This window comes from Cupressus sempervirens, chromosome 1 (genome assembly GCF_028749045.1).
Source record: "Cupressus sempervirens isolate cs-2001-9-10 chromosome 1, ASM2874904v1, whole genome shotgun sequence".
NCBI lineage: Eukaryota > Viridiplantae > Streptophyta > Pinopsida > Cupressales > Cupressaceae > Cupressus > Cupressus sempervirens.
Genome location: NC_143118.1, coordinates 143,549,538 through 143,621,626, shown reverse-complemented (window position 1 = coordinate 143,621,626; position 72,089 = coordinate 143,549,538). Strand labels below are relative to the sequence as shown.

The 72,089-nt window shown below is 34.7% G+C and overlaps 1 protein-coding gene across 1 annotated transcript; it reads left to right on the top strand.

The window, feature by feature from the left end:
• Positions 1-51,190: 51,190 nt before the first annotated feature.
• On the top strand, positions 51,191-52,380 carry LOC149576592 (germin-like protein 1-1). Its single transcript, XM_089818097.1, has one exon. It carries the CDS (start codon positions 51,624-51,626, stop codon positions 52,272-52,274), a length of 651 nt encoding a protein of 216 aa, XP_089674223.1. The 5' UTR covers positions 51,191-51,623; the 3' UTR covers positions 52,275-52,380.
• The last annotated feature ends 19,709 nt before the right edge of the window (positions 52,381-72,089 follow it).

Sequence of the window (72,089 nt, the reverse complement as noted above, 5' to 3'; positions counted from 1 at the left end):
CTAAGTTACTAAGAGGGGAGGGGTGAATCAGTAATCAATAAAAATTAATCCTTAATTAGCAATTAATCCTTTATGAGTATTATGATCTAATTGCATGCATGAGAAACTAAAACATTAAAGAATTCATAACCCTTTGACACACAATTTGGTGACATAGAAACATTCCAAACAGAAAGTAAAATTGGGGTGGGGATGATACCCACAAGCTTTAATACTATAGTATAAAGTTGGTCTGTTAAGGCTTACAATGATCACTTTTGATGATTTGTCATGTTAGGAGCAATAAGGATTGCTAGGTCCACCTTGCAAAAGGATTTACAAACATACAATGATGTATGCACTCGGTAAAGAGATTTACATAAGACTGTTAAGTCTACCTTGTGAAATGATTTTACTGATCCACCTGTTAGGATGAAATAATAGCTAATCTTTGATCTGCAACTTGGTTTGCTAAATGAGGTTCCTTTGAGCATAGTAATCACCTTACTATGATAGATAAATCTTTGTTGCTCCTTATACTATTGTAGCCTTTGTAATTCATTCTTCTCCTCTTTTCTATGTATTACATTACTTCCATACCATACATTGGATGTGATACAATATGTTACATATATACCAATTCAATTTACAAAATACAATGTCGGCCACACTACAAGTTTACAGAAAAACTACACAAAGTTGGCCCAACTATAGGAACTCGGGTTCTAAAGCCTGGCTCGGTGAGGTTCTAATGCTCGGCATCCACTATCAATGCTTGGCATCATCAGGCACTTAGTAGATGTAGAAGCTCGGTCCATACTGATCACTTCCAAGTAGTCTTGAACTTAGTCTGCACTAGTAACTCAGTGAATACTATGAAACTTGGCATTTAAACTTAATCACTTGATTCACACTACATAGCTCTGTCAATGCTATCACTATGAGCTCAATATAAACTAATTCACTTGGTTAACACTAAGTGGCTCAGTTAACACTAGACTCACATCACATCAACTACAAACTCAATAAGCACTACACAACTCAGTTTTCACTGATAAACTACACTAAGATGCTTAGTTTATACTACTGATCAAAAACTTGGTAGTAACTGCTCAATGCAAACTAAATATTATCCCTTGGACTCAGTAGCAACTATAGAACTTGGTAGATACTAAAATACTTGGTTAACACTATTAACTATACAATGTGCTTGGTAGATACTTACAATTTGAATAATTGTATGTCACTAATAAAAAACATGATTTTAATGTCAAAATTAGTTTATAATTAGCATAAATCCAAAAAAAATGAGAAATAAGACAAACAACTACCATGAAATTGAATGTCACTTGAACATAATACAGAGAGAATTTGGCATCTAACTGAAGGAAGAACCAACTTTCTGATGAAAAAAGGCTCGTGAATCATTTATCAAAAGAACATTAATAGGTTACAAGAAAGTCTTCTCTTCATATTTGTCCAAACAATGTGGTCTCCATATTTTTGATCATAGAATAAAAAGTTATCCTATGTGTGTAAATTTCAGAAGGAAGAACACACTAGATATAATTGCAGGAGAAAAATGCTAGCTAGAGGTACATTCTTAGCAAGCAAAGCTTGGGTGTATTGTCAATGTGACCACTCAAGTCAACAAGAGAAACATCCCTCTCCATGTTTGAGCAAGCTACACTTGTGTCTTCGAACAGTGACTCAGACTGATCATGTGAACTACTAAATACATCTTCATAGTTTTCAAATGTAAGATCAACATCTCACATATTAAAACCATCACCATTTTCACCAGCATCATAGAGGCCAAGATCTTTCATGTGGGGATCCAACAGCTATAGACTCCAATAAAATAGAGCTTTTTTAGACAACACTAGAATATATAAGAGGCTAATCCAAGATAGAAAATGTTATATAGCCCTTTTCAAGTGCATATTTAGAAGCATATTATATGGATAATTGAAGACAAGGCAAAGTGAAAAGAGATGGAAATAAATAAAACTCCAATCTTATCACAATTTTAATTTGTACTTCTAGTTTATCAACAACATTAAGCTTTGTAACTCCAATGGATATCGAAATAATTTATGCTTTATCAAAAAATATTCAATTTAATTTATTTCTTTGAAGAGAACAAGCTAGAATAACATATATATACTATCACTTTAGGAATCATATTTCTTCTTAGTTTAAATCAGTTTCTCCAAGACTATCATTAATTTATCTACAGGATAATGGTTCTAAAAGTAATTTTCATCATTCTAAAATATCTCAAGAATTCATAATTGAATCAATAAGTTAAATCACCAAAAATATAAAATATCCACTATACTTGTAACACACCTAGTTAGTATCATTTGTAGGATTGTATCGCCAATATGTGTCTCCTTCCATGATATGTTCAATATTAGCATCAGGTTGCAGTTGTTACATTCCTGGAAGAAGTAGAGAAACTGATGGACTCTCCTTCCAAACTCTTGATAAGATCAATGTATGCATATTCTTCATCTCCTCAAAGAGTAATAGCCAAGTAGGTACCTACATCAATGTGAAAATGACTCTTAAAGTATTATAGATTGTTTGAAACTATTGTGAAAAAGAAGAATCATTAGTCCTAACATATGCCTTTACAATGATAGTTATTATTTTTTAGATGATAATTAGATAAGTGTGGGTTCAAACTCCAATTATATTGTAGACTATATAACAAATTTGGATGCATGAAACTTGAACTCTAATATTGTCAATCTAGAGAAAATAATTCATTTTGATGATCTTCTCTTTTTGATTAGTCAACTAATATAGAGGTATATCTCATATAGCTAGGCTCCCATAGGGGACAAGGTGGCATGAGGACATTCCTCTACAAGAGGTCATTTTGTGAAAGAGGAAGGAGAGATGGCTATAGGATACACTAACAGAAGCCATGGACCTAGAGGTGAGCCACAAAGGATGATTAGAGAGAGCTAGGCACCTGAGAGATTATGATTTAAAAGGTAAATACAAAACAAATACAGAAAGGTAGGACTCATTTATGTTTCAATTATATCATAGGCATCTATAAGATAAGGCTATAAATGCTCTAAATAGACCATTAATAAAAATGTAGCTCAATAGTAATGTGAATACTACAGTTGAAGAGAATACCTTATTTAATGGAGATTGTTTATTTTTCTATGCAGCTGACCTAACCAATCCTTGCAAATCCAATATGGTGTTGCATGAATTTCTTTTCCATGCTTCCAATCTTTGAAATAATCATAAAACACTTGTGCATAGATATGTAGATATCCCAAATGAAGAAAGATGACAACTGGACTTTTAAGAGGTCTGTAATAAATACACTTTCTGCAATATCATAATAGGTATATCAACTAGCCCAAAATGAAATTAACTTTCCCATGAAAAAAAATTTTGAGGCATCATATCTAGGGTTTCCAAGCCTCATACAAGTTGCACAAGTTGTCAATGCTTGTAGCTTGATGAAGAAGATGGTCCACTTGTTTTGAGATAGTAAATTGTCTACAAAACCAATGTAAAAAGGATCTTACTAAATATTGTTACAAACAAATAAGTGGACTTGACCATATTACCAAATAACCAATAATTCAATAATAATTAACATTTTCCCATCAGTGTCTTAGCCTTACCCAGTTGTTAACAAAAGATGTGACAAGGTGTACATCAATTTTGTGGGGTAGTTGTAACTATGCTAGGGATGTAGGAAGATTTAAATATGCTCATTTGGTCTAATCTTAGATAGGTTTCATAGTTGGAATCAAGTTGATAAGATTAGTCCTATTATTCCTTTGACTATCACCATGCTACTTGTAGGCTTGGTGAACAATCAAGAATTTACTCATCATTTTGAATATTCAAATGTTGTTCCCATGCATTATTTCATATCGTAATGGATTGTTTATAAATTAAAGATGATTTGGAAATTAAGAGGGATGAATAGAATTTGTTTCAAACTAAGTCCAAGAGTTTTTTATGAAAGATCGAAAAAGGTCCAACATGTGATTTATAAAAATTATCATAAAATCCTTGCTGACAGACCCATTCATGAGGGTTTGTGGTAACATTGTCTTTACCAAATGAAAAATTGGTATTCCTTGTTAAAATAAAAGTATATGCATAAGGATATGAAATGAACTTGATTTGGTGTTAAATGGTTTTGTATGATGGCATAAGTTTGGTGCCCTAGCAACATGAAACCATAGAAATATATGAATTAATTTATGATAGAAAAATGCTCATAGTATAGGATCCATAATTCCCAATTTAACTATTGGATCTTGCTGCATTTTTCATATGTTTGAAAAAACCTAGTTCTTTACACTTTGACCAAATCAGTACAAGCTTTGTGACACATGGCATTTGAATTATTTATCACTCTCGAATGCAAAGGGCTAGCAATACTTGAAGCACTCAAAAATTTAATATAACTATCAATGCAATTACAAATTAAATTATAGTCCTTTCCATTTACTTTCCTCCAATATAATGTCTTTCTTATATACCCCTCTTGACTTTTAAACTCCATTTGTAAAATGATCAAGATAGAGAGACATCAACACTATCAACAACTCACCATCAATGATGTCTATATTTGTAATATGACTGGAAAAACTATCATCTTTTAGAACTGGATTTTTTTGTGCATCATTTACTTCAAATTTTGTACTTGTTTTGATAGTCATAATATCAGTGTCTTCCCATGTTTACATTATAGTGCTCTCACAAGTTAACCTGCTATCTAAGAAATTAGATGAAGACTTATAAGAACTAACATGTTTCACCTCAAAAGTAGCATTTATGCCATCTTTTGGTCTATCTTCAATTTTAGGACCCATGTTGATGTTTTTCATTGACATTAGATGATATTTTTTGGTCCAAGTTTAGTAGACATTACATCCCAAGGATTTTTGCTAAGCCAATAGTTTGTTATTATTACCAAACCACTGGCCTAATACTAAATCTAAATTTAAGACCCCATTTGAAGAAGAAACATTCCAAGATGATGAAGCATTGGGAGATTTCTTAGTCCTCTATAAATCTCTTGTACACTCATGGTCTAGACCATAACTATTGTCTTCCACCACATATGCATTTGTAAAAAGTTATACAAATATGAATGATCTCTAATGCAAAAACTGTACAAGTCTCATGCATTTCAAAGCATGCAAAACATAATGCAGAATGAGGAAACTCAATAATATTAATCAAAAGGGAAAAACAAAAACTAAAGCATACTTTAGAGGCATCAAGGTTTCTTTGGAGCTCTAATATGATTCTACAATATTGTGCATGGTATTGGCTCATCAAAAGTAAATTCCATCATAATAAATAGTATCAACTTACACAAGTAAAGATGTAGACATAACTAGCTCAATTTTACCTTCTCTTGACCTAGAGACAAGACTAAATCTAGAAGGAAGATGGTGATAATGACTAAAAACACATTGACTAGAAATGACCAGCATGTGGTTCAGATATTTTATTCCTAAAATCTATCTTCTTTCTCACTAGTCATTTCAAAAATGTTTTCCACAGTATAGATACTAAGTTCTTTGATAATGATGAAGAGTCATAATATATTGATGCAAAAAAATACATGAAATGCATGCTAGAAGTTTGCAATCACATTAAAGGAAGAAGATAGGGATAAAGTGGTGGAGGTCATTGTTAGAAAAGTGTTGTGAGCCCATTCGACCCATGGGCCTTATCAGAAGAAAGTGAGAAAGAAACTATCTTCAATTCTACTAATTTGAAAGGGGTGAGCATAGAACTATTATTCTCAGGTGTAATCAGATTGGGGATTGCATCAAAAAGCTCATTAACTTGAAAATTTGAAGGTGCAGAAGAAGAGGGGGGACCCTATAAGTTTTTGAAGAAATCAACTCCTTCTTCTTGGATACCTTTAGCATCTATAGTTGTGTTTCCTAAATATGTTGCTTTAATGAAAAAAATAGAACCAATTGCCCTCTTTTTCTTAGCAGAGTCATGGAAAAATGTATTGTTTAGATCCCCTTCCCTAAGCCATAACTCCCTATATTTTTTTCTCCAGTATTATTCCTCCTAAATACAAAACTCCTCCCACTCATTTTGTAGATTCTTTTGCTTAAGATATGACTCATTTTCCATCCCTGCCCTAATTATCAGCTCATTAAGCTCAAAGAGATCTTTTTTTACTAAGTCCTTCTTTTGGAAGATATTTTTAAACACCAGTTTATTCCAAATCTTGATTTGCAATTTGACATGTTTGAGTTTTTTGAGAACTAGAACATTTTCGTACCTTTGATCTTGGGAACACTAACCTACCATTACTTCAAAAGAGGGGAAATATGAGGGTGACAAAACCACATACTCTAAAACTCAAAAGAAGGCTATGATTATGTCCATACAAAGAAGATGAATTTGAGAGTTCCAAGATAATTGGGAAATGATTAGAATCAGCAAAAGACAGCATTTGAGAGTTGAAGGAAATGTTCTAAATCCTCCATTCTTGAGAAATAAGAAACTTATCTAGCCTCTTTGCAATGCTAAGAAAACCAAACCTTTTATTTGTCCATGTGAAAGAGCCATTGGTTGGAACAACATCTAGAATACTATTATCTAAAACAAATGTAGAAAAATCATGCATGGTTCAGATTGGAGGACATATACCTCCACTTTTTTCTACAGGAGAGAAGATAGTGTTGAAGTCTCCACCCAGTATGAAATTCAACTCGTTTTGTCCCTAAATCAGATTTGTGAGTTTATCTAAAAGACATTTTTTACCAAAAGTAGTTGTTGGCCCATAAGCATTAATCACAAAAAAAGGTCAAAGAAAAATGGTTAACGTACACTACAATTTTAACAATTTATCATGCTGCTTGAATTTTAAACATAGGTTTCATTAAAAAAAGGTTGAACTCTGCTACCATATGAGTTCATTACACTTTACTTATTTAAGAATGTTTGATAATTCTATGTTTCGTCTGAAATTTCTTGTGGCAATTATTATTAGCCTATTATTTATGTAGATTTCTCATGTCTTTATTTTGCAAAACATAAGTTTCGGTCTTGATTTCAATTTTGAGATTTCATTTTGAAAACTAGTATAGTACTGCTAGGAAGATGTTAAAAACTATGTGGCTAATATTTTCCAATGGTGTTAATTTCAAATCTTCTTTCATATAGTGTCTCTAAAATTTGTCAGAGAAAAAATAGTGCTCTGTAGAAATGCAAGGAATTCTTATTGTTAAATGTTAAGATCAAATATGGCAAACATTTTTGGAAAATTTTAGCAAAAAGTAGTCGTTTTAGTTTTATAGATGTTGAATGGATATGAAGGGATTGTTGATGAAAGTTTTTTTCTCTTTCCCAAATTTTTAAAGGTTTTTCAGTTCTCCAATACCCTTTGACCTTAATATTTTTATTTTTTAATATGACAGAACTAGATGTTGTGATGTGGATCCTAATCAAACTCAAAGGTTTGTTCGATGTTATTTCCCTCCAAATTATTTCTACAAGGGTTTGGGGGCAGCACCCCCAAGATAGGGTCAAGGGGCAATGCCCCTATGGGGTCCTAGGGTAGCACCTCAAGTGTGCTCCCTAACATAGTATAGGGTGGGGTCAAGGGGCAACACCCCTGTGGGGGTTTTCGGGGGCCAAAAAAGTGACCTTATATTGTAAAAGGCATTGGCTACTATTTTTCTATTATTCTAGCCCTAATTTTGTAAGTGGAAAAAAGCTTGTATAAAAAGGCTTAGGGTTAGGTATTTTCATAATGTGTGATGTGAAAATTGGTTCTTGTGGCAGTATTGAGCTATAGGGGATTGTGGATTTAATCAAGTTGTAATCACTGGATCATAATAATATTGGACTTGTTGTAGGTGGATGTAGCCCAAGGATTGGGTGAACCACATTAAATCTTGGTGTCTTGCATTTTCTTATGTGTGATCTATTATTTTTTTTTATTAGTTATATTTGCATGTAACTGTCATTTCTGTCTAAGTTTAATCCTAACACTAGAGTACTTCTAAAATCATTGTTCATCCTAAATGTTCAGGCTAGGCTATGGAAGTCCTTGTCATGACGATTGATTCTATTTAATGTCTTTTGGCCAGTTTATTGCATCTTAGCATCCTTATGACCATCACTTGATATATTGAGTGCCAAGGTGATTGGGACCATTCACTCTCATGGCTGATTCCAAATTTTCCATGGTAGAACTAAATTACTCAGCCATTCAAATAATCTATATCAACATTAAATTTAGAAAAATTGATTGTTGATGTTAGGTCATTATAATGGTTTGTAAATTTTCTTGAGGACCGATCATTGCTAAACCCAAATGAAGTTTCAAATTATCCTTCTTGGCTTTGAATATTGCTTTATACCATTGTCTCAGGACTTGGATAAGTTTTGGTCAACCTGTTGATGTTAACAGATTGTCTATGATCTAATAAGCTTTTATATTTGGTTGTGCTACTTTGATTCATTTTATCTTCACAATATGTTTAGTTCACTCATTTATAACTTGTCATAAGCTTACATGCCATTGAAAATCATCAGGATATAAATTAACACCATTCTAATGCTAGTGCAAATACATTTGATCATGGTGTAGGTAGCTGTAATATTAAGTTCTATTAATGATTATAAATTATATCATTTAGGATGTTGTGATATTTTATTATGTTAAGTTTTTTATTTTAAAGTATAGAGGTGCTATAGGGCTCACTCCAGAAATTTTTTGCACAATCACTATTCTCACACTATTTATTCACAATTTGTATAATTGGGCAAAAATAATTCAATATGTAGAATACCAATTGTTTAATGTCAAAAGCTAATATATGAACAAGGGGATGATCTATGTATGAAGCCATGAGCAATAAAAATAAAATGCAAAAGTGCAATTAATTTAGAATGTTTAGTTGAGTGTGCCTTTTCAATGATCCAAACATCTTACTCTTTTTTTATGTCAAAGGTTTTGTCATCTTACTTCAATGGACTTAGGATTCCATAGGATTGCAAGACCACTAGATACTCCAATCCCAACACTCTAACCTGAATTCCAAAGTAACTTATTTCCAATTTTTTTCTCATAAGAATATTGAGATGGCTTTGTTTATTGAATGAGGATTAAATCTGTTCTAGAAGAATCAATGTGATGTTTAACTCTATGTCTTTGTCAAAGGCACATTCTAGGAAAGGATTCTCATTGCTAACAAGAAGAACATTTGGTCCTTCTTGTCAATCTTTTGAGGAGGACAAATTTTTCATCCAAGGTAGATTGAATTCCTACTTCAACTTACTCTTTGGCTTTTACCTTTTTTTGATTTATGACCTCTTATTTTAGGTATTTTTTTTAAGACCATATGTTGAGAGGGAGTCTACATAATGGATAGAATCTTAGACATCAAATGAATTCTTGGAAAAAGAGACATCTTTAGTAGGAATATTTTCAAGATCCTTGATTTCCTCCTCACCAAATTCCTTAGTATTCTCCCCATACTTATTGTGATCCAAAGTTACCAAATTTTGAATGGGATGAGAATGAAGTGTCATGATCTCCTCTAGAATTGAGCAATCTTCTAGTGGAAACTAATATGTACAAGAGTGAAGGAGCTAGTTATTATCTGGGACTATGTTATTCTTGTAACATTTGAAAATTCTTTCAAAGTCCATGTCATGGCTGCTTGGCCAAACAATGGTATCAAAAACCCAAAGCAATGGAATGCTTAGTTTAGGACTAGACACCCCAAATGATTCCTAATGCACTATGTAGTATCATTTAATTATCGACTAAGGACATAAATTTGGAATGGCATCTGCAAAGTATATGCTTCAAACTCCTCTTCTAAGCCTATTTAAGGAATTCAAATGCTTATGTTTTAGGAAAACTAAACTAAAATTGGTAAGCAAATGTATTCTAATCAAAGCAAGAAATTACAATTAGGAACTACTCCAACTGACTATTCTATAGGAACAGGCTACTAATTCTAGTATCAGTGACTACATGAACAGTAGAGTTCTAAAACATATAAGTGAATAGGAAATGAACTCTACATTAACAAAGCAATTCACTCATCAAGTGGGCCCCCTTGAAAAAGTGAATAGAAAGTACAATCAAGATGAAAGCTACAAACTTGAACTGAACATTCTATTCATCCATAAAAATTATTACAATTTTTTTTGAAATGGTATGGAAGAGTTCTATATTAAAATCTAGCTTGTTTGACTAACTCTCAAAAGAGTCAGAATAGTCAATTATTTAAAAGGAAACTAACACTAACTACTAAACCTACTATCACTTCATAATTAGGATTGGTTACAACTCATAAAGTTTCATAATACAAACATTATTGACCATGAACAATCCCAAAATATAGCACACACTAAATCTACAAATTGCATGCAATAGGAAGCATTAACTTGCTTTGCGAAGAATATACAATCAGATGACTCTCACACTAATATGTTGGTCCTTGAATATCCATGTTCAACTCCTACAAGATAATTAATACACACACATCCAACCATATACATATATAATCACATCATCAATATTAGGAAAAGGTGTTAGTCTTAACTATTGCTCTTGCAAACCTACAGGTACGGGAGGTAACTACCCATAACATAGCTTAGGAGAGAAAACATTTATTAATATGTATAACTATTGTATGCACCATTCTTGTCCATGAAATTAAGTAGATATTATGTCTTTAGAGGTATCCACATTCCATCTTATGTTCACACACATATATATAATCATATACATAGAAACCATAAGTTAATATGCTTAAAACCATAAATGTATGTCTATGTGCAATCAAATTTCTTAGAAAGAGGATAAAAAGTGGTGAGAAAGATGGCTAATTTAGGGGCCCATCATTTCCCCAACTAAAATATTATTGGCCCCCAACAATCATAAAGTTTTGAACCTTGGCATAGACCCTCAAATCACTAGTTGTTCTCTACCTTATCTCATCATGAATATGATCAAAGTATCCATGAATCTCTTTGAGTCTTTCCCAATGCTAGACTTTAGAGGCCATGTCATAATTAGTTGCACTGTCATTCATTTCCAGCAATGAAAAGGTATTTTACTTCTCCTCATTGGGGGAGTGGATGAGCTTGAAGGGCTCTTCCATTTCTTTTCCTTCTTAATGACCATGACTTCCTTTGCCACTACTTTAGGAGGTGTTTCAACATTCTCTTCCATAGGGTAATGCAAGCCTTCTTCCATATTATCAGAATTGTCACCAAGCTGAGGCTCTAATATTTCCTCTTACGGTTTTGTTATTTTACCCTTACCCCTCCTAGATGTAGACCTTGACCTTATGTATGGTGAAAATTCTAGAACATTAGGAGCTTCTGTAATTTTTTCTTTCTTTATTTGAGAAGTAAAGTCTCTAGAATTGAACATTATTTTTCTAGGTGACCTAGAAATAGAAGGAGAGGCTTTTCAATCATTCTCAACTCTTTGAACAATTTTACAAACCCTAGAAGATGTTTTCTCTCTCCTACCAACAACATGACCTCTAGGGCCGGCTATTCTAGGTTCAACCTCATTCATCTGCAAATATTATTCCCATGTCCCAACCTTTTATCTATTTAATTCCCTTTCCACCATTAATTTTATTAAGAAATGGTGTGAAATAGACTGGTTACTACAAAGACTGCTTTTTCACAATGTTAAATAAGAAGCTAGGAAGATTTACTAGTATGTTATCATGGTGGAGATGACTAAGAATTTTGAAGTGCAAAGCATGCAAGTATTTGAAGTGTCCCTCGCAGGTGAAGTACTACATAAAAAATGTGGCCAACTGAATGAACTCCAATGGCAAAGATAATTGCTAGGTTCCTTGCTTCTTGTTTATATCCAACTAAGGATCACCATGCAAAGTGAATTGTGCTCTTGCTAATCATAGGTCAAAATCTTTCACCCATTGTTCAACTTCCTGAGGCAGACATGTCACCTCAACAACTGCATCTTCTGTGAAATCAATTTTCAAACCTTTAACTTTTGAAACCCTATCTTTCAAGGTGGACATAAATTAAAGATAAACTTCCTTGTTAAACCCTTTAAGGCTTAAACAATAATCCAACTACCCTCTCCTTCTAAACATTTCATAGGTGGCCACATCATTTAACAAAATTGTGTGGTCCACTGGTTCATGCCTTTAGAGGTCACCTCCCATTGCTTCTCTCAAACAAATTTCCAACTTGCAAAACACAATTCTCGCAAAATTTAGTGATGGCATGTCATAGACCTCATTGCATCATGGAACAAAATGCTGCAGAAGAATGACGATGTACAAACTGCAACTTGATTCATAAAATTACATATTTGTTTGCACAAAATCAAGATCATCTTTTAATATCTTTAATTCATTTTGATTATGATGATGCAATCACAAAAGGACAGATCATCACGTCATGTCATAGACATATTTCAAGATATAACTTACTGTTTACGTGAAAAATTAAAATGACACAAAATCCTAAAAATTAATGAATAATAATAATATGTGTATGAGTATATGTGGCACTAACCTAGAGGTACTGCAGGAAGATTTGTCCAAAAAAATGCACCTGCATATGTGAAGCAATGGAATGGGGTGGATGGGTGGAAAAGAGAGAAGGTGAGATGAAAAATTATTACAGAGAAAGTATTCCATGAAATGTGAAATATTTATTATGGTGGTCTTGAATGGAATCAAGAAACAACAGAATCATGGGTGGAAGACCCACATTCTTTAGCTACAAGAACTATTGCTTCAACTATGCTTTGGAACTATTTGAGGAACTCATCATGGCTTATAAGTATGTGGTAAATTTTTAGGCAATTCCCATTGAGGAGGAACTTGAATTAAACAAGATCTATTGTTGAAATTTGTATAGCTCCATTATCAAATACCGATATAATCTCATAGGCTCAAGCCATCTGGTATGAAATTTCTCTGGTGTATGTTGGTATCGTGAATCATATAACAGTGCCCAATCTCCAACAAAAATTTTCTTATCATGGATGAACTTATCATGCCACTTTTTCCATTGCTATTATATCAACTTTGTATTGTGTAGAGAATATTTCTTGTATTCATCTAATCCATCTAATTGTAATAACCAATCTTTCTGTGCGTTGGTGATATCTATATCCAGATCTAAAGCAATGCAAAGTGTTTTATGTTGGAACTCAATTAGCATAGAGGCAGATTTTCCATATACCAACTCAAAAGGAGTAAACCCTGTGGTGGTTTTCCATGTGGTACGGTAAGCCCATATGGCTTCAGGAAGGTGAGTAGCCCAATCCTTTTTATGCACAACTATTGTTTTAATGAGAGTAGATTCTATCTTCTAGTTTGTGATTTTAGCCTGGCCATTGGCCTAAGGGTGATAGGGTGAAGACTTTTCATGATGCACCATGTACTCCTGCATCAACTCAATGATGAGCTTAGATGTGAATTATGCCCCTTGATCTATGACAATCTCCCTTGGTACTCCAAATTTGGTGAATATGCATTCATAAAGAAACTTGGCAACTTTGTAATCTCTGGCATGTCTCAAAGCTTTGGCTTCAACCCATTTGTTGCATAATCTATACATACTAAGATGTAAGACTTTCCATGAGAAGAGGGCTCAATGGTCAAATGAAGTCAATATCCCACTTGTTAAAGGGTGTGACTACTATTTGTGGCTATAGAGGTATTTCATCAGTCTTTGTTGGGCATCCCATACTTTGATACCTATCAAGTGCTGAGTATTATTTGTTGCATCCTTATGTAAACTGGGCTAGTAATACCCAGTTGTCAAGATTTTATTGGTTGTCCTTTTTGAGGCAATATGTCCTCCACATAGCTCATCATGGCATGCCCAAAGGATGTCATGAGTTTCATCATCTCAAGTACATCTCCTTATGACTTGGTCCGGTCCTATATAAAACATAAAGCCTAAGTTCAAAGAGAAGTTAAAACTCTTCTCAACTAAAAAATAACACTATTTAGGAGAAAAGTGAGGAGGTATTTTCCCTATAGCAAGATAGTTTTCCAAGTCTGCATATCATGGGTTAAAAGAATCAATAGAAAACAAGTTCTCATCAAGAAAACTATCATCATCTACTACAAGATCATTTGGCATGTGCAGTTGTGACAAGAAATTGGCCACTACATTAGCCTTGCCTAGTTTATCTATAATATTTACATCAAACTCTTGTATTAGGAGTAACCAGCATGCTAGTCTACCACTTATGGAAGGTTTAATCATTAAGTATTTGATAGTTGAATGATCAGTACAAAAAAATGCTTCATATCTTGTAATGTAGTGCCTAAATTTTTTTAGTGCATAAACAACTGCTAACAACTCTTTTTTAGTAATAGTATAATTCAATTATTCTCCTTGCAAATTTTTACTAATATAGTAAATTACATGTTCAATAATATCTTCCTTTTGTCCTAGAACTACTCCAATAGCATAATTAGATGCATTTGTGTGGATGTGGAATGGAAGCTTCCAATTAGGTCCTCTAAGAATAGGTATTGTTGTCAAGACATCCTTCAACTTATGGAAGGATGCTTCACATTCTTCTGTCCATGCAAATTCAGCTTCTTTCTTCAAGAAATTATACAATGGTGATGCAAGTTGGCTAAAATCTTTTACGAACCTTCTTTAGTAACTAGCATGGCCAAAAAAACTTTTGACATCCTTCTACTTAGCCAATGTGGGAAGTGTGTTTATAACTGCAAGTTTTGCAGGATCAACCTAAATTCCAAAAGATGAAAGATAATGTCCCAGGATTACTCCTTCCTCTATCATCATGTAGCACTTTTCACTATTGAGAGAGATATTATAATCTTGACATCTCTTAAGAACCCTTTCCAAGTTAGCTTGTGCTTCTTCAAATGTTGCTCCATGAGTTGTAAATTTGTCCATAGCTTGTGCTTCTTCAAATGTTGCTCCAAGAGTTGTAAAGTTGTCCATATAGATTTCAACACAATCAGTAGCAATGTCAGAGAAAATACCCAACACTTCTCTCTGGAAAGTAGTAGGGGCATTACATAATCCAAATGGCAAGACTGAATAAGAAAAAGTTCCCCAAGGACAAGTAAACATTATTTTTTCATGATCTTCTAGTGATATTTGTATCTGATTATACCCACTGAAGCCATCTAGAAATGAAAAGTACTTCTTAACCGCTAGATTATCAAGCACTTGGTCAATGAAAGGTAGTGAAAAGTGATCCTTCTTAGTGGCTTTGTTAAGTTCTCTATAGTCAACACAAAGTCTCCACTTTCCTCTTTTCTTTGGAACAATGACAAGAGGAGAAATCCATTGACTGTCAAAGATAGGATAACTAATACCTACACTAAGAAGCTTTTGTAACTTGGTCTTGATTATGTCTCTCAAAGTAGGGTTTATTCTTCTTTGAGCTTACTTTACTGGCTTGTATTCTAGGCTTATATATATTCTGTGAGTATAGAGTTTAGGATCTAGGCTTGTCATGCCAATGTAATCCTATGCAAAGGCTTGCTGGCTATCTTGTAAAAGCTTGAGAAGATTGGACATCTGAGACTCAGTGAGGTTTTTATTAATATTCAATGACTTTCCTAAAGTAATTTCAACTCTCTCAAATTTTTCTAACATTATCAATTATGCTATGGAAGGAGTTTTATCTCATGAGGTAGAAAAGTGTGAAGGTAATCAGGTGTTGCAAGAAATTGAGATGTGGTTTTCTTGGGTAGTATTGTTTGAAGGGAACAATTTGGATCATCACATGATGACTTCTCAAAACCATACTATTTGGTAAGGATTGCTTCAAGAATCTAGTCTTCTTCTTGGGATACCATGAAGGGATTTCTCTCAATGACCATGAGTTTTTGCATAGAGCTTACTTCAAGAGCAGTATCTCCTAAGGTGGGCTAGACAACTTCATCAAGTTCACTTTAGGGTTTTGTTGGAGAATACAAGGTTAACTTCTTGGTATTTATTCCATCTAATATGGTCATCTTTCTTGAATTGCATGCAATGCAAGCATCAGTCATGGCTAACCAAGGCCTTCCTAAGATTAATGGGTAGCCTCCAAGAGTGGCTTTCTGTGACAAGATTATAAAATCTAAAGGGTACTCTAAAGAATCTAGAGTAAAAACAACTTCCTCAACCATACCATCAAGCTTGAGTATGGAATTATTAGCTAACTGCAATATTTTCTGTGTGTCTCATAAACCAATGATACTAAGATTCAATAGAATTTCTCTAGTCATAACATTAATTGATGCTCCCAAGTCAATTAAAATATTCTAAATTTGGGTGCCATTAATGAAGATGGTTACAACTAGACTTTTTGGGTCTGAATACTTAGGCATGACAACTTTACTTAGCATGAGATCAAAGAGCTAGCCTAAAACATGGATAGTATTAGGGTCTTTCTTTTTTCTTCTAGGTTGTTTGATACAAGCTTCTTTAATTGCTTTGGTATAGACTGAAATTTCTTTAAGCACATCCAACAAGGGAATCTACATTGTCATTTGTTTGGGTTGATCAATCAAAGTAGTGGCTACAAAATTTTCTTTTGGTGGAACAACCTAAGACAATCCATATGGACAAGGAGGATTCTTACGCACTAGTGCAGTTTGAGCAATAGGTGGAACATTAATAGGCTAGCTCATGGGCATATCATCAATATCAACAACTTCAATTATTATTGGTTCTTCAGGTGTAGCCAGTGTAGTTCCTGATCAAAGATGGATGTCATTTATATGCAAGGAATATGCTTGTTTCTTATTATTAGGATTTAGAGTTGGCTGAGGTGGAAGTTGAGTTGGCTTTTGTGGATTACTATTTGCTACAGGAGGTGATGGCATAATAGCTTGCTCCTAAGGTAGAGGCATTAGTGGTGGTTGCTAATTGTATGCCTAAAATGTGAGCACACTTCTATAAGTCATTATATTCAAGATTACTCAAAAATGAGGTCTCAAATGGTGACTCATAGCTCTCATGGAGTGCAAGGTTTGTAATGGAGGCCCTTAGCTTGACCTAGTTTGTGCCCATGCAAGTACACCATGAAACAAGAGATTCAAGGATCCAAAAATATGCATGCAAATGAAAATTAAAACTAATCTAAATGATAACAATGTAAAACAAAGCAAGATCTAATCTATGAAAGAAAATATGACTCTAAACTAATATGCAAATGCAAGGATGAAACCTCATGATGGAAGCCATGGACGCATGAGAGAATAAGACAAGAAGATAGAAGTTCTCCACAAAAGCTTTGATGCTCAAACTCCTTCAAAAATTGCTCTCCAAACCTGTAGCATAACAATAGCGTAATTGTGGATGAATTTTGAATGAATTGCGGACGAATATTTTATTTATTTTCTCTACACTTAAATGCACATATCTCTAAGTGGGACTTATCTTTATCCTCTTTCCACTTTCTTCTCAACCACTCCTCTTTTCTCATTGGTGGAATTTTGTCTCACATGGATCAAACTCTATTATCCCATATTGGTTGTGAGAAGCCTCTCATCTCCATATTTTCTTTTATAAGGGAGAGCCCTCTCCTCATTTTAGACAACCACAATTCATCCATGATTCATTCGCAATTCATTCACAATTCATCTACAATTACGCTATTGTTATGCTATAGGTTTGGAGAGAAATTTTTGAAGAAGGATTTTGAGCATCAAAGCTTTTGTGGAGAACTTCTATCTTCTTGTCTTATTCTCTCATGCGTCCATGGCTTCCATCATGAGGTTTCATCCTTGCATTTGCATATTAGTTTAGAGTCATATTTTCTTTCATAGATTAGATCTTGCTTTGTTTTGCATTGTTATCATTTAGATTAGTTTTCATTTTCATTTGCATGCATATTTTTGGATCCCTGAATCTCTTGTTTCATGGTGTACTTGCATGGGCACAAACTAGGTCAAGATGAGGGCCTTCATTACAAACCCTTGCACTCCATGAATAGAGAGCTATGAGTCGCCATTTGAGACCTCATTTTTTAGTAATCTTGAATATAATGACTTATAGAAGTGTGCTCACATTTTAGGCATACATTTTTGGCACCCACCATGGGGCAACCCACCTTTGCTTGCTAGTTTTTGTATAGATCTGTTTGTAGACTCAAAGAAACCCTAGATTTGAAAGATTTGATAATATCTTTTAAACAGCTAGGTCTTTTGATCTGAATTTTTTTTTTCAGGGTGGCAATGTATCCGAAAAGCTGTGGTTAAATTTTCAAGTTTTTTTGAAACATTTTCGAATTTTTATGATTTTTCCTTGATTTTTAATAAAAAATCATTTTCGGGAGTAAATCAGCACATTTTTTGGAAAAATTTATAGTATCAAAAATCTCTTGGAATTTTAAATAGATTTGGTTCTTTGTGTTTCAATTTTAGAGGTCATATTATGGGTCAATAATTCGATTTGCAAAAACTGGTCTGTTTTGACAAAATGACTCCCTAAGGCACAAATTAAAAGATCTTTTCAAAAAATTTGTATTTTTGGAAATCTCTCTAATTTTTGATAGGGGTTACTTTTCTATATTTTGAGTTTTGGATCTGAATTCATATCATGTAGATCCAATCTTTATGACTAAGTAAAAAAATCAATTGAAAAAAAAAAGGCATTTAATGAATAGTTTTCATTTCAATTTTACAATGCATGATGTGGGATTTCATTTGGGTTACTTATTGATTATTATCAGTCTTAAAATTTAGATTTTTAGAGCTAACCCTAGTTTTGCATGAGTTGGACATATATTGCATATCTTGTGTTTGCTTGTGTTGTTTGTTGCTTTGTTCATTGCAAGCGAGCGATCAAGCGTAAATGAAAGGTACAACAAAGAAAAGACGTGTTGCAAGGATTATCAGGTTTTTTTTTTGAACTCTAAAATATTTAAATTTGGGATTAAAATTAAACCTATCATGTGTTTGGCTTGAGTGTTTTACATGTTTTCATAAAACACATTTCAATTGATGCTCTTAATGAGAAATGAATGAACATAGATTTGGTTTCATTCAAGTTTGTGTAAGTGAATACTTGTGTTTAAACCTTAAGTAATTCTTGGTTCCAATATCAAATATCTCATTAAGTGATTGAGGGCATGGATTCATTCCTTGTTTATATAGGGAGTTGAATGCATCACTTTGTGGACTCACTCTATGTTTACTTGGAAAGTTAAATATTCCATTGTTCAAACCCTTTTTCATTTGTGAGTAGTATTGATTAGTAGTCTTAGATTACTTGTGATTGATCTAGATTGCTATCTTGGGTTATTGGACTCGCTAATCCGTCGACCCTTCATTTCCGCCCCATGGTTGCAAGATCAGCGCAACATTAAAGGGGAGGGGTCTATAGGAAAGAAGCATTAATTGCTCCACTAGGAAACCCTTTTGTGCTTTTTGGAACTCAATTGTTTTCTAAGGTGTGGACTCACTTTGAGTTGGTGTGAAGAGTTAAATGTTCCACTTTTGGAGTCACTTTGAGTTTGTGTGAAGGGTTAAATGTTCCACTTTTGGACTCGCTTCACATTATCTTAAAGGGTTAAATTTTCCACTTTTGGACTCACTTCGCATTTACTTGAAGAGTTAAGTGTTCCACCTTTAGTTCTCTAAATACTTTTGATAGTGAATTACTTAGTTTTTATTTCTAGAAGGCCTGCTTGGGGACACACCACCTTAAGGGATGACCTTAACTCCTGTGTTCTGGCGGAGTATAAATATCAAGAGGTGAATCCAAAGACACCTCTCTTGGGAATTGAGTCTGATATCACTCTTGGCTAAGCCTCAAAGAACTTTATACCTTTGAGAAGTGAAGGAGGAGATTTGGGTTACCATCTCCCCCTGGCTATGTGATTTTAGATTCTTCTCATCTATGGATTTGGGCCTCACGTACCTTGCGTATATCGAGGACTCCTTTTAGAAAGCCACGTATATCCTTGTAGACAACTTGATAAGGTGTTGTTATGTTCTAAGTACCTGCTCAAACATTGTCAAGAACATACACAAGTAGAACCTTTAAGGAGTAGAAATACTAAGTCACTATACTTGTTCATGCGCAAGGTTGCTTTGCCCCTTGCTCATTGTTTGAAGACTGTTTGCTTCAAATCCTTAATTTCTATCTTTTGTGCTTGGTTCATGATAAAGAATCTATTGATACATCTAGTTGGATATTTAAAATGAACAAAATCTAAGTTTTTGAGCTGAGACTTTATGATTGAATAACTTTGTTATCCCATTATTTCTAGTCTCCCTAAGTTGATCCTATTTGGATTAGGCTACTTACCCCATTGTTAGAAGCCTTTTTGCACCTTAGGTTATTGTGATTTGACCTCTCGAATTAGTAGTCATTGATTTCATGAGAGACCTTGTTTGGGGTTGGTAAGTTAGAAATTGTCCTTGTTGAGAAAGATATACACTTGGATCCTTTGATATTACACTTGGAGAGTCTTAGTAATCTCTTGTCCATCCACTTTCATCAAAATTCAATTTTAATTATTTATAATTTTGGTAAATCATCCTCTTGGTCCATATGTGCTAGGGTATTCACCCAAAGTTGTGAGCACCTCTGTGATAGTGTTGGTTTATGCCTATTGCAATATTTTATCTTATCATTTCTCTTTTGGACAATTTAGTGCTTTTACTATCCTAGTTTGGTACCAATGTTTCTTAGGGTTATCCTATCAACTAGTACCTTTTCTTTCATATTGGTTACAAGTGCTATTACATGTTGCTCAACATTCAAATGATCTCAAATGGTATCAAATTTCTCAAAATGACTCTTGGTCTTCTTTCTTCTTCATCTTCCATGTCTTTCTAATCTCTCATTTCTATTCTTTCTCTTCTTCATGTCTTTTTGATTCTTTTCCTCCTATTATCATATAGTCTACCTTCTTCTATTCATCCTTTCTCTTCTTCTATGCTTGATTCTTCTTCTTCTAGAACCATGGATCTTGGATATCTTTTTAGGGATTCTCATTTGAGCTCAAATGAAATCCACCTCCTTCTTGAATTTGAAAATTGTTGTCGCTCCAATAGAGACATGGATGCTAACATTGTGACAATAATGTTAAAAAAATGGATAAATCAGACACCTTTGCTAGGATCATGTGCAAGATCAAATCACAATATCCTTCTTCCAAATATTTTCCATCTTCCAAGTCTTATCATGATTCTTCTAAATATCATACAGATTCTTCATCCTCCAAGTCTTATCATGATTCTTCTAAATATCATTCAAATTCCTTATCTTCCAAGTCTTATCATGATTATTCTAAATATCCTTCATATTCTTCATCTTCTAAGTCTGACGATAATTCTTCTAAATATCCTTCATATTCTTCATCTTCTAAGTCTTACGATAATTCTTCTAAATATCGTTCACATTCTTCATCTTCTAATTCTTATCATGATTCTTCTAAATATCATTCAAATTCTTCATCTTCTAAGTCTTATGATGATTCTTCTAACTATCATTCACATTCTTCATATTCTAAATCTTACCATGGTTCTTCTAAATATCATCCATCTAGGTCTTCACCTACTTCTTCTTCACACTATCATTCTTCTTCTACTTCTACCAAGAGTCTTATTCCTCTTATTGAGATAGATCATAATGAACAACATGAAAAGTCTTGTGATATGCTTATCCATAATTCCTCTAGTGATAATGATTATGATGACGATGACTATTATACTCCTACACATCCTAAAAGTCCTTCCAGTCCTATGTTTATGCTTAAAGGGGATGAGTGACAGAAAGATACTGATGGTAATCCACATGAATCAAATCTTGAAAACAACATTGATAAATTTTGCAAACAATATCTAAACGATAAATCTGCATTTTTTGAGGAAGAGAAAGAATTTTTTTGTGCTGAAATACAACATCAATTGGATAAGAGTTCCTCTTCTAAGAACCCTCATGTTGAAAATAAAGATTACACTCTTGAGCAAGATCATGTTAATGTTGAACCTTTGTCTTCTGATGCTCCCCTTCCATCTTCTACTTCCTCCACTATCCATAAATCCCCTAAAGATTCTGAGTCTCTCAAATCTTCTACAAATCCTTCATCCAACAAAGATCCTAATGATTTTCATGCAGTTCCTTATAGTTATCCTCAAGGGCTACCTCTTAAAGAAACTCAAGCTAACCTTCACTTGGCTGCAAATACCTTTGACAATGCTAAACCTAAAGAGCCTAAGCCTTCATGTGCTATAATGCCTACTTCAGCTAGTCCTTCATCATCTATTCCAAAGTCTTCCATACAATTCCAACATGCTTCCTTCTCCTTAGCAGTGGCTTCATGTCAAGAGGACTCTAAAAATGATAAAGAAAAGAATATAAAGAAATATCAAGATCAAGAACCCTCAATTTCATCCAATTATTTTCACGATGTCTCTAATATGTTTCATGGTTCTTTTGATCCCTTACGCCCTTTCTCATTCATTCCACCATGTCTTAAGTCTTCTCCTAAGCAAGATCAGGATATTGCTTTCACCACTGAGCTTATTGACAATAAAAATGACCTTAGTACACTTGCTCCTTCCAAAGATGATACTTCCATTAAGGTTATTAAAAATGATGTTGTTACTTCCAATGTTGAGCCTAATGAAAATCAAGAGAACAATTCTATGCTTATGTTATCTAAAGATCCTTGTCAAGATCAAAGTCTTCCATCTTCTTGTTCTACCACACCATGTTCCCTTCCACTTTCTACTCTTCCTAAGTCTTCTCAAGCTTTAAGTGCTCCTATCAAAGAAGTTGCTCTTATTCAAGATGTTCATGATCCTATTGAAAATTCTAATGATCACTCTAAAGATGTTGATATCCTTGATTGTCATATAGATGTTAATGAACTTAATGATTACCATTTTGCATCTTCCATGTCCATCCTTGGACCTCCCCCACCAATACTAAATTCTTCAATTATTCCTTCCATCTTGGGTCCTTACATCCCTCTCTCTCCTATCTTTCCTCAAGATCAACGTAGATGTATATCCTTAAATTCTTTTCATCCACCCACTCACCTAAACCAATCATATCATCCTTCTTCTTCCACAAGTCCCAAGTCTTTTAGAAGTAACCTGAATGTACAATACAATAAAAAGAAGCAATTCAAGAATCCATATAAAAAGGAAGACCACCATGTCTCCTCTAATCGACATGGGGGCATAAAGTCAAAAGAGATATCTAAGAAAAAAATTATAAGACAAGTATGGGTTCCAAAATCAATCATTAAAGATATTATCTCTAAATCATCAAAAAGAAATGAAAAGAGGCCTATGGCTATATGGATTCCAAAGTCTCTCTTGAGAGAGTCTAATGTTGAACAACAATTGAAGTTGACATTCAAGCTTCCAAAGACCTCCACTTCATCTTCTTCCAAAAGCATTCTTCCATTCCATGTGCCTAAACTAAAACCTCTTCTTTCTACTCATGTATTCTTTCATTCACATTTTCTACATCCTCTCACCACCCTTCAAGGTGTGTGTTGACGTTGATCTTGCCTTCATTTCCATTTTTCAATCTCACTCACTTTGCATAAAGTCATATCCTCCATTTTTGTCTCTCATCTTCCTTTCCCTATTAGTATCTTTGAGCATATCATTTGAATTCCTTTTTATATCATGGTTTAAACATTCAAAGAGAATTATCTCAAAAGCTTGACTTCTTCCAAAAAAAATTGAAAACAATTGAAAAAAATGAAAATTTTGAAAATGTGCCTTGGTGAAAACCTGGTAATCAGGCACCTTGGTAGCGAAAGTAAAGAGAAATAAATTCATCCTAGGTGAAAACCACTCCCTTGTGGTGCCTTGGATAAGTACCATGATGAAAACTTAACAAATAGGCATCATGCGTAGTTCTTCTACATCTTTCATTCATTTCGTCTTCTCTCTTTGATCTTGACAATGTTGACCTATAGACAAACATTTGGCTATCTTGTGAGATATCTTATGATGATCTTGTTTTCATTCCTTTCATGTTTAGCCTTCATATCTATTTTCCTCCATTCATTCTAGTCTTTTGCTACCCTTTTCCCATTTACCCCTTTGGTCTTGATCTAATAAAATAGAGTAAAATATGATGCTATAAAGTCCCTTGACATGTCTACTCCTTTGGATTGCATCTTTCTCACCTTTACATTATGCTGTCATGAATTATCATATGTTGGCCTTTCATTTCTTGTCCAAATGTGCTTTGCATGACAATTTTTCCTTAGCTTGGGTACTCTTGAGGAGTTGGTCCTTGAAGATCACTTTCACTTGCTTCATAGACTCCTTGCTTATCCATCATATCCATTAGCTTATTGCTCCATCATGTCCTCCACCTTGTTAGACATTGGGACTGCACAATGTGATCTTTCTTCAGAGTTTGATGCTCGTTCTATCTAGGGGCATCTTTGTACATATTTATTGATCCTGAAAAAAATCCAAAAACATGATATATTTTAAAAATTCAAAAAAAAAATGATATATTTCAAAAATCCAAAAAATGATATATTGCGAAAATTCTAAAAATTGAAAAATGTCCTGAAAAAATGATCATCTTAGTGGCAACCTAGCAATTAGTACTTTGATGTATCACCAAAAAAAATTATATATTCCAAAAATACAAAAAAAAAATTCAAAAATTCAAAAAGAAAAAAAAAGAATCCAAGTGGCGAAAACCTGGAAATAGGCGCTACTTGAGGCATTTGCACCCCTATTTCTTAGCGCATATCCTTGACACTTAGCTTTTCTCCATTATGCCTTGTCCTTGTTGCCTTGGTTTGGAATTGTTCTTTGTCTAGGGGGCATAACTATGTTAGCTTTGGTCTCGTGGATGTGTTAGTCTTTAGGACACCTCGCAAACGGTGTTTTTCAACACCACCTCAATTGTATTTTTCAATACAACCGTTGACATCGAGTGTTTTTCAACACTTATTAGACTGGTCTTACCCAGTATCATCATGTGATCTTCCCTTCCTGCAAGCATTTGATCCTTATCCTCGGAACTCAATATCAATTAACACACTTAAATTTTAAACGCAACACTTAATGCTTGACTTATGTCATGATTTTTTCTTTGTGTGCTTACTATTATTAATTTTTGTTGAGTGTCCTTGTTTGATAAGTCTCTCCATGATGCATCGCTAGAGGACTTGGGGCATGGGACATGTTTTTATTTATCTTTTTCTTTCAGGTGTGGTCTTGAAACTCTAGAGTGTCTATTGTTGTCCCCTTGAAATACTTAGGAGATTTGAGACATCATCCTTGATTATTTTTGCACAACCATTCTTGTGGTCATCTTGACATCTATGCCTTGATGCAAGCATGGTTTTGCTACATTAAATTGGGTAAGCTAACATAAAAGTCATCTTGACCTTTATATCTTTGATGCTTATGTTAGAATCTTTCCACATTCCAATCCAATATAAATCACATTCATATCTTCATAGTTGTGCTTGTGACTAGTGACGATTGTGTAATTTTTTGATGTCCATGAATAATGGCTCAATGATGAAAATAAGTTCTTTTACATTCTCTAATGAATGATGAACACAAAATCCTATGTTATAGTTTCTCTTTTGCAAGTACACCATTGCATTTTCATGTAGCTTGCATTTTTAGGCTTCATGTTAGTTTGCATTTTTAGGCTGCATTATGAGTTTGAGAGGGTTCTCCCTTCATCTTTATTGTGGAATTTTAATCAACTATGGTCATGTTTTGATCTTCATTTCCTTATCTTCTTTTGTGATCTCAATTGAAATTTCTATCTTAAGCAGTTGATTGATTTTGGGGCATTTTCTTTTCTTCTTTCTATTTCTTTCTATATCTTCCATTTTCTTTTTCCCCACTTCTTTTCTTCTAAATCACCTTTGGGGCATAATATTTCATGCTTGATGATCTACCTTGGTTCTATGATTTTTATATCTTTCATTTTACATCAAGAACCTTATCTTTTGTTCAATTTGATCAAATTTATCAACTTGTTGTTTCTCCTCTGTCTCATTTCGATTTTGATACGAGGGGGCAGTAATTATCAAATTCAATCTTTGATTCAATTTTATCAATTTTATCTTTAACTTTTTCAAGTCAAAATTTATTTTTATTCTTTGTCCTGTTGTGTTCTCGATTCGACCACACATCTAGGTTGTTTTGTGATCCCAAATCGACCTCACACTTCAATATCTTTCTTTGACTACATGTGTTCCCAAATTGATCACACATTAGTCAAAGAGGCGCAAATGTATGCACCCTAAAATGGCCGCCTAGACTATGGGCCCCCATTATTCAAATTTCCTTAATCAATGGTTTGCAATATTTTATTAAATCAATTTAAATCAATTTCCTTGATCAAATTCAATTATTTTATTTCTAATATTGATCATTTTATCCTAAGTCTTATTTAATTAAAAGAAAATCTCCCTTTTAATTAAATAAAATAAGTCCCCATTTAATTAAAAGAAAACCTCTCTTTTAATTAAATTCATCTAAATTTAATTAATTAAGAGAAAAACCCCTCTTTTAATTTAATTAAATATTTCCTATTTAATTAAAAGAACTTGCTCCCTTTTAATTAAATAAATCCCCACTTAAAGAGGAAATTAAATAAATATTTTATTTATTTTCTCTACATTTAAATGCACATATCTCTAAATGGGACTTATCTTTATCCTCTTTCCACTTTCTTCTCAACCACTCATCTTTTCTTATTGGTGGAATTTTGTCTCACATGGAACAAAACTCTATTATCCCATATTGGTTGTGAGAAGCCTCTCACCTCCATATTTTCTCACCTCCATATTTTCTTTTATAAGGGAGAGCCCTCTCCTCATTTTAGACAACCACAATTCATCCATGATTCATCCGCAATTCATTCACAATTCATCCACAATTACACTATTGTTATGCTATAGGTTTGGAGAGCAATTTTTGAAGAAGGAGTTTGAAAATGAAACAAGATATTCAAGTACACCATGAAACAAGAGATTCAAGGATCCAAAAATATGCATGCAAATGAAAATGAAAACTAATCTAAATGATAACAATGCAAAACAAAGCAAAATCTAATCTATGAAAGAAACTATGACTCTAAACTAATATGCAAATGCAAGGATGAAACCTCATGATGGAAGTCATGGACGCATGAGAGAATAACAATGTATGCCTAAAATGTGAGCACACTTCTATGAGTCATTATATTCAAGATTACTCAAAAACGAGGTCTCAAATGGCAACTCATAGCTCTCTATTCATGGAGTGCAAGGGTTTGTAATGGAGGCCCTCAGCTTGACCTAGTTTGTGCCCATGCAAGTACACCATGAAACAAGAGATTCAAGGATCCAAAAATATGCATGCAAATGAAAATGAAAACTAATCTAAATGATAACAATGCAAAACAAAGCAAGATCTAATCTATGAAAGCAAATATGATCACCATCTTACATCAAGAACCTTATATTTTGTTCGATTTGATCAAATTTATCAATTTGTTGTCTCTCCTCTATCTCATTTCGATTTCGATCATGAGGGGGCAGTACCTATCAACTTCAATCCTTGATTCAATTTTATCAATTTTATCCTTGAATTTTTTTCTTTTTTCTTTTTCAAGTCAAAATTTATTTGTATTCTTTGTCTTGATGTGTTTCCGATTCAACCACACATCTGGGTTGTTTTGTGATCCCAAATTGACCTCACACTTCAATTTCTTTCTTTGACTACATGTGTTCCCAAAACGATCACACATTAGTCAAAGAGGGGCAAATGTAAGCACCCTAAGATGGTCGCCTAGACTATGGGCCCCCATTATTCAATTTATCAATTTATCAAATTTCTTGAATCAATGGTTTGCAATATTTTATTAAATCAATTTCCTTGATCAAATTCAATTTGTTTTATTTCTAAGGTTGATCATTTTATCCTAAGTCTTATTTAATTAAAAGAAAATCTCTCTTTTAATTAAATAAAATAATTCCCCATTTAATTAAAAGAAAACCTCTCTTTTAATTAAATTCATCCACATTTAATTAATTAAGAGGAAAACCGCTCTTTTAATTTAATTAAATATTTCCTATTTAATTAAAAGAACTTGCTCCCTTTTAATTAAATAAATCCCCACTTAAAGAGGAAATAAAATAAATTCTTTTATTTAATTTCTCTACACTTAAATGCACATATTTCTAAGTGGGACTTATCTTTCCACTTTCTTCTCAACCACTCCTCTTTTCTCATTGGTGGATCCTTATTTCACATAGATCATTATTTCTCCACCCTTGATTAAATCTTTTTCCTCTCAATCTAGATCGTCCAATCTTCTTTATAAGGGAGAGCCCTCTCCTCATTTTGGAGACCCAGGATGATGCTATTGTTATGCTACAGGATTGGAGAGCAAATTTTGAAGAAGAAGTTTTGAATGCTAAAGCTTTTGTGGAGAACTTCTATCTTCTTGTCTCATTCTCTCTTGCACCCATGGCTTTTATCATGGGCTTTTATCATTGCATTTGCATATTAGTTTAGAGTCATTTTTGCTTTCATCGATTAGATCTTGCTTTTTTTTGCATTGTTATCATTTAGATTAGTTTTCATTTTCATTTGCATGCATATTTTTGGATCCTTGAATCTCTTGTTTCATGGTGTACTTGCATGGGCACAAACTAGGTCAAGCTAAGGGCCTCCATTACAAACCCTTGCACTTCATGAATAGAGAGCTATGAGTCGCCATTTGAGACCTCATTTTTGAGTAATCTTGAATATAATGACTCATAGAAGTGTGATCAAATTTTAGGCATACACTAATTAGGTTGATTAGGTTCCCATTGAGGTTGTGGTTGCCAATTACCATGAGGTGGCCATTGGTTATTCTATTGCAGCTACTGATAGGGGTTATATTGTTGTTGGAATGGGTTAAATGGTGGTTGTTGTGGATAGGGTTGGTTATAGTATGGTTGTTGATTAGATCAATTGTGATTCCAATTCTAACCTTGAGGAGTAGAATTTTGGGGGTTTTGATTTGTCCAATAGTTACTATTATTATTATAACCAAAATTATTCAGTGGGTCTAGAGGCATATTTTGTCTCTAAGCCCATGGACGTCATTGAGCAATGTAGAAAACTTCCCCATTTCCCTTGTCTGTAGCTTTGAGCTCGGTGGGCATTGAGTTAACATCCACATATGCAACCGTCTTACATTTACAATTTATTTTCCTCTCTCTAAAATGAGAATAGAACTTAGTAAGCACAGCATCTGACTCTTCCTTCTTCCTCTTTGCTTGCATACTATCCAACTAAGTGGTGACATCATTAATAATGTCCTGCTTGAAATTAGATAGTAGATTAGACAGCTCCATTTTAGATACTCCAGAACCACCACTGGACTTATGTGGTAGTGCTCTAAGTCCCCTACCCTTCTTCAAAGTGGCCCTTGAGTAATTTTCACATATATTCTTTATGTCAACCCATGATTTTTGTGTGATATCACCTCATGCCATCAGGTTTAGAGCCTCAATACTTCCATCATTCACACATTTTAAGAAAAGGTACTTCTGAGATGCCTCATTTATTTGGTGTTGATTATTATGTTGCAGGCTAAACATAAATCTAGATACATAATCCTCTAGTGTTTTTTCCTCCCTCTGAGACATTTTAAAAATGTCATCACCTTTCAAATATTTTCTTCTATAGTACTCTTTGTACTTTGTAAGAAACATTGTATGCATGACATCCCAATCTGCTATAGCATTATCACCCAACCCCATGAGTCATCTCAAAGCAGCTTCTTTTAGAGTTGATAGGAACAACTTTAGCTTGTGGGAATTAGTGTTATAGTCATAACTCTGACAAAGAATATCAAATTCAAAGAGAAAAGTCTCAAGGTCTTCTGTTAGGAGGCCATAAAATTTGGGAAGTGCAACAGTGGGTATATTTTTCAGATTCTGGTTACCTTGTTGTTGAGGTATAGGAAAAAGTAAGGGAACTTGAAAAACCATTCTGGGAGGAGGACCTTGTAGTGGTGGTTGATATACAACAAGAGCAAGTGAATTATCTTGATATTTAGATTTAGCAAATAGATCATTCAAATGCAGTTATCCTTCAGATGATGCATTCCTAAGCATTAGCAAATGGATTTTCAAGGGATTCTTCTTCTTTGTTCTCCCTTTTTGGTTATTCAATTTGAGGATTAAATAGGTCAAATGGTTCTTGTTGATAGTTATAGGGAAGACATCTCCTGAGGTGATCTCTTCTTCTATGCATAAAAGTGGTTACTGAAGTACTAAATTAAAACTAAGATTGCAACTATAAGGATTGGTTTGAATTAACACCATCCCCTAAAATGGCACAAAAAATGCTTGGACAAACATTGGTATCAGAAAACCAAAGCAATGGACTACTTAATTCAAGATTGGACACCCCAAATGATTCCTAACGCACTATTTAGTCTCATTTAATTATTGACTAGGGACATAAACTTGGAATGGAATATGCAAAGTGTATGTTTCAAAACTCCTCTTCTAAGCCTATTTAAGGAATTAAAATACTTATGCTTCAAGAAAACTAAACTAAAATTGGTAAGCAAATGTATTCTAATCAAAGTAGGAAATTACAGTTAGGAACTACTCCAACTAGCTGTGTTGTAGGAACAGGCTACTAATTCTAGTATTAGTGGCTATAGGAATAGCAGAGTTCTAAAGAATATAAATGAATAGGAAATGAACTCTACATTAACAAAGCAATTCATTCATCAAGTGGTCACCCTTGAATGAGTGAATGGAAAGTAAATCAAGATGAAAGTTGCAAACTTGAACTGAACATTCTATTCATCCATAAAAATGATTACAATTTACAGTATGCAAGAGTTCTATATTAGAACCCAACTTGTTTGACTAACTCTCAAAAGAGTCACAATGGTTAATTATTTAAAAGGAAACTACCACTAACTACTAAAACCTACAATCACTTCATAATGAGGATTGATTAAAACTCATAAAGTTTCATAACAGAAACATTATCAAGACCATGAACAATCCTAGAATATAGTGTACACTAAATATGTGTGTTGCATGCAACAAGAAGCATTGACTTTCTTTGTGAAGATTTTGTAATTAGATGACTCTCGTGCTAATATGTTGGTCCTTGAATATCCATGTTAAACTCTTGCAAGATAATTAATGCACACACATCCAACCATATGCATACATATACATACATACATACATAAAGAAGCAAATGAAAATTTTGACCCACAATATGTTTCGAAGTGATACAGATAATCTCAGTTGCTTGCATTTTCCATAAATGCCTTTATTACTCAATCTCATTCCCCAATATCCATAAATAATCATAATAGCCCTTAGATCTCCACCGTACTCCCTTGGATTTTTTCCAGCTCGATGAGACTCTTGGCTTCTACTAGAATATTCCTTCCCAAATGCCATGTCAACAACTTGTCTTGCCTAACACCCTCATTGGCAAACCAATCCAACATGGGGTTAGCTTCCCTAAATATATGAGTGACGTGGACACTTTCAAATTTATCAAGGATAGCACGAGTTGCTTCAACTAAGTTAGCAATAGACCAAGATGGTTGGGAAATATGATTAATACAATTTATGATATTTTTAGAGTCCCCTTCTAACCAAAGTTTTCTTATGCCCATATCAAAGGCCAGCTTAACAGATTGGCGAGCTGCACTGGCTTCAACAAAATGATTGGTTTGGACTCCAAAGGAAGAGAAAAAGCTGCCACACCTTCTCCAAAGTTATTCCTTATAACTCCTCCACAACCCGAAGGTCCAGAGTTACCTTTAGAAGCACCATCAAAGTTTTCTTTATGTCATCCCTCTAGGGGAAGAAGCCATTTTACTTCTTGTCTTTTTGTTCTCCTGTCCTTTTCTTTCTCCTTCTTCTTACCTCCATTCTCTACACCTCCCCCCTTCTTAATCTAGTAATTTTCCTTGATGCTCCTATAAATCTTTTCCCCAAGAACAAAGGTAGGCTCCTCTCTTTCTCTGAATATTCTATTGTTCCTTTCCTTCCATATTCCCTAGCAAAAATGAGGCAAAATCTAGGTACCAAATTCCTACAAAGCATAAAATTTGAACAAACTTTTCCACTAACTGAAGAAATCCAAAAGATTTTTTTGACATGCACCAGCAATCCCTAAATCCTTAGTTAAGAAATCCCATACCTCCCTTGAAAAAGGACAGTGGATGAATAGGTGATTACCTATTTCCAACTGGTTTTTACATAAAACACATCTATTGGGCATAATATGGCCTCTTTTTATTAGGTTATCCTGGGTAAGAATTTTTTTCTGAAGAGCCAACCAATAAAAGATATTGATATTAGGAATAAGACCTGGTATCCATGCAGTTTCCCATGGGGGTTTCTCCTTTAAACTCCAAAGAGACATATAGCTTGAAGCAATAGAGTAATAACCATTCGGATTATCCCCCCAAATTATCTCATCTTTTATGCTGCTTAAAACCATAGAATTTAACATTGTCATGATCAATTTAAGATCCTCCGAAATGAGAGAAAGATCTCTCCATTCCTGACCAATTCTGTAATTAATAACTTCTAACCCAAATTTCCATATAAACATTTGCCTAGATTTCAAAAATAGGATTATTAATAAGGGGGCCTTGGATAAGCCAATTATCAGACCAAAATTGAATATCCTCCCCGTTGCCCAATTTCCAGATAATCCTGGCCTTGGCCAAATCCCTGGCCTTCTAAATACCATTCCATATGATCGATCCCTTCAGAATATCCTCATTATTAAGAGCATACTAAAGAGAAGGTCTCCTAATGTATTTATTAACCAAGATATCTCTCCATTCTCCAGCACTATTAAAAATGCACCAGATTTTCTTTGCTAGGAGGGCTTTATTAAGATGGATTAATTTCTTGATGTCCAAGCCACCAAAGGATACCTTTTTCTCCCTTCAAGACCAGTCCATAAAAAGTCCCTTTGGATTTTTTCTATTTTCTCAGCAAATTTAACTGGCATCCCAAAAAGATTGAAAGCATACATAGGAAAATTCTGAAGAGTGGATTTGACCAGTTGACATTTTCTAGCTTTGCTAAGCAAAGCTCCTTTCCATCCCAGTAGCTTTTTGTTGAACCTATCAATGATCCCATTCCAGAAAGAGTCAAGAGGCTTAGTGCCCAAAGGGAGCCCAAGATAAGTGGAAGGAAGCTTTCCCACTCCACAACCAAGGATCCTCACAATTTTTGTCTATCTGACCTTAGGAGTATTAACAAAGAAGATTGCACTTTTATCCTAGTTAATAAGATGTCCTGAACCTCTAGTATACAAATCAAGGATCTCCTTCATTACCTTAGCCTCTTTAATAGAGGCCTCCCCTCCCATAATTATATCATACACAAATTGCTGATGGGGAAAGGGAGCACATCTGGAGGAAGGTTTTAACCCTTTTAATCTTCCTTCTTGCTTATTTCTCTCAATTAACCTTCCAATACATTCAACCATAATAATGAACAAAATAGGAAAGAGGGGATCTCCCTGTCTAAGGCTTCTCGAGGGTTTAAAAAGGTCTGTAGGAGCACCATTAACCAAAATAGAAAGAGAAGAAGTAGTAACAAGTTGGGAAATAATCTTGCAAACTTTCTAATCAAAACCAAAAGCTTGGAGCACCATATCAAGAAAAGACCAATCAACCCGATCATAAGCTTTTGAGAGATCTAGTCTTAGAAGCATACCATCTCTTTTACCAGCTTCCATTGAATGTATTACTTCATGCACCATCATGATCGAGTCCAATATCTATCTACTAGGAACAAAGCCAGTTTGCTGCTAAGAAATAATCAATGGGAGAATTTTCAGCATCCTAGAAGTAAGTACCTTTGAAATAATCTTGTAAAATGAATTGCATAGACTAATAGGTCTGAATTTATCCAAAGAATCAACCCTCGGAGTTTTAGGAATGCAGACCAAGAAAGTTGAATTTATTTCCTTCAGAATACCCTTGGTTCCAAAGAATTCTTGAATAGCCTTCACCACATCATCCATTACCATCTACCAATAAAGTTGGAAAAAGAAGGTAGGTCGAGCCTAGTGATTTATCAGTAGGCAAAGACAACAAAGCCTCCCTAACTTCCTGAGCATTAGGGATAGCCTGAAGCATTTTTTTGTGATGGGGTTGGATAATCTGAGGAATACAAGACACAATATCATTTTGATCTATCTTAGATAACAAGGGATCCCAAGACAAAAGAGAGGAGAAAAAGCAAACCGCCTTAATAGAGATATCTTTCTCTTGAGTCAACAATTCATGCCCTTTCTTAATCCCTAAAATTCAATTATTTTCTCTATGTTTGAGAGTGGATAAGTGGAAAAACTTTGTATTTTGATCCCCTTCCTTTACCCAATTAATTCTTGATCTTTGTCTCCATAATTTCTCTTCCTTACTAACAATGTTGTGCAAATTAGATAATATAGATAGCTCAGCCTCCCTATTTAATTCATTATAACCTTCCTATTGAATATTATCTTGAATAGAGGAAAGTTTAATAGAAAGATCCTCCTTCTCATGAAAAATGTGACCAAAATCTATTTTATTCCATACTTTTATCATTCTCTTCACATTAATCAACTTTCTAGCAACTATAAACATAGTAGTACCTTCCACATCTATCCCCCAAAAGAATTTCACTTTGTCTAATAAGTCAAGGTGAGAAATCCACATCTTTTCAAACCTACAAGGAAAAATCCTTCTTGGTTCAATAGGAGCAACCGAAAGGGAAATAGGTGAGTGGTCAGAGCCAACTCTTGGGAGTAGAGATAACCTACAAGAGAAGGATTGCAACCAGTCAGGGGAAATCAAAGCTCTATCCAATTTGACATGAATACATTCCTAGCCTATTCTTTTATTTGACCAAGTAAAAGATCCATATCCAAAAAAGCCAAGCTGTTTATAAAATTGGAGAGATCCTGTTTACTTTCCCAATCAGGCACCAATCCACCCAACTTCTCTTCATCCACTAATGGAGTATTAAAGTCCCCCATGATAATATCTTTCTTTAAGTTACTAGTCTGCACCAACTCCCCAACTTTAGACCAGTAATTCTTCCTTTCTCTCTTATTGTTGGGAGCATATACATTCAACAAAAACCAACTTTCATTAGAATACATGTGAAAAACCCTACAAAAAAGGATATTGCCATCATTATAAATAGCATTGAGTTTAAACTGCTTGATGTTGTACAAGGTTAACAATCCTCCAGATGCAACCTCTAAATCTGAGGCTTCCCCACTCATGATATTACTAAATTTGATTTTCCCCAAAATCTCTTTCTTCATCTTAGTTTCTTGAACTAGCATAATTACAAGTCTCTGATCTCTAATCATGTTCCTAATAATTTCTTTCTTATGGGTACCATTAAGGCCCCTTATATTCCATGAGATTAACTTCATTTTGCAGTCGTAGTACATTCCAAAAGAGTTTTTTGACACCCATCCGCCAAACTTCTTTTGGTCTTCTCCTCTCTGGCTTGTTTTTCGGATCTTCTTCCTCTTCTAGACTAAAGTCCCACAACTGGTTTCCTACTGCTTCTTGTCTCAACTAGTGAAGCCATAGATGGCTCCCTATAGCTTTTCTTTCTTGGCTTTGGTGATAAAGAAGCTTCCCTCTCCAACTCTTTATCTAGAGAGTGAGATATGGTTAAGGCTTTCTTGGGTGTCATGGGAATATTCAATAGCTCCACTTGTTTTTCCTTCACTGTCTCATCATCTATGATAGATTCAAGATCCCCCAACATTTGATTGATTCTCTTTCTCTGAGTTATGTAGGTTCCCAACCATTACTGTCATGTCCTCAATAAACTCATATGAAACCAAGATTGCACCTTCACCAGAAAGAACCTCTTATGTATGGTTAATTCAAAGTAGTAACAAGATTATCAACCTTCCACAAAGACTCAATTCTTTACTTGTGTGAGCATCACCTAGATGCAATGGGTGCTAATAGAACCACTCATTCTCATGATAGATGGGTTCGCATAATCTAGTACTCATAAAAAATGGCTTAATGAGTTTGGATCAAAACTATGCAATTGAATCCTAATTGGAAAAGCATGAAGTAAACACACTAAAAAAAATACAAACTGCTTGCTAGTGAGTAGTTCAAAACTTTTGGTTACAAATTCTATGCTTTGGATAGAGTTTAGATGAGCTTTATTTTAATTGCAAGTCTCTACATGTTCCTCAATGGGATTAGGTAACTTAGAGGAAGGTTTGGCATATTAATGGCCCCTTATATTCTTTTATTTCTTTTGTGATTTCATTTGGCTTCCATTGTTTTCCTTATTGTTTTAATACATGTTATGTTGTGTGCTTTGTTTGTGTCCTTTAGCCAACTGTTCAATCAACTCATTATGGGATTACAAGAAATTTTCAAGATGGAAAACACATTACAATGAGTATCCATAAAATTGCCATCCTTGTTTATATTTTTATGAGTTTGAATATTTAATTTCATGTTGGCTACTCATTCATATTGACATGTATATGCAATTACAAAGAACTATTCAAGTTCCTCATTGATGATTGGAGCCATGTGCTCTATCAATCAAGCATTGACATTAAATCCCCCCCCCCCACCCCCATTGTATTTAATTTTGGTTTGGTGTTGTTTCTCAATGCTTATTGCCCTTGGAGTGGGGAGTGGGGGTGAAGGGAAAAAAAAAAAAATTATGCGCTATGTTAATATGGGTTTTGGCTCTAGAATGATATTTTATCTTGTTGTTAGATGTTTAGACTGTTTTACTCTTTTTGGTTTAGGTTTAAAGTTATAACTAGGTTTACCTACAATGTGTTGAAAGACATTTTTGTGCATATGTTGGTAGTCTTTTGTTAGTGATGGTTTATATTTAATTGCTTTTTTAGGTTGCCATTTTTTATATTTATTTGTTATTGGTGTGATGTTTGTCTTCACACCCTTGGACTATGTTTTGTAAAGTCCAACTTTCTTGTTTTTTAAACTTTTTATGAATAGTCCATTTCTATTAAATTTTAATATAAAAGTACACATTTAGGGGGAAAAAATCTAAGGGATACAAGATCATCCCATTAGTGTCCATATCGTTTTAAGTAAATATTCATAAAAAAATAGTAATAACCACCTAAGACTACAAGAATAGTATCAACAAGAAAAAAATGAATTACTATTGATTAATATCAAAAATATATTTATATATAAAAAATATAACCATAACCTAATCATGCCTCCACAAGTTTCAAAAATCTAAACTCAATTTCCATTTTCCTCATTCAATGTCCTAATCCATGACATATAAATGATTTCACAATTCTCATAACCAAATTGAAATGTGAACCCAAGCCCACTCCCTCATTTAAATATCCAAATTAATCACAATATCTATTGACCGACCTTCCTAAAAAGTTTGGATAATTGTTAATTATTTAAAAAGCTAGATAATTGTTAATAAAATTTAGTGGTGACCACATCCCCATGCACATGCAAGGCAGACCAAAAAGGCATAGAAACATCAAGTGGCCAAGTCAAAGGATAAGATTTACCCGTTATAATACGATGTTAAGTCACCTCACATATGGATTCAATATTCCTCCGTTAAATGGTCCACTCAATTACTGACTATTTAATATACGTGAAGGAGACTGACTCGTCTCCACCTACTCTTAATTTCCACGTCAAAGCTGTCAACGCGATAATCATTTATCAAAATCAAAATTTAAAAAGTGATTATTAAACGCTGCTAACCGTGATTAATGCCATTGACCTAGAGCGATATTCTCAGCATATAAAATGAACTTCACGTTCTAGGCCTACCTACCTGAATTAGTTAAAAATGAAGTCAATACAATAACATATTGGAAAAAGAAATACACATACACATCCTTGCTGTTTATAACATTAAAAGTTAGCTGTTTTTTTAAAAAATTAATAATATTGAAAGAATACAAAAGATTATATAGGAAAGATAATAAACTCTTACATATCTACCAAACATAGCTAAATATGATTAAGATTTGAAAGATTGATACAAAAACATATACAATATAAATTTGAATTGTTGATCTTTTACAATATAAATTTAACTCTGTAGTATCGAATATGATCCCTTGAAACAATGTCTAGTGAATAAAATATACAAATATGATAGACCACAAGAACATTAGCAAGAATAATTAGTTGAGTACAATCAATAAAAGTAAAAAGTTGTGTTTTTAAATTTGTTAACGTCTAGTCTAAATTTCTTGAATGTGTTATATGAGGTATGTTGTTAAGATCATATTTAGATGATTTTGGTCGAATAAATATTCTTCTTTGTTTCCCATGACTTGATTGGTGTTGTTACTTAATCCATTTTTAGTGAGTAACACCAAGGCCAAAATGGTTATCCCTATCCCAATAGATATGCGGAAAATCTTTTTCTTCAATAAGCAACATAAGACAAGATTTTTTTTTTAATTCACCAATAATCTAGGTCTTTGAAGAAAATAACTATCTTGTAGGAATCTTCTCCTCCCACCCACCTATGTTGGCCCCCCATACACACCCAAGTGGAAGGGAGATTATAGTTGAAGTAGATTACGTGATTAGGGTGGGAACCTGGGAGGAAGAGATTCTAATGAAGATAGACTATAAAATCATATTGAAATTCACATAAAATTAACTCTTAATAACCAAAATAAATACAAATACTTTAAACATAGTTATTTACCTATTGTAAATCTATACATAACATTTCGAGAAAAAAAAACTTCGTTATTTTTCTATGAGATGACTTTGATGGAATAGATATCCTTCAATGATTGACTCTCAATTATAAAATCAAATTGAATTTGATATTAAACTATATATCAAAAACAAAAATAAATCTCGTGAATGGACATGGTTGGGTTCTTCCTTTTCTTGGTGTGCTTGTTGATGTTGTTTGGGAAAAACCAATTGAAGGGTGGTGGAAATGTAATTTTGATGGTTCTTTGAAAAGTAACCCTGGACCTTTAGGAGTAGGATTTATCATCAAAGATTCAAATGATTATCTTATTGCTTGCAGTAGGAAACACTTATTGGATGAAACTAACAATGTTGCTAAAGCAAAAGGAACTTTGCTAGTAGTCCAAGCAAAGAAGAAGCTAGGTATCATAAAACTACATGTGGAAGGGGATCGAAAAATCATTGTTAATGCAATTATCAAAGCTAACATGGATGCATGACACTTGCAGAATTACTTTAGATAAACTATTACAAAATTAACCTCACCAGAGGACATTGATTTGACACATGTAAGAAGGTAGGGAAATAAAGAAGCTGACACACTATTAAATTGTGCATTAACTCTCAACATGCATGAAATTTTACTTGAGGATTTCCAAGATATAATTATGGATGTGGGAAATATTCAGTAATAACTAAAAGTCTATTTTGGCCACAAACAATTGTAACCAATTAATGTGGCATGTAGGTGACGACGGAGATGTGATGGGAGCACAAGATGATGTTTGTTGTGAGTGGTGAGTAATCGCGTACGAGTAGATTGATAATGATGGGAAAGGCCTAGTTTGTGTGCTTGCACTTGGACAAATTTGGTGAGAGTTCTTTTCTGGGCATTTTTTCCTCATCATTGTAGTTATTTGCAAGTGTAAGAGATTGAAACCTCATTCACTCTCACTTAATCCAAGAAGAAGAACTCATTTAATGGGCATAGCAAGAAATTAAGGATGGAAAAAATGTTTAATTTTATAGATAAAGGGATCATGAAGAGCATTTAAATTATACTAGCTAGGGGAAATGCTCCACCAAGTCGAGAATCATCACATGACTAACATTAACTTCTACTCCATGATCATGGCTTGGGAATCGTAGCTTGGTGAAGGCAAAGCCATCATCAAGATGATCATGGAAACAATTGCTCTCTAGGAGGCAATAGGAGGTCTTGAGGAGATTTTGGCAAAATCTTTTCCAAGATTGGGAATAAATTTGGGAGACAACTAGAGTTGCAACCTTCCAAAAATTGAGGGCACAAAGCACATACCCTTTATGTGGCATTTTGATGAAAGACTTTAAAACATATGGTTTAGAGAGGATAGGAAAGGTTGGTTTAGTTTTAAATTGGTGTTAATGGTCCATTTCCTTGATGTAGACATTGAAACAATGAACCATAATGTTGGATGGACTAAAGTGGATGAAGCCAAACTCTAGGAGAAAAACAAAGGAAGGAGGTCGGTAACAATGAAGAGGACGAGTCCCAGAAACAAGAATCAATGCCCTGTTGTGGGAATGAGTTGATAGAGTTGTAGCATAGTGTCAACACTAGTAATGGTCAACAATTTTCAATGGTATCCTACTTCTCTTTCTTCTTCTAATCTAGAATTTTTGGTTGGTTTGATGATTATGGGTACATGTTTCTAGCTCTTTAGATTAGCCAGAGATTGATCACCTGTCATGTCCCTCTTTTAGCAACATTATTATAACAGGGGATTTGCCTATTATTGACTCTCTTAGGCAAATAATTATGGGAAGAGAGTCGATTTTGTCTTTCCATTAAGAAGGCGGGGCCTGCTCATTCTAATATTAAATAAAGGTTGTATTTTAACTTTGTAAAGTTAATTATTTAATTTTATAAAGTTAATATCTGTAGTGCAAGATGATTCCGGATAATTTCCAGAAACTTCCCGCCAAAGAGATAAATAGAGAACATAGGGGCTCCCTTGGAGGCAGGCAATTTTGTGGATTCGATTTCTATTCCATTGGAGCAATTTGTAGCCATTGGTCTGCAAATTCTCAGACTATCTTTGGGAACGTTAACTCCCATGGATAAGCGGTTTTGAGGGTGTGAAATATCATCCGAATCATCGCGAATTTGGAAGTGATATCACTATCACTTCATCTGGACAAAGTTTTGCGATCTAAGACCAGTTCGTGGTCATTAGGATATCATCTAGAAGGTGTCAGCTGTAGCAGGTCCGGAGGAATTAACGGGAGCTCAACTCAGAACAATTACCCCTTTCAGATAGGGCCAAAAATCATCATCCAGACTTACCCGCCCTCCAACAGTCCCAATTCCAAGCATAGAAAAAGGACGTTCGTTATCTGCCGAGACAAGGAAGCATCGGATTGCTACAGGTTTATCTTACCGACTCAGTTTGCACAGGATTGGGCAACCCCCGGTGTAGACTTCTAATAACTCAGGGAGGTGGATCGCGCGGGAGAAGAACAGATCTAAACTCACCTTCCGACAACGACATTGTATGAGAACGATATTAAATCATAGGCCGCAGTGGACGGGCTCAGAACGAACCCTTGGACTCAGGGAATGACATTCCAGCGTGATCGGCAGTCTATTTCGCGCCATTACTTTGGAGGTAAATAATCGCAAGTCTTGGTCAATCCGTGGACAAAGTATAGCTCATCGCAGGAGACAATTTATTCGCAACCTAGCTAGAACGACTGCGGAAATCGTGCCTTAACATTTGGAACGGAGGCATAGCAGATTAACAAGATTGGCGGCAGCATGAAACAGCGGATTCAGGTTTAAAAATATTTAGTTATCTAAACTTTCTATATTCTGTTGTTCAGTTTATAAATGATCCTTCATTGAGTATTGCTGGTAAATATATTTATGCATTTTCGCTGGAGATTTCCCAATCTAAAGATTCCATGATCAGTATTGGGAAAAATTGTCCCAATCCAGTATTATTTTTGTGAACTCATATAGTAGAAGTTATTCACGTGGTTTCAGAGTTTGTCAACGAAGTGTTTGACGTAATGTCTAACCCTTAAAGTTGAGTTTTTGGTATTAAAAGAGGCAATAACCTGTCGGGCTATCTCAGTGGTATCAGAGCAGTAGTCCTGCCATCCTGATTGGGTAAAAGTACTTTAATTTCCGGAGTTGTACTCGAGAACCATATTCAAGAACAGGGATATGGGTGAAAGACAGAGTCCGCCAAGATTTCCCAGAGTCGACGATGATGAAACCAGAGAATTTTACAGAACCATGACTAACGGACAACAAGAAATAACTCAGACACTACAGGCTTTGACTACCATAATGGAAAGAGTTATTCAGCCCAGGATTCAAGATCAAGGAAGAGGCACATCTGATCACGATGATAGGAGTGTGGCAGGATCACAAGGTGCTCCTAGGCGCAGATCATGGATAGCAAATAGGCCTACTCGTCCCACTTTCCTAAGGGAAGAGGCTCAGGAGATAGGAGAAGACGATGCACCAGAAGATTTTCAGGATGATCTTAGGGCTGCTACGGCAGAATGGCAAGCATTACCCCTGCATGTGCGTGAATTATTAAACTTTGATCGATATCTAAACCAAAGAAGAGAACATATGAGGAATAGCCGCCAGAATAGGAGACCTAGAGGAGGTCATGAAAGTGAGTTACAACGAGCTGTTAGTAAACTTACTTTGCCTTTCTTCGATGGGAGTGGCCAGATGACGGCACAAGTTTGGATTCATAAGTTGGACACCTTTTTAGCGTTAAGGCCTATGTCAGAAATAGACGCCATCAGGTATGCTACCTTGCTTTTGGAAGGTGCAGCTCATGATTGGTGGTCACATGGAATGGATACTTTACAGCACAATCAGGTAACATCATACCAGGACTTTGTGGATAGATTGGTTGAACGTTTTGATAAGAAGGATCCAGAAATTTATTTTCGCGACCTTGCACAATTAAGACAGACTGGCAATATCGAGGGTTATATTAGTGAATTTCAGAGGTTGTCAGTCATGGTACCAGATGTTTCGGAAAGGAGGTTAGTTATCCTATTTACCGAAGGATTGTCTGAACCCCTCAAGGGATGGATTAAGGCATTTGATCCACCAACACTGCAGGAAGCCATGAGGAAAGCACGAAGTATGGAACTTACAGCTCCTTCTAGCCGGTTCACTCCCAGGAGTACTACCTCTTTCAAAGACAACAGGAAGTTTGATAAAAATAAAGGGAGGAACATTGAAACCAAAGGGAAATCTACCACACCCCTAGATACAGAAGCATTAAATGACTTGCGAAGGAAGAAACTATGCTTCTATTGCAAAGGTCCATATGATAGGGATCATGATTGTCCCTTGCGACCAAAAGGAAAAGCCAATAGAGTTATGTGGGCATATTACGAGGGATCAGATTTCGACAGTACGGAGAAAGAGGGTGAACATACTGGTTCAGAATCTGAGGAGGAGACAGGAAAGTCAGAACAGAGAGAAGAACCTGAATTGCATCTACAGCAAGGGCGCTTGTCTAGCATTCAACAGGAAGGATCTTTCAGGTTACGTGGTGTCCTAGCAGGGCAGAAGGTGATTACATTAGTTGATACCGGAGCTACACATAACTTCATTGATGCAAGATTGGTCGAGCGTCGTGGTATTAAGACAAAAGAATTTGAGGGTCTTCGTGTACAGGTTGCTGACGGATACACTCTTAAGTGTAACAAGATAGTCAGAGACATGCCTTTACGCCTGAATAATTATGAGTTCAAAACGGATTACCACGTGGTCAATATGGGTGATTTGGATATCGTTTTGGGAATGACATGGTTACGTTTATTGGGTGAGGTTACTTTCCGACTCAGGGACATGGAGATTAAGTTTGAAGTAGATGGGAGGCAGCATGTATTGAGAGCTATTCGGAATAGTGATATCCGAACGATCTCTCTTAGACGATTGGAAAGATTGGTGAGACATGAGGATCTTGAATGGGCAGCCATGTGTACTCTCATGCCTACACAGGAGGAACAACCTAAGACAAAATATCATCCCGACATACAGATATTGAGGGAAAAGTACAGTAAGGTATTCAGCGATATTCCACCTGGTACACCACCTGATAGAGGGATCGAGCACATCATCGAATTGGAAGAAGGCGCTAAACCAGTCATGATTACTCCATACAGGCATCCCAAAAGGCTTAAAGATGAGATAGAAAAAACCATCAAGGAGCTTCTCGCAATGGGACACATCAGACCTAGTAAGTCTCCTTTTGCTTCCTCAGTAGTTTTGGTTAAGAAGAAAGATGGTTCGTTGCGGATGTGTATAGATTACAGGATGCTGAATAAGAAAACCATTAAGAATAGATATCCTATTCCACGGATTGATGAGCTAATAGATGAACTGCATGGGGCATGCTACTTTAGTAAGATTGATTTGAGATCAGGTTACCACCAGATTAGAGTCAGAGAACAGGACATTGAGAAGACGGCATTCAGGTGCCACTGTGGGCATTTTGAGTTTGTAGTGATGCCATTTGGATTGACCAATGCACCAGCTACTTTCCAGTCTACCATGAACAAGGTCTTCCATCATCAGCTGAGAAAATTCGTGTTGGTATTCTTTGATGATATCTTGGTATACAGTCGAACATGGCAGGAGCACATGGCGCATCTAGAAACAGTATTGAAGACTTTGCAAGAAGAATCCTTGTATGCCAAAGAATCCAAATGCGATCTAGGAATGACTGAGTTGTTATACTTAGGTCATATTATCAGCCGAGAAGGTGTACGGATGGATCCTGATAAAATTCGTGCTATTGTAGAGTGGCCTACTCCTGAGAACCTAACTCAGTTAAGGGGATTCCTTGGATTATGTGGATTCTACCGCAGATTTGTTTGCGGATATTCACGACACGCAGCTCCTATAACCGATTTGCTTAAGAAGGGAGCTTTCGTTTGGACAGCAAAGGCACAGGCTTGTTTTGACAGGTTTAAGGAGATCATGACTTCGTGTCCGGTACTAGCATTGCCTAATTTTTCGAAACCTTTTGAACTCCAATGTGATGCCTCAGGAGATGGTATTGGGGCTGTTTTAATGCAGGATAAACACCCAATTGCATATGAAAGCAGGAAACTCCGTGGGCCAGAGAGATCATTCAGTATTTACGACAAGGAGATGTTAGCTATCATGCATGCACTAGCTAAGTTCAGGCAGTACTTAGTAGGTGGCAAATTTTGCATAAAAACTGACCACAACAGTTTGAGACATTTCCTCGGGCAAAGGGATCTCAATGATAGGTAGCAGAAATGGGTCAGTAAGTTACAGGCATATGACTTCGATATATCTTATGTTAAGGGCACACAGAATGTGGTAGCAGATGCCTTGTCACGTAGACCACATCTTAGTTCAATGATTGAGATCTCTGAGAACTGGAAGCATTTGATTATTGCAGAATATGCCAAAGATTCATGGGCATCTAAGATAGTTGATGGGACACTTGTTGATACCAGGTATACACTTGTGGATGAATTGATTATTTACAAGAGCAGGGTATTTTTAGTCCCAGGATCGAAGGTGAGACAGTTCATTATGCGAGCTCTTCATGATTCACCTATAGCTGGTCACCCCGGATACTTTAAAACATATAGACAGGTGCGAGAACGGTTTACATGGAAAGGACTCAAGAAGGATGTTTTGCAGTATGTTCGTGAGTGTTCCATTTGCCAACAAAATAAACAGGAGCACACTTTTCCAGCAGGGCTGCTACAGCCACTTCCCATTCCGGGTCAGAAGTGGGAATGCATATCCATGGACTTCATTACCGGGTTGCCCAAGGCTCAAGGACGTGATTGCATTTATGTGGTGGTGGATAGGCTAACAAAATATGCTCATTTCTTTCCCATCACCACTACTCATACCGCAGTACAGGTAGCTGAAGTATTCTTCAGGGAGGTTTTCAGGTTACACGGGATACCCCGCAGCATTGTCAGTGACAGGGATAGTAGATTCTTGAGTCATTTCTGGCAAGAGGTGTTTCGATTATGCGGCACTGAGCTCACACCCAGTACTAGTTATCATCCGCAAACCGATGGACAGACGGAAATTGTAAACAAATGGGTGGAAGGCTACTTAAGGAATTACGTAGCTGATCAGCAGAAGGCTTGGGTAAGATGGATTTATTTGTGTGAGTATTGCTATAACACCACTTTCCACATGTCTATCCAAATGACACCTTTTCGAGCCTTATACGGCTATGATACACCCAGTTTCATTGACTTATTGATGAGTGATGTTCGGGTCCCACATGCTGGGGATTTACTGCAAGAAAGTAAAGATATCATTAGCTCTCTACGTGATAACATCGCTCGAGCACAGAATCAGTATAAGCAATACGCAGATCAAAAGAGGACGGAGAGAAGCTTTGAGGTGGGCGACATGGTTTACTTAATGCTCCAACCATTCCGACAATCTACTCTCAAAAAGAGTGGGTCAGAGAAGCTTAAACCCAGGTATTATGGACCATTCAGGATCAGTAGGCGAATAGGGGAATTGGCTTATGAACTTGAGCTTCCAGCAGACAGCAAAGTATATAATGTGTTTCATGTATCACGTCTCAAAATGGCATTGGGACAGAATGTGATACCTTCTGCAGTATTGCCGCCTCTGGATGATGAAGGGAAATTGATCATGGTACCGGAATTCATTTTAGAAAGCAGAGAAAAACAGCTTCGCCGAAGAGTAATCAGAGAATATTTGGTTAAATGGAAGGATCTACCAGTCGAAGATGCTACTTGGGAGAATGAGACCATTTTGCAGCATCCAGCTCTGAGATTGCTTGAGGGCAAGCAATATCCGGAAGGACGGACTGTCATGTCCCTCTTTTAGCAACATTATTATAACAGGGGATTTGCCTATTATTGACTCTCGTAGGCAAATAATTATGGGAAGAGAGTCGATTTTGTCTTTCCATTAAGAAGGCGGGGCCTGCTCATTCTAATATTAAATAAAGGTTGTATTTTAACTTTGTAAAGTTAATTATTTAATTTTATAAAGTTAATATCTGTAGTGCAAGATGATTCCGGATAATTTCCAGAAACTTCCCGGCAAAGAGATAAATAGAGAACATAGGGGCTCCCTTAGAGGCAGGCAATTTTGTGGATTCGATTTCTATTCCATTGGAGCGATTTGTAGCCATTGGTTTGCAAATTCTCAGACTATCTTTGGGAACGTTAACTCCCATGGATAAGCGGTTTTGAGGGTGTGAAATATCATCCGAATCATCGCGAATTTGGAAGTGATATCACTGTCACTTCATCTGGACAAAGTTTTGCGATCTAAGACCAGTTCGTGGTCATTAGGATATCATCTAGAAGGTGTCAGCTGTAGCAGGTCCGGAGGAATTAACGGGAGCTCAACTCAGAACAATTACCCCTTTCAGATAGGGCCGAAAATCATCATCCAGACTTACCCGCCCTCCAACAGTCCCAATTCCGAGCATAGAAAAAGGACGTTCGTTATCTGCCGAGACAAGGAAGCATCGGATTGCTACAGATTTATCTTACCGACTCAGTTTGCACGGGATTGGGCAACCCCCGGTGTAGACTTCTAATAACTCAGGGAGGTGGATCGCGCGGGAGAAGAACAGATCTAAACTCACCTTCCGACAACGACATTGTATGAGAACGATATTAAATCATAGGCCGCAGTGGACGGGCTCAGAACGAACCCTTGGACTCAGGGAATGACATTCCAGCGTGATCGGCAGTCTATTTTGCGCCATTACTTTGGAGGTAAATAATCGCAAGTCTTGGTCAATCCGTGGACAAAGTATAGCTCATCGCAGGAGACAATTTATTCGCAACCTGGCTAGAACGACTGCGGAAATCGTGCCTTAACATTTGGAATGGAGGCATAGCAGATTAACAAGATTGGCGGCAGCATGAAACAGCGGATTCAGGTTTAAAAATATTTAGTTATCTAAACTTTCTATATTCTGTTGTTCAGTTTATAAATGATCCTTCATTGAGTATTGCTGGTAAATATATTTATGCATTTTCGCTGGAGATTTCCCAATCTAAAGATTCCATGATCAGTATTGGGAAAAATTGTCCCAATCCAGTATTGTTTTTGTGAACTCATATAGTAGAAGTTATTCACGTGGTTTCAGAGTTTGTCAACGAAGTGTTTGACGTAATGTCTAACCCTTAAAGTTGAGTTTTTGGTATTAAAAGAGGCAATAACCTGTCGGGCTATCTCATCACCTTGCTTTTCTAGTTGGGCATGGAGAGTGCTATTTTTTTTTTTTGTAATATGAAATTTAAAATTACACATCATCACTAGTGCACTAGATCAAGTATGGTTCCTGAATAGTGGCTCTTTTATATTTTTTCAATGATGCAAGGGAAAGTGTGATTGGTAGGTTGGCACTTTCAAGATGTGTTTGGAAGAATTTTTTGCATTTTTGGAACTGGCTTTCCTCTTGTATTGATCAATTTTATCAAATTGTGACATTTATTATGTAATGCAAATGCAATATGGGCAATCTATGAGTTTTGGGGTTTCAATTTGTAATTCTGTTATGAAGAACAAATTGCAATCTCTACGAATTTTTTCAAATGTGGGTGTGGAATTGGGATTTTTTCCTAAAATTTCTACTTGTAAAAGTTGAAGTTGTAATGGGTGGTTTGGTGAATAGTCTTGGGGTTTTTGGAGGGATTGTATTTTTCGAACTTTTTTTTTTGTAAAAGCTCTTTATTTTATTAATAAAATTTAAAAATATTACCAAAAATAACAAAAAATACTCTAACCACCCACCCACACACACACACAACCAATGACAAAAATAATCTAAGATACTTTAAAAAATAATTATTTACTTATCTCTCAATGAAGATATTATAAATCAATTCAATTTTAAATTATTAATGATGTGATTGTTAATACTTTGTATATAAGCTTATTATTATGTAACACTTGAGCCCTAGTGTTGTAAGTAGGTTTTTGATTAATGGAATTGTCTTAAAAGTCTATTATATTTAAACAATATACTATATAAACTATAGGTGACCTCTTAAGCCAAATTTACAAAGAAAAATAATACATACATTAATTTCACACATTTATCTTAATTGACTAAACAATCTATATAATTTACATATTTTATATAAAACACATTTTCTTGTACACCATGACAAAATATCTTGCTCTTTAATTTTGAAGACACCTAAAATTGACCACATTTAATTAGTTTACTCTTGTTTCTTTTAATTCTCCTCCACTTATATTAGTTAGATTCCATTATATTATTCAATTAGTATCATCTTCTTTTTTTGTCATAGCTTAGAAAATAAATTATGTTTACTTAATTACTCTCCTCACATGTCTCCTGTTGCTTTTTATTACAACTTAATCTCCACTTAACCCTCCCCTTAAACATTTGCATCTTTCATAATCCTAATTAAGTGGGCTTGACCCATTCAACTTCAGATCCCCATACAATCTTAATCCTCATATTCATCCCCTTTTGGGAAAAGCTCCATACATTTGGTCACATGGATCTTGTCCCCTTAAATACCAATTTTTAAAAAATCATTTATTCCCATCTAATCTACCATCACCCTCTCAACTCTACTTGACACCATCCCATAAAATGTGAAGATCAATTCATTCTGCACCCTTGTTCTTCATCTTCCAATCTCAATTCTTGGTTTTTTTCAATCTCAATTCCTATATGTTTAGAAATCAACCTTTTTCATCTCGATTTCACTCTTTTTATCATTTAGTTTTCATTATGGTGTCAAACTTTCAAGTAAACATATGACCAATCATTCATTTAGACAAATCTACACAACAAATAATCTAATACACTATAATTTTATTAAATTATAAACCTATTCAACTTTTTAACTCTTTTGTTTAAATTTTATATTTATTTGATTTGAATAGCTAAATCATTCACTTATTCAACATAAATTTTCATACATACATATTTTAAATATTAAATACATAATGTTTATAAAAAAATGATTTATATTATGTGTGGGTAGACTATTCCTTCTACATAAAAAAATATATTTTTAAGACTATTAAAGTTGAAGAGGCCCCAATAGAAGAACCCTATCTTGAAGTTTGTTAAAGATATGATTTATACTCAATACTTCATGTGTCCAAATTAAAGCAACTTGTCAATATACACATACATGACCCACATCTACATGTGTGACATAATAATTTAAAAATAGATAAATAGGCTATATATGAACTCAAACAAAGGCATGTGTTCATTGTACTTCGATTCATTCACATGCCTTATAAAAATCTCCCTTATGACAAATTATAAAGTATTTTCTTAATATTATAATAAAATAAATTGTATGATTAATTGTAATATATATTGTTAAAAATATATATTTAGAAATTAAGTTTATCAGTAATATAATTGGTTAAGGCTTTGAGCTCTTCTCATATACATTTTGAAGTCGATTAGCTCTAAGGTTTTGTGATGGGCATGACTTGCATGTGTTTTGCACTCATTCTTTAAAGACTAGTCTTGTCTCAATTTAATAAATATTATAAATATAATTTAGGAATTAATTTAATTCGAGTATTATAGATGGCTAAGAACTTCCGATTTTCTCCATACAAATTCTAAAGTCAAATTGCTTTGATCTTATCTCATAGGTGTAGCTTACATGTGGTTCCATTCACCCTTGAAGAACTAGTCTCACCCCAACTCATTTTAATAAATTCCTAAAACATGACAAAATGATACAAGACCAAAAGATAGACCACTAGAAATTATCACTTGAGGTAGGTGGATACCTACGGAATTGTCAAAACTTGACAAGAAGATTTAAGACCAAAAGATAGACTAGTGCAAACTCTCACTTAAGACATGTGAATATCTTGAAATTTAAATTTAAAAAAAAAAAAAAAAAAGTCATTTAGAAATTCTGAGGTTGAGTTAGAGGGCCGGAGAATCCTTTCCCATAAGAGGTGGTTCCATACATCCTTAAAGAGATAGTCTCACCCCAACTCATATTAATAACTTCTCAAAACATGACAAAATGATATCGTAAGCAATATTAGATTTCCACTGTCCACGTCAATGTATCCTTACTTTTGGGTTCAATTGTGCAACAATTTTTTATCATCAATGGTTGAAATCATAGTACATAATTCATCATAAATATGATAGACTGCTAGAAATTATCACATGAAGCAAGTGGATATCTATGAAATCTAAAAGCTTGATAAAACGATTTAAGATCAAATGATATACTAATATAAATTCTCATACCTTGATATTAAAAACAAAATAAAAATCATTTGTAAAAAAAAAATTAAAAAATCATGGGCATTTTATCCAACGTAAAATTGGGAGTAGTAAATTTGTGTTCTAACACCTACGTGGAAGCAGAGGGGCAGTCCAGTCGAAAGTTCCCGACCGGCCACTTGCTTATACGGCCATTGAATTTATTCTTTAATTGCTTCCCACACAATCTGTCACTACTGTACAAGGAAAAAGCTTTCAAGGTAAAATTATTCAGTAAAAGCAGGGGAAAATAGGGAGGATCTGTAGAAAAACCGGCCAAATTTCAGTCCATAATCGCTGACCGGTCTATACTGCTTTGGATGCTTAGCCATTAATTCTACTCGTATTTCTTTCTGCACAATTAAAATACATTCCATTTCCGCGTCTTCAGCCCTTCCAGATGCCCTGAAATGTCAAAGAAAGAGACGGAAATGAGTAGGAAATTTCTAGGGTTTTATTATTATTAGTTTCCCAGTGTGTCTGAATTCCTATATAAATCCCCACAGAGGGAAGAATACTCAAATCGAAATCAATTTCTATAACCTTTCCCCGCTCACAAGCTAGATTTCAGAAAACCCAAATCAAATCCCGTTATCTTCCCCTGTTTTCTGAATGGCATTCTTCTGGATTCCCCTGTTTCTGCTCTTACTAGCGCCCGCTGTAAGATCAGATCCTTCGCCACTGCAGGATTTCTGTGTGGCAGATACAAGTTCCTCCAAAGTTCATGTTAATGGGCTTCCTTGTATCAAATCCACCAAGGTTTCCGCAAAGCACTTTACTTCTTCCGTTCTGAGCAAGCCGGGAAATACATCGGGAAACCCTTATGGCGCTAGTGTGCTCACAACTACGGCAGACCATCTTCCCGGCATAAACACTCTTGGAGTCATCATGACTCGCGTAGATCTGGCTGTAGGAGGAGGGATTCCCCCCCATTATCATCCCAGAGCCTCCGAGATCATCTTCCTCCTGGAAGGGACTCTCACGGCCGCCATTATCGACACCAGCAACAAGCTTTACTCTACGGAGATCAAAACAGGGGATGTTTTTGTGTTCCCCAAGGCAATCATGCACTATGTTCAGAACATTGGGAACACAAGCGCCACTATAATTGCAGCTTTCAACAGCCAGTCTCCAGGTAACGCTGTAATTCCATTTGCCCTCTTTACTTCCACTCCGCCCGTTCCCGACCAGGTCTTGGCCAAAACGCTCCATGTTACTACCTCTGAGGTTGATAAGATCAGAAAGAACTTCGGTACCAGCTGAGCAAAATCTTCATTTCATTTGTTTAAATGTTCCTCAAATTCGAATTCAATGCTTGTATACCCACATCTTGTAAATGAATAAAATAGCATCTCAATTTGGTTTCAAATGTGTTTTTGAATTCTCGAATCTGTTTCATTCTGGTATCCATGATTGAATGAATAAAATAACATCTCAATATCGTTTCTAATGTGTTTTTCAATTCTCGAATCTGTTTCATTCTGGTAAATCCAGATTGAGTGGCTTTTATGTGGATTACAATTTCTGGTAATGGAATTTTTCTGGGAATATTTTTCTTTTTCGCTTGGTTGTTCTTCCGATAACGAATTTATAGTTAGGGGTCACTGTTGAGAAGGTAGAGAGCCTTTCAACAGGGAGACCCTACCAGTATGAACAGTGTAAGAGGAATTCACATGATGCTATGTCGGCTTCTTTGATTTGCATAGCCTTTCAGAAAAGGTTCTGGTTCGGGTTCCTTCCTTAGTACAGAGATCAGAATTTTCTTTTAGGCTTTCAAATGTGCCCATCAAAAGGCCTTCTTTAAACTGAATCGTGTAATTTGAATAGTTTAGATTTTGATTCGAAGCGGCTCGAAATGAATCTACCCTGTTACGTTTCGCCGACCTCAATCGCTCACCTGACGAAAAGTTCGGCGCCGGACATTAAGATTCCGCATAACATCTGCCGAATCTTTAAGCGTGAGTTCTGATGAATTGCAAGGAAAATAAAGCGGCACCGCTTCTGATAGAAGATAAGATTTTACTCCAATTCGGGGTATATTGAAATTTGTTTGATTTAAACACTTTTTAACATATTCATCAGCATTGGCATCTTGGTGTACGAGGAAGGAGAAAATATTGGAAATTTTGGTTATTTTGCATGTTATGTAGGCTATTTAACAAATGGTCTTTACAAAAGTCTAGGGGAAGCAATAGATTTGATTCAACTATGTATTTTAATACTATTGAAAATTTTGGTTATTTTTCATGTTATGTAGTCAATTGATAAGCTATTTAAGAAATGATCTTTACGAAAGATTAGAAGCAACAGATTTGATTCAATTATGTATTTTTAAAATGACTGAAATAAATCTCTAGTCAACAACATTCCTGAAATAAATCCTTGACAACGACATTACTGAAATAAATATTCGACAACATGACTAATGAGTTCATGATATATTAGTAATAGGGGAAGGGTGAGAAAGAGAGAGGGAGGGAAGGATAGAAGGAGAAATCTTAATAAGAAAGGTATGTGCAAAAATGAATATGTTGAGAGATAAGTAGAGAGGGAAAGATTAGGGAGAGGGAGGGAAGGAGAGAGTTGGAAATGGAGAGGCATATTGAGGGAAGAGGGAGAAAGACAGAGATATGAAGTGTATATGGGGGAGATAGAGGTAGTGACAAGGAGGGAGGACTAGGAAGTGTGTGTGTGTGTCTTTGTGTGTGTGTGTGTTGGGGTTGGGGGAGCGGGGAGAGAGAGAGAGAGATTGTGTGTGGTAGGTTAGATGTATTTTTTATTTAATTATTCATGAACTTTTAAACAAGAGAATGTGATTAATAGCTTGAACAAGCGCAAACAAATGATTTTGAATTGGTGTAAATCCACACTTATCCAATGAATAAATTGGTTATTCAAAATCCCTATTCTTTCTTATAATCCTCTATAAAAATAAATGCAATGTTTTAAGTGTAGATAATTTTGACAATGTATAGTTTATATGACATCTACATTTATGAAACTAATCATATTTAAATGAGGTTCAAAACTAAACTTTTTATTTAATATATAAATATAGAATCCAAATCTATATTCATTCTATAGAAATTATATAAATATAGAATCTAGATCTATATTCATTATATTCTATTTAATATTCAAGAGGAGCAACACCAAGACTACAAAATATTAAAAATTATAAAGCCTTACAAACTACTAACTTTAAGTTAGGGTTGTTTAATGAATTAGTTTGGAAATCTTTTTTCTTTACCTTAGTACAAGGATTCATCTATGCTAGGGTCCTGGTCTCAACTAGATCCTAGTGCTAAGAATAAAAAATAAGTGTATTTTGAGCTATAAAAATAATAATTAATTTTTGGGTTGTAGAGGTCATTTCTGGTTTAAAAAGTGTTTCGATTTGTTTAGAATTAGTTCTCTAATGTCAACCATGAAGATCTAATTTTTTTGGAAGGGTTAAACTTACCTTTCAAATCAAAAGTTACGAGCTCTAGAAGTTAAGCCTCCCATGTTAGAAATATAAAAACATCTATACACACTAAAGAGCATTTGGAGAGAATTACACCCATTGAGAGACTTATGATGCATGTTATAAGACATCAAAAGTCATATTTGATTGGAGATAATCGAGCCAAAATGGAGTGCCCATGTTGGTGAGTATATTATGATGAAATTATGAAAGGTAAGAATAATATATTTTCTCTTACCTTGTGGACTCTTCTTGGGGTTTGGGCATTAAGTTCTCAATGAAGGATTTAAATGTGATATTTTGGTTGTCTTGGGTTGATTGATTTTTAATTACCACTTGAAGAATCCATGTATAACTTGTCCTATTCATCAGATCTTGAGATTGAGGTTTTGATAATTAATTTTGTAAGTACTATAATGTTACAAAATTAATCTAAATTCTTGGTTGCTGATACTTCTATATAGGCTTGGAGTCTACAAATGTATTGTAAGATTTGATTAATAAATAATACATTTTTTTGTCTTGAAAGAGTTTTTCTCATGTACACTACTTTTGGTATATTAGTTTTATGTAATTTCATTTTAACTATATAATTTTTAAATTTATTGTTGCACATTATATTTCTCATAGATTAGAGTAGAAACCATATTTTGAATCTTAATTTCCTTTTATTTGGCATTAAATCTTGATCACTTAAAATTTTAGGTGTTAGGGACAAGAGGTTTTGCTATTAATCTCTGATCCAATAGGTGTTGGAGCAAAAAAAAAAAAAAAAAGTCCTTTATAGAAAAAATTGAAAACAAATCAAAGGTAAAGATGACAAAGTTCATAATATAAGTATTTGAATATTATGAGCTCAAAATAGAAAATTGATCATGGATAGAGATCTGTACATTATAATTTACACATCCAAACCTACATATTGGTCTAAGAAGATAAGTATGTAATTTGAGTATATTTGGTCAATTTGATATGGTGATTGTCAATAGAGACTTCCACAATAGATCATTTTAAGAAAGTGTGGGGAATTCATTAGGTTTTAAAATCTCGAGAAAAAATTATATGTTTAGAAATAACTAATATATCCTTAAGATAAAGTATGCTTTACTTACCGATAAAAAAAAGATAAAGTATGCTCTCATTCTATGAATAAAAATCTATACGCTTTTGGCATGATTATTACCTAGTTGCTCTCAAGTAGAGTGAATATGGAGGAGAATAACAAACAATTCATGACTGTGTACATTCTTTGCTAGATTCATGATACCATCTTGTTATGGCTATTGGAATCACTACCCCAAATCTAAATATAGATCAAGCATTTGCATCATTATTTTTTGAAGAGAAGTGATGAAAACATTTTATATCAATCTAAGAAAGACATATTTTCTCATGGATGAAAAGATATAAAGGAAGAAGAAGGGAAAATAATAAGGACATTCTAGATAAAAATCTCATGGTATAACCTAATAAAAATGTTGGAATTGTGGCAATCTTGGTCCGATACCACAAGATAATGCATCTAAATTTTGAAAAGAAAAAGTGGTTGTGATGAGTCCAAAAGTCCTCCTAGGATGATGGTGTTGTCTTTTTCATGATCTTAGCTATATGTGTATTTGATTTTGCATGGTTGTTTAACTTCTGTGCCTCTTTCCAAATAAATTACATTGGGTTTCACCCTTAAATATGATGAATATATTGGTGAGAAGGTTTACATTAGAGATAATTTGCATTTAAATATTACTAGCTTTAGAAAAGACCAAATCCAATCAATTGATGGATGAGTGGATGAGGTCAATAGTTTATTAAATATCCTTGTTTTGATGCATAACCTACTAGTAAATAAATTTAATGATTAAGTGTGGGTTTTATCTTCTCAAGTAAAGGGTGAAATATGTTAAAAGGGGATGTAGTGCTTGCAATAAGAGTGTCTATATAAGTGATATATTATAGTTGGAAGTATGCGTATTTTAGTGTAACACCCCTTTTGTTCTTGTACTGAATAATAATATCTCGAATCAACATCTTTACAATTGAAACTAGTAGGAAAGAGAATAATAGTTGAGAGTGGTTTAAGGGCCCCAAGTAATACAATCTCACAAGGTCTCAATAATTTAATCTTGGGTTTGAATTTTGTGAGTGTAGTGTATATGGAGAAAACAATTCTTGGAATTCTTGTCAAAATGTTCTTGTAGATAGTCAATTTGTATGGCCTTAGTTATAGTTTGATCAATTATGGAGGTGAGATATAATAAGAGTGGACAATTTTTTATCGAATTGATATTATGAACCAAGTGATATCAATAATACTTTTACTTTATTATAGACTTACTAAACTATAAAGTGTTTTCTTAGAGCTCATAATTGTTTCCCTATAATGAATAGCCAGCCACTTTTCCGTATTTGTGCATCTCAATTGTCAATAAAACAAACGACAAAATATAGACTATATTACAACAAACCACCATTATTATATTACAACTAAAATACCCTCAACTCCAATACAAAAATCTACTCACCTAATAAAAACTCTAATTTAAATTCACAACTATAAAAATAATGCCAAGAAATTAAATATGTAAAAATAATTGTGATAAGTGTATTGAACAATGTACATAAAGTGAACCTTTTAAGATTCATAAAGATTACTCTTAAAACCTACCACTAAAGACAACTTTTAGATCTACGATTATTACAAACACCCTTTTAAATATACCAATCAACAAAACAATCTAGCTCGTACTAATTATTTCAATTAAAAAACAAACTCAATCTATATTATCTAAGGATTCAAAAAATGTTGTGAAGTGTTTGCACTCATGGCTCATTAGGACCATAATGGCTAAAATCTACAATGAGGAACACCTAATGCTCTACGATTTGGTTTCTTTTGAAATGACATGTCATCTCAAAACTATTGAGCATAATCATTGGATTTTCAATTATAAGCATCTCGGGCTGGAGTAGTACTGGGATGGGTGACCTCCCGGGAAGTCCCGGTGCTTCACCCCTGTGAGCATCACCTAGATCCAATGAGTGCTAAGTGTTCCATTTATTCTCATGAGAGATGGATTCATGTTGAATCACTACTCATGAAACATGGGTCATCGAGTTTGACTCAAAATCACACAGTTAAATCCTGATATTCACATCACAATTTGACTAGCGGTGGAAATCATCTCCTACTTATCAATTGATGAGCTTAAGGGGCTTTCTAATGGATGGTTCATAAGGCACAACACTTGGTGAAGGTTTTGCAAATGGGGTTGCAAGCTTTGGGTTTAACTGTGGAGGAAACTCCGTAGTTAAGCGCGCTCGGGCTGGAGTAGTACTGGGATGGGTGACCTCCCGGGAAGTCCCGGTGCTTCACCCCTATGAGCATCACCTAGATCCAATGAGTGCTAAGTGTTCCATTTATTCTCATGAGAGATGGATTCATGTTGAATCACTACTCATGAAACATGGGTCATCGAGTTTGACTCAAAATCACACAGTTAAATCCTAATATTCACATCACAATTTGACTAGCTGTGGAAATCATCTCCTACTTATCAATTGATGAGCTTAAGGGGCTTTCTAATGGATGGTTCATAAGGCACAACACTTGGTGAAGGTTTTGCAAATGGGGTTGCAAGCTTTGGGTTTAACTGTGGAGGAAACTCCGTAGTTAAGCGCGCTCGGGCTGGAGTAGTACTGGGATGGGTGACCTCCCGGGAAGTCCCGGTGCTTCACCCCTGTGAGCATCACCTAGATCCAATGAGTGCTAAGTGTTCCATTTATTCTCATGAGAGATGGATTCATGTTGAATCACTACTCATGAAACATGGGTCATCGAGTTTGACTCAAAATCACACAGTTAAATCCTGATATTCACATCACAATTTGACTAGCTGTGGAAATCATCTCCTACTTATCAATTATAAGCATTTCAAACCGCTAATAATTGTACAATAGGAATGTCTCCAACGCGCCATTTTTCCCTTGTCTTTTTCAAATAAATATTCTATGTTTTCACTCCTCCCGAGAAAAGAAATGGGTGCATGTGACCTTGCTTTTATACGAATTATAGCAATTTTTTTTTTTTTTAATGAATAGTTTGTTTTTTATGAATTTTATTTATTTATTGAAGTTATATATTAAAAAAAGGTAGAGACTATTGCAAAATCACGTTTCAAATACTATAATTAAAATTAGATTTAAAAACTTCTCATATTACTTTGACTTGACTAAAATAAAGCTATAATAAATTAATTAATTAGAATAAAGGTGTAATAACTTTGAATTAAGTTTAAATTGGGAAAATAAAGGTGAAGAAGGTTTATAATATTTAGTTTTAGATTTGAAGATGGACATGTTTGTCATAATTTAAGTTGTTTCTAGAGTTATATTATAATTTATAATTTAATAGTTTACTTAAAATTTATATAAAATTTGTGTCTTTATTTACTTTCTTTGCCAATCACTTTTAGTTTGTGGATTTTTTCTTTGCAATGTTGATATGTGTCATTGATTGCCCATCTTTTCTCTCTAGTTTGTCAAATACCTTTGTGTGTGAAAATTTGAGTATGAAAAATAAACAAAAATAATATTTAGGCTTATTCTATTCAAAACCTAAGTAACACTAAAAAACCCTAAGCTCACACCAACACTAGTCCTCATGGTGGTTATGGTCAAGAATGGTGGACTATGGCCCTAGCAACATAATGTTGTATTTTTAAGAGCTTTAGTTAATGCATTTTAAGCTATGAGATTGGATCAATGAGATAAAAAGTAAAGATCAAATATTCAAATTGGTTGAAGTCCTTGAGAGGATGAGAGAATGACAAATGTCATCACATGATTGGTGAGACTAGGAGGTTCCACGATTAAAGTCAAATTTATGGTAAAGTATCTAAAATGGATGGGCCATATGAAAGAATACTGGGGAGTACCCTTGAGGGATGGACAAGTACTTTTACCCATGTTATATGTGGAAAAGCCCATACCAAATATACAAGGCCCATACTTTTGTGTATAAAGGATCCCTACCTTTGTATAGCATAGATGATGTAGAGAATTTGAGGGATTTGTTTATACACGTGGATGATAAATGGGCTAATGGGTTTTAGCACACCTACCAAAGGTTTGAGGAAAAATAGGCAATCATGTACACAACAAATTTATTTAATTTTATGGACGAGGCCAAAAAATATCTAAATTTATTTATCTAAAGTAAAAAAATTAGAAGAATGATAACTAAATGACATAGCCTAGAAACATAGAGTGTATGAATAATGATGAATAAGGACTTTATTAATTTAGTAATACAATAATATCCATTTTAAAAAAAGGAATATTGGATATACAGGGATACTCAATCAATTAAGGAGGAAATTAACGTGTAAATATGCATTTGATCAAGTGTTACTTTATGTGTTACTTTGTTAATTAAATTGATAATATTAAATAATACCTTTACAAATTATCTACTTATGTTTCTAGACAAAACTGTGGTAATATGTTTGCATCAATGTTATGAAGCACACTCTATGATATATTACTAGGATGAGAGAGATTTAATTTATTTTTGTTAGCTCCCACATCCTAAAACTGGAATATGAAGTGTGATCTAAAATGTTGATATAAAAAATACAATATGGTTATCTAGAAGCATAAGTAGTTAATCATGATGAATAGTGGAAATTTGATGTCTCTAATGCCTTTAAGGAGTTGTCAAATCACTAGGAAGCATGTTCTCCAAGGTCAACCCTAGTAAAGGATTAGCAAGTTATGATCAATTCCCATGATCAATGACAACACATTTCATTTGTGCAAATGCCCCTAAAATGAATATGCAAAGAGTGATTCATTTTAGCGTATTAATTTAAAAAGGTCATATAACAAATGGTGCTTAAACTCTCTAAATTGTGAGAAGATATTCAAGTATGAGAGGATTGTTGATCCCAACTAGTACAAACAATTCTACTAGTTATAACAACAATCTTATTCACAAGATGTACATTACCACTTCTTTAGTAGTCTGGATAATGATAAATGCAATGATGTTAAATCATACAAGATCACACAAAGATGCATACATCAGTGACAAAGATATTTTTACATGGAAACCCAATGTGAGGGTGAAAACCATGGTGGGAGTAGTATACCCACAAACCTTTCCTTGCAAGTAAAAGGGTGCCCTGTTAAAGGCTCACATTCGTTCCTTCTAAGAACTCCTCATGTTAGGGATGAATATAATCTATTAGGATTACAACATCTTGTTAAAGCTACCTTGTTAAAGGATTTTTACCCCTTTCTAAGAGATACCTTACTAGAGGATTTCAAAGACTTATCACAAGTGTACCTTATCAAAGATTTACAATAGTTGTAATGGTAAGAAATCAAATTGAGGATTAGATCTAAATATTTGGCACAACTTGTCTTGTAGATCCATAGTGATACTCCACGAAGATTCTCAAATCCCCTTCCTTTGTTTTGGCTTAGCTTAGTCCACACACTTTTTTCACTTCCTCCTTTTATAATTTTTAAATTTATTTTTTGCACATTATATGTCTCATAGATTAGAATAGAAATCATATTTTGAATCTTAATTTCCTTTTATTTGGCATCAAATCTTGATCACCTAAAATTTTAGGTGTTAGGGACAAGAGGTTTTGCTATTAATCTCTGATAAATAGGTGCTTGAGCAAAAAAACAAAGTCCTTCCTAGAAAAAATTGAATCCAAATCAAAGGTAAAGATGGCAAAGTTCATAATATAAGTATTTGAATATTATGAGCTCAAAATGGAAAATTGATCATGGTCTACATTATAATTTACACATCCAAACCTACAATATTGAAAAAAGAAGATTGAAACATATTGGTCTAAGAAGGTAAGTGTGTAATTTGAGTATATTTGGTCAATTTGATATGGTGATTGTCAATAGAGACTTCCACAACAGATCATTTTAAGAAAGTGTGGGGAATTCATTAGGCTTTAAAATCTCAAGAAAATATTATATGTTTAGAAATAACTAATATATCCTTAAGATAAAGTATACTCTACTTACTGATAAAAAAAAGAAGATAAAGTATGCTCTCATTCTATGAATGAAAATCTATATGCTTTTAGCATGATTATTGCCTAGTTGTTTTGGCTTAGCTTAGTCCACACACTTTTTTCACTATAAATATCCCAAATATCTTCCTAACTATTTCAGATAATTACAAGGCTCCAACTACAAAGTTGCTCAAATGCAACAAAAAGTTGTCAATGACAACATTGACAATTTTTGACCAACTTTTACATCTTTTGGAGTTTGACCTTCAAACTTGATCCAATGGCTACTAAACTTTACCAAAAGCCTTAGATGGATTAAATACAAGTAAAAAGGACCTTAAACCATCATCTTTGGCCATCCTACCCTCCAAATCACAAAAATTCCATATTTGACCTAACATGCAACTATGAGAAATTAAAGCTTCATAAGGCATCCTACGCTTAACAACTTCACCTTAAGACTAGGCTAGCCTATTATTGAACTAGTGGTGTGGCTAGAACCACTACAAGTGAAAATATCCTAGGATCCCTAGGTCTTCCATGAGCCTACCTAGATTCTCCTGCACCGGTCTTCTTGTTAACAGGTCACGTATCAATGTCAACACTTCAATGCTTACTCAATTCTTAAGTTAAATTCTCACCATTTTCTTTATTTTAGCTGAGCAAAATCTTCATTTCATTTGTTTAAATGTTCCTCAAATTTGAATTCAATGCTTGTATACCCACATCTTGTAAATGAATAAAATAGTATCTCAATTTGGTTTCAAATGGGTTTTTGAATTCTCGAATCTGTTTCATTCTGGTATCCATGATTGAATGAATAAAATAACATCTCAATTTCGTTTCAAATGTGTTTTTCAATTCTCGAATCTGTTTCATTCTGGTAAATCCAGATTGAGTGGCTTCCATGTGGATTACAATTTCTGGTAATGGAATTTTTCTGGGAATATTTTTCTTTTACGCTTGGTTGTTCTTCCGATAACGAATTTATAGTTAGGGGTCAGTGTTGAGAAGGTAGAGAGCCTTTCAACAGGGGACCCTACCAGTATGAACAGTGTAAGAGGAATTCGCATGATGCTATGTCGGCTTCTTTGATTTGCATAGCCTTTCAGAAAAGGTTCTGGTTCGGGTTCCTTCCTTGGTACAGAAATCAGAATTTTCTTTCAGGCTTTCAAATGTGCCCATCAAAAGGCCTTCTTTAAACTGAATAGTTTAGATTTTGATTCGAAGCGGCTCGAAATGAATCTACCCTGTTACGTTTCGCCGACATTAAGATTCATTCCGCATAACATCTGCCGAATCTTTAAGCGTGAGTTCTGATGAATTGCAAGGAAAATAAAGCGACCCCGCTTTTGATAGAAGACAAGAGTTTACTCCAATCCGGGGTATATTGAAATTTGTTTGATTTAGACACTTTTTAACATAGTCATCGGCAATGGCATCTTGGTGTAATGCGTATGGTGTACGAGGAAGGAGAGAATATTGGAAATTTTGGTTATTTTGCATGTTATGTACTGGTAAGCTATTGAACAACTGATCTTTACAAAAGATTAGGAGAAGCAACACATTTCAATTATGTATTTTAAATATGACTTAAATAAATCTCTAGACAACATTACTGAAATAAATATTTGACAACATTAATAATGAGTATTAAGGAGTTTATGATATATTAGTAATAGGGGGAGTGTGTGAGAGAGAGAAAGGGATAGATAGAAGGAGAAATCTTAAGAAGAAAGGTATGTGCAATAATGAATATGTTGAGAGACATAGAGAGAGATAAAGATTAGGGAGAGGGAGGGAAGGAGAGAGTTGGAAATGGATAGGCATATTGAGAGAAGAGAGCGAAAGACAGACATATGAAGTGTATATGGGGGAGATAGAGGTAGTGACAAGGAGGGATGACTAGGAAGTGTGTATATATGTCTCTGTGTATGTGTTGGGGGGGGGGGGGAGAGAGAGAGAGAGAGAGATTGTGTGTGGTAGGTTAAATGCATTTTTATTTAATTATTCATGAAATTTTATACAAGAGAATGTGATTAATACCTTGAACAAGCACAAACAAATAATTTTGAATTGGTGGAAATCCACACTTATCCAATGAATAAATTGGTTATGCAAAATCCCTATTCTTTGTTATAGTCCTCTATAAAAATAAATGCAATGTTTAGATGTAGATACTTTTGACAACTTTGGATAGTTTATGTGGCATCTACATTTATGAATAATCACATTTAAATGAGGTTCAAAACTAATTATTTTATTTAATATATAAATATAGAATCGAAATCCATTTTCATTCTATTGAAATTTGAGAGCCTATTATATACAATCCTTTAAATATGAAAAGTACATGACAAGCATATCTCTACATAGAGACACATCATGATTATGTTTGTTAAAACTCATATTTCCAACACACACTCCCATGAAATTTATTTCATCTTATAAACAAATGGTCCACATATAGCAAATAGTCTTATTATCCAATCATGTATAAATTGTTGGGAAAGACATCTCAATGTTTATCCTAATTTTTATAATTAAGTAGGGTTTTGAAAGGTTGCAAACCCTTCTACAAAGTGAAGGATGAAGTATGAAGCAAAACTAGGCATGGAAGAACAATCAAGAGGAGCAACACCAAGACTACAAAATATTAAAAATTATAAAGCCTTACAGACTACTAACTTTAAGTTAGGGTTGTTTAATGGATTAGTTTGGAAATATTTTTTCTTTACCTTAGTATAAGGATTCATCTATGCTAGGCTCCTTCTCTCAACTAGATCCTAATGCTAAGAATAAAAAATAAGTGTTTTTTGAGCTATAAACAAAATAATTAATTTTTGGGTTGTAGAGGTCATTTCTAGTTAAAAAAATGTTTCGATTTGTTTAGAATTGGTTCTCTAATGTCAACCATGAAGATCTATTTATTTTAGAAGGGTTAAACTTATCTTTTAGATCAAAAGTTATGGGCTCTAGAAGTTAACCTTCCATTTTAGAAATGTAAAAACATCTATGACACACTAAATAACATTTGGAGGGAATTACACCCATTGAGAGACTTATGATGCTGTTGGAAATGAGAATAGAGTAACTGAGAGGGGGAGGGGGTGAATTGGTTACTACAAAAATTTCCACAGTCCCTAAGATGTCTGAATATACCCTTGATCTGATTAATATAAAATTTTGAAACTTGATAATGCAGCAAATGATAAATATTAAGAACTGATATGTTATCATGCACAAAGTAATTCAACAATCAAGAACACAAGAGACAACAGATTTAACGTGGAAACCCAATATGGGAAAAACCACCAATGTAACTAGATACTGTTTTTCACTCTTCTGAAGTGAGCCCTATTAGGAGCCAACCCTGTTAAAGGTTACAAAACACACTGTTAGGTGTGACCCTGTTAAAGGATTTAATCACCCTGTTAGGAGTGGCCTTGCTAGAGGTCTTTAGAACAATTCAACTGAACTGTCACCTTGTTAGAGGATTTATTGAATGGCTATTAAACCAACTCTGTTAAGAGATTTTGAATTCACTGTTACAATGGTTAGAAAGCAACAATGAAGTGACCTGATATAATGTGCAACTTATCTTTGCTGATTGCAGATCTCTGTTATGCTTGACTGGATCCTTACTGATCAAATACAACTTTACAGCTCCTTCAACACATCTGATCCTTCATCAGACTTTGCTCAACATTCGCCTTTTCATACTATAATTCACATTCATAACTTCTTTTTCATAATCACACACCTTTTTAATTCATAACTTGAATGACCATATATACCTTTCAGATTATCTTAGTCGGCTCAAATCACTGACTAAACAAACAATTACATCAGTCGGCTAGAAGTAATTAATTAGCAAATCCCTATATTGGCTGACCCTGCACAGCGAACTTTGTTCAGAAAATAATTCCTGTGTTAACTGACTGAGTTCGGTTAATACAGTGAACTTCGTGACAATCCTTCAATTGCCAGGAGAACTCGGTAAGTACTGAGTTTCCTGAGATAACCGAGTGAGCTTGGTGGAAACTACGCTTTGGAGATCGAGTGAAGCTCGGTTAACACTGACTTCTCCATGATTCCTTTGATGATCGAGTGAGCTCGGTGGAGACTACCCTTTGGAGACCAAGTGAAGCTCGATTAACACTGACTTCCACATTTCTTTCGTTGACCGAGTGAGCTCGGTGAACACTGTCTTCCACATTTCCTTTGTTGACCAAGTTAGCTTGGTTAACACTGTCTTCCACATTTCTTTCGATGACCGAGTGAGCTCGGTTGGCACTGTAGATTGCATTGCAGACTATCTGAGCTCGGTGAACTTGAGACTAATGACTGATATGACATTTGGGTGATACCAAGGACAACATTATCCAACAATCTCCCTCTTTGGCATTGATGGCAACACAACATGTCATAACAGAATGAAATTTTGAAAATAAGTCCAACAAGATAACATACTTCTCCCTCCTTCAATAATCTCCCTCTATTAAGGGACTTCATGGCAAGCTTTTCAAATCTCACAAATTTCAGAAGGATATGACGGTAAATCTCTAACTCTTTGACAACACATGCCAAAGACAATAGAAGTTAAGTGAATTGTAATGTACCTTTAGTACTGATTCATATGCAATGATTTCTGATTAAACTGCATCAACAGATAGATCTTCAATCTTGTATGCGTTGATGCATCACTAGAACTTATTTTTAGTGGACTTCAGATAGGGGAATGGCCCCTAACTTACCTCTGAGATACAAAAATGCATCCTTAGGTAAAGGCTTTGTGAATATGTCAGCAATTTGTTCCTTTGTATGGACATATTCCAATCTGATCTCCTTGTCTTGCACCAATTCTCTGACAAAATGATATTTTATTGCAATATGCTTGGTCTTGGAATGCATCACTGGATTCTTAGATATGTTGATTGCACTAGTATTGTCACAGAACATGACAACTGGTTCTTTGATTTCCATCTTCATTCCTTGCAATAACTGCTTAAACCAAACAATATTTGAATAGTTTACTGCTGCAACAACATACTCTGCCTCTGCTGTAGATTGGGATGTACAATTTTGCTTTTTGCTTGTCCAAGAAACCAATCTTTTTCCAAGAAAGAATGCTCTTCCACTTGTGCTTTTTCTGTCATCAAGGTTTCCTGCCCAATCAGCATCAGTAAACACTTTCAAATCCAAATTACTTCCAAATTTGTACCATAAGCCATAATCTTCAGTTCCTTTCAAATATCTCATTATTCTTTTGATTGCCATCAGGTGAGTTTCTCTTGGCTTTGCTGAAAATATTGCAACAATACCAACTGCAAGGGCAATATCTGGCCTGGTATGAACTACGTATTGCAACTTTCCAATCATAGATCTATACAATGTTTGATCTACCTCTTTGGATTCATCATCTTTGGTAAGTTTCAATCCAGTACACATAGGAGTTCCAACAGGTTTGCAGTCCTCCATACCAAACTTTTTCAATATCTCCTTGATGTATTTTGATTGAGTGATGTAGATGCCATTCTTATTTTGTTGAATTTGAAGACCAACAAAGAATTTTATTTCACCAAACATAGATATTTCAAATTCTTTGTTCATTTGTTCTAAAAATTCTTTGCAAAGATCATCATGCCCTGTGAAAACAGTATCATCTACAAATATTTCTGCCAAGACAATCTTATTATCTGGTCCTTCCTTTATATACAAGCTACTATTATCATTAGTTCTTTGAAAACCAATCTGAATAAGATAGTTATGCAATCTTTCATACCATGCTCTAGGGGCTTGTTTCAGACCATACAGTGCCTTGTGTAATTTGCAGATCATGTTCTTTTTATCTGGATCAACAAAACCTTTAGGTTGTTCAATGTAAACCTCTTCATCCAGTATTCCATTGAGGAATGCTGACTTGACATCCATCTGATAAACTTTGAATCCTTTGTGAGCAGCATATGCAAGTAAAGTTCTGACTCCTTCCAATCTTGCAACAGGAGCAAAGGTTTCTCCATAATCTATGCCTTCTTCTTGAGAGTATCCTTTGCATACCAATCTGGCTTTGTTTATGGATACCTTACCATCTTCAGTCAACTTGTTTCTGAATACCCACTTGGTTCTAATTGCATTCTTATTTTTAGGCCTAGGTACAAGAGTCCATGTATTGTTCTTCTCTATCTGTTCTATTTCCTTGTTCATTGCCTCAATCCAACTATCATTTGCCAATGCATCTTTAATGTTTCTAGGTTCAAAATCAGCAAGTAAACAAGTATTTTTCAACTTACTTCTTGTCAAAGTTCCTTCAGACTTGTCTCCAATGATCTGATTTGGTGCATGATGTCTTCTGACATATTTAGCTAATACAGGTTCTTTGCCTCTTAAATGAGTTTCATTGCTATCTCCTTGTGCTTCAATTTCATGTTTAGGTTGTTCTGGCTCGGTAAGAATTGGCTCGAGTGCTTCAAACTCGGTAGACACTTGCTCGGTAAAGTCTGAATGTTGCTGTGGCTCGGTTTGAACTTTTTGCAACTCGGTTATTGATGACTCAGGAGTTGAGGATTCTTGAGTGAATGGTATGCTTGGTATAGTGTCTGGTTCAATGTAAACAAATCTTCTGTAATCTTCAGGTACCTTTTTGCTTTCTTCTTCAGATTTGTCTGCAAACTCATCAACTTTCACATGTGCACTTTCTATGACTTTGTGAGTGGATAGATTTAAACATCTATATGCTTTGCTTTTGCAAGAATATCTTAAAAATATTCCTTCATCACCTTTTACATCAAATTTTCCTTTTCTAGATTCTTTCAAAATATAACATTTGCTTCCAAATACTTTCACATAACTTACATTGGGTTTGTAGCCATACCATAATTCATAGGGAGTTTTGAATGAGTCCTTCTTCAACTGTACTCAGTTTAAGGTATGAACTGCAGTGCTGATGGCTTCCTTCCAGTATTTGATAGCAATGTTCTTTTCTATCATCAGGGTTCTTGCACAATCCATGATGGATCTGTTTCTTCTTTCAGCTATTCCATTTTGTTCAGGAGTTCTTGGTGCTGAGACCTGTCTTTTAATACCTATTTCAATGCAGAAGTTGTTGAATTCATGTGAGATGAATTCATCACCTCTATCTGACCTTAAGCTTTTAGTCTTTTTCCTGTTTCTTTTTCTACTCTTGCCAAATACCATTTGAATTTCTCAAATGCTTCTGATTTATTCCTTAGATACATGACAATCATCATTCTTGAGTAGTCATCAACAAAAAGAATGAATTTTTTTTCTCCAGTATAGCTTTCTATTCCAATGGGTCCACATAAATCAGTATGCACAATTTCTAATATATCTTCAAACTGATAGTTCTTACTTTTAAAACTAGTCTTTCCCATTTTACCAATCTGACAATTCTTGCATAGACCAACCTCAGGTTTCTTAATGTTAGGAATGCCTCTTACTTTCTTGAATTTGCTTATTTTTACCAGGTTATCAAAATTGACATGACACAACCTTTTATGCCATAACCAACTTTCTTCAATTTGAGCAATAAAACATGAGCATTCACCAAGTTCTAGATAGAACAAGTTACCTTTAGTTTGGGTGCCAGATCCTATCAGCTTTTCTTGCTCATTCAACAGTCTTGCCTTTCCATGCATGAATTCCACCTTGAATCCAGTATTGAGTAACTGTGCCACACTTAGCAAATTATGTTTAAGACCTTCAACCCAATAGGCATTATTACATACAAGTTCTTTGGTTAGACAGATTCTTCCTCTTCCTTTTATGAAACAAGGTTCATTATTACCAAACCTTACACTGCCACCATCATAGTCTTCAAACTGATCAAACTTAGTTTTATCACCAGTCATATGATGTGAGCAACCACTGTCTATAATCCATGTATCATTCTTACTTATATGAGAAACAAGTGCCATTTTATCTTCCTCATCACTGTTAGAATCATCTTTAACGACAATATAAACAATTTCATCCTCACTATTATCAGAATCTTTAGAATTTTTAGCCATGAAGCATGATTTCTTACCTTTGTTCTTGGATGATTTGAAGTCTTTCTTGCCATTCCATTTGTAATCTTTCTTTTCATCATTGTTTTTCTTGTTTGGACACCTTGCTGCAATATGACCAATTTCTTCACAAGAAAAATAGATTAGAGGAACTTTACCTTTGTATTTTCCTCTACCTCTAGAATATTTCTTTGCTAGTAGAGCTTCAATCACTTCGAGGTCACTATCTGAACTTTGGCTTGATTCATTTTCACTTTTTGACTGAGATTCCTTCTCCTTTTTGTTTTTCTCCTTGAGTGAGAGCTTGGCTTGAAATGCTGATTCAATGTTCTTGGAGGCTGGAACATAGTTGTCAAAGTTATCTAGTTCAAATGCAGTTAGTCTTCCAACTATGGCCTCAAGATTTATCTGATGATTTGCTTCACACCTTCTTTCCTGAATTGCAGAAACTCTGATCGCATAAACAGGAAGCAGGGTTCTGAGAACTTTTCTTATAACTGTTTCTCCTTTGATATCACCTCCAGGTGCTCTGATTGCACTCACACATGCTTTAACTCTTTCAACATACTTTGCAATGTTTTCATCATCTCTCATCCTCATTTGATCAAATTGTCCTCTTAGACTTTTTGCTTTTGCTCTTCTCACATTATCATCTCCTCCATAGATCTCTTTTAGCTTGTTCCACATCTCAAAGGCAGTTTTGCAGTCCTTAATATCATCAAATTCTTCATAACTGAGAGCGGATGCTATGTCTATCATCATATTGTTGTAAGTCTTCTTTTCAGCAATGTCGTTGACAGACAATGTGCCAGAAGGTTCTTCATATTTTTCTTCAAGGTATTTTAGTCCAATATCACCAACAGTAGCCAGATGAAGTCTCATCAATCCTTGCCATGCGAAAAAGTTATCTCTGTTGAGTTTTGGAATTTCTCTTTTGTAAGACATCTTGATCTTTGGCTTAGATCCTTGAAATATTTTCTTGCAAGCACCAAAAGCTCTGATACCAATTGTTGAAAATGAGAATAGAGTAACTGAGAGGGGGAGGGGGTGAATCAGTTACTACAAAACTTTCCACAGTCCCTAAGATGTCTGAATATACCCTTGATCTGATTAATATAAAATGCTGAAACTTGATAATGCAACAAATGATAAATATTAAGAACTGATATGTTATCATGCACAAAGTAATTCAGCAATCAAGAACACAAGAGACATCAGATTTAACGTGGAAACCCAATATGGTAAAAACCACCAATGTAACTAGATACTGTTTTTCACTCTTCTGAAGTGAGCCCTGTTAGGAGCCAACCCTGTTAAAGGTTACAAAACACACTGTTAGGTGTGACCCTGTTAAAGGATTTAATCACCCTGTTAGGAGTGGCCTTGCTAGAGGTCTTTAGAACAATTCAACTGAACTGTCACCTTGTTAGAGGATTTATTGAATGGCTATTAAACCAACTCTGTTAAGAGATTTTGAATTCACTGTTAAAATGGTTAGAAAGCAACAATGAAGTGACCTGATACAATGTGCAACTTATCTTTGCTGATTGTAGATCTCTGTTATGCTTGACTGGATCCTTACTGATCAAATACAACTTTACAGCTCCTTCAACACATCTGATCCTTCATCAGACTTTGCTCAACATTCGCCTTTTCATACTATAATTCACATTAATAACTTCTTTTTCATAATCACACACCTTTTTAATTCATAACTTGAATGACCATATATACCTTTCAGATCATCTTAGTCGGCTCAAATCACTGACTAAACAAACAATTACATCAGTCGGCTAGAAGTAATTAATTAGCAAATCCCTATACTGGCTGACCCTACATGGTGAACTTTGTTCAAAAAATAATTCCTATGTTAACCGACTGAGTTCGGTTAATACAGCGAACTTTGTGACAATCCTTCAATTACCGGGATAACTCGGTAAGTACTGAGTTTCCTGAGATAACCAAGTGAGCTCGGTGGAAACTACGCTTTGGAGACCGAGTGAAGCTCGGTTAACACTGACTTCTCCATGATTCCTTTGATGACCGAGTGAGCTCGGTAGAGACTACCCTTTGGAGACCAAGTGAAGTTCGGTTAACACTGACTTCCACATTTCCTTCGTTGATCGAGTGAGCTCAGTGAACACTATCTTCCACATTTCCTTTGTTGACCAAGTTAGCTCGGTTAACACTGTCTTCCACATTTCCTTCGATGACCAAGTGAGGTCGGTTGGCACTGTAGATTGCATTGCAGACTATTTTAGCTCGGTGAACTTGAGACTAATGACTGATATGACATTTGGGTGACATCAAGGACAACATTATCCAACAGATGCATGTTATAAGATATCAAAAGTCACATTTGATTGGAGATAATTGAGCCAAAATAGAGTGCCCATGTTGGTGAGTATATTATGATGAAATTATGGAAGGTGAAAATAATATATATTCTCTCTTACCCTGTGGACTCTTCATTCGGGTTTGGTCATTAAGTTTTCAACGAAGGATTTGAATGCGATATTTTGGTTGTATTGGGCTGATTGATTTT

Bases quoted from the DNA above. Each gene is read 5' to 3' on its own strand.
- LOC149576592 (XM_089818097.1), top strand. From the start codon at position 51,624: ATGGCATTCTTCTGGATTCCCCTGTTTCTGCTCTTACTAGCGCCCGCT.